This window comes from Varanus komodoensis, unplaced genomic scaffold, assembly GCF_004798865.1.
Source record: "Varanus komodoensis strain SLA01 unplaced genomic scaffold, ASM479886v1 scaffold20_1, whole genome shotgun sequence".
Classification (NCBI taxonomy): Eukaryota; Metazoa; Chordata; class Lepidosauria; order Squamata; family Varanidae; genus Varanus; species Varanus komodoensis.
In genome coordinates, this window is record NW_025335587.1 from 12396032 (window position 1) to 12455849 (window position 59818).

At 48.9% G+C, this 59818-nt stretch overlaps 3 protein-coding genes across 6 annotated transcripts; 2 read left to right on the forward strand and 1 right to left on the reverse strand.

Moving 5' to 3' along the window:
• Positions 1-8241: 8241 nt before the first annotated feature.
• On the forward strand, positions 8242-19129 carry PRKRIP1 (PRKR interacting protein 1). Of its 2 annotated transcripts, XM_044430434.1 has the most exons (7): positions 8580-8753; positions 11702-11780; positions 12542-12596; positions 13731-13831; positions 15450-15535; positions 17286-17353; positions 18487-19129. In XM_044430434.1, the coding sequence occupies exons 1-7, from the start codon at positions 8596-8598 to the stop codon at positions 18600-18602; spliced, it is 663 nt and encodes a 220-aa protein (XP_044286369.1). In that variant the 5' UTR covers positions 8580-8595; the 3' UTR covers positions 18603-19129. The 2 variants fall into 2 exon arrangements, with proteins under 2 accessions (XP_044286370.1, XP_044286369.1); XM_044430435.1 differs by lacking the exons at positions 8580-8753; positions 12542-12596 and adding an exon at positions 8242-8391.
• An 8683-nt stretch (positions 19130-27812) lies between these two features.
• ORAI2 (ORAI calcium release-activated calcium modulator 2) lies at positions 27813-44016 on the forward strand. 2 transcript variants are annotated; one of them, XM_044430450.1, is made up of 3 exons: positions 27813-27833; positions 39952-40192; positions 41694-44016. In XM_044430450.1, exons 2-3 carry the CDS (start codon positions 39965-39967, stop codon positions 42237-42239), a joined length of 774 nt encoding a protein of 257 aa, XP_044286385.1. In that variant the 5' UTR covers positions 27813-27833; positions 39952-39964; the 3' UTR covers positions 42240-44016. The 2 variants fall into 2 exon arrangements, with proteins under 2 accessions (XP_044286385.1, XP_044286384.1); XM_044430449.1 differs by lacking the exon at positions 27813-27833 and adding an exon at positions 29027-29324.
• An 11619-nt stretch (positions 44017-55635) lies between these two features.
• ALKBH4 (alkB homolog 4, lysine demethylase) lies at positions 55636-59730 on the reverse strand. Of its 2 annotated transcripts, XM_044430461.1 has the most exons (4): positions 59581-59730; positions 57662-57859; positions 56697-56831; positions 55636-56328 (listed from the first exon to the last, which is right to left on the reverse strand). In XM_044430461.1, the coding sequence occupies exons 1-4, from the start codon at positions 59692-59694 to the stop codon at positions 55705-55707; spliced, it is 1071 nt and encodes a 356-aa protein (XP_044286396.1). In that variant the 5' UTR covers positions 59695-59730; the 3' UTR covers positions 55636-55704. The 2 variants fall into 2 exon arrangements, with proteins under 2 accessions (XP_044286396.1, XP_044286397.1); XM_044430462.1 differs by lacking the exon at positions 56697-56831.
• Between the last annotated feature and the right edge of the window lie 88 nt (positions 59731-59818).

Consider the following 59818-nt stretch of genomic DNA (forward strand, 5'->3'; position numbering starts at 1 on the left):
CAAAATGCATACAGCTAATCCATGTTATTGGACAGATGTTCTACCTGGTATTTTGCAGTGTTTGGGGCCCAGTTACATGGATGAGTTATGAAAAATGTTTCTGCTTTAGGAGTTAGATCTATGTTCATGATCTTATGCTGCGACCCAACGTGGGGTTTTCTGCTCATGCAAATCATCCCTCCGCTCTGCATGTAACTTCTGTTTAGCACAACTTTCACCCTGAAGAAAATCCCTAAATGCTTGCTGCCCATCCTGTGACTGCCCATTAATAACTATTAATATTCTAGTAACAATTATCCTGTCAATATTTTCATACCGCTTTACTCTCATGGACCGACGTGGATGTGAACATTTCATAAATAGGCCAATCTGCTTAAAAGTCTTCTTTTTCTGGTCCTTTTGACTGCAAAACCTTTCGTTAATGGCAAGATGACCATCTCGTGAAAGCTTTGGATTGGAGTGGCAAGCGTGGTGCATTTGGCAGTTTTTCTTCAATTGCTGAGCTACTTCCTTTATCGAAAGTATTATCACTGAACTTGTGTTTATTGATCTGATTCATTTCTATACTGCCAAATAGCCAAAGCTTTTTGTACCATTCACAGACAACCATGACATTGTGTTCAGCTACTTAACAAAGAAGGATGCAGACTAGCTGGGAAAAGTTCAGCGGAGGACAACAAAGGTGGACCAGGGGACTGGAAACTAAGCTCTGTGAGAAGAGTCTGGAAGAACTGGGCATGTTTAGCCTGAGGGGGGAGAGGGTAGCGGTTCTCAAATACTTGGAAGCCTGTCACAAAGAGGAACGAAGGCCAGGATCTCTTCTCCATCATTCCTGAATGCAGGACATGGAATAAAGGGCTTAAACTGCAGGAAGCCAAACTCTGACTGAACAAGAAGAAAAACTTCCCGACTGTTAGGGTGAGTCATGGCACCCACGACCTAGGGAGGTGGCTGGCTCTCCCACCCTGGAGGCATTCAAGGGGTGGCTGGACAGCTCTCTCTCCAGGCTGCTTTAATCCTTCCAGCTCCACTATTCCAGGATTCTGTTTCGTAGCTTGCCATAGTCTGACTGCAGAAAGTCCTTGTCTTAAAACAAAAACAGAACAAAAACCTGATGGACTGTTGGTGTCCTTCAGCTTCTTGTTTGTTCCCTCGATTTAATTTGCTCGTGTTTCTGACTGCCTGAACTGTGTTTATAGCTAGGTATGGCAGGAGGCTGGGTGTTTGTGAGCAAGGTGCGTTCTCAGTCTGCAAATTCCTGCAGTCCTCTGCCAGAAAGGATACTGCAGGAGCTGCTTTGCTTAGCTGGCACTTTCAAACCATGGGGCAGAGTATGACTGACTTGGGCGCAACCATGCGCTGCCAATGGGCTCAATTTTAGCTAGGTAGCCCCATGCTGGGCTTAACAGTGGTTGTGTAACCCATAATTATTATTATTATTATTATTATTATAACATTTCTATGCCGCCCCTTGCCGAAACCTCGGGGCGGCTTACAACATGATAAAATACATTGAAATACAATAGTACATAATAAATTACCATTAAATATAACAATACAAAAAATACATTGATTTACAAATACAAAATTAAAATTATCAGTATAAAATAAAAATATAGGAGGAGAAAGAGAAGGAAGAAGAAGTTGCCCAGGCCAGATCATATGTTTTAACAATTGAAATGATGTTTAAATAAAAAGGTCTTTACCTGGCGCCGAAAAACCAGTAACGACGGTGCCAGGCGGACCTCTTTGGGGAGTGAATTCCATAGGTTGGGCGCCACCGCAGAGAAAGCCCTCCTCCGGGTACTTACTCTCCTAATTTCTTTCATGGAGGGTTCCCGGAGAAGGGACTCTCCCGCAGATCTCAAAGGGCGGTCGGGCATATACGGACGTAAGCGCTCGTTCAGGTAGCCAGGACCCAAGCCGTTTAGGGCTTTGTAGGTCATAATCAACACCTTGAATTGGGCCCGGGCTTCAATGGGAAGCCAGTGAAGCTGATGGAGGACTGGAGTCATGTGAGCATAACGCCCCGTCCCCGTCAGCAACCTGGCAGCTCTATTTTGCACCAATTGAAGTGTTCGGACTGTCTTCAGGGGAAGCCCCACGTAAAGCGCATTACAGAAGTCTAGGCGGGAAGTCACCAGCGCATGTGTCACCGTCGCCAGGCAGTCGTATTCCAGGTAGGGGCGCAGCTGATTAATCAGCCGAAGCTGAAGGAAGGCGTTCCTCGCTACCGCTGTCACCTGAGCTTCCAAAGAAAGCTCCGGGTCGAGGAGTACACCTAAGCTGCGGACCTTATCCCTAAGAGGGAGTGTTGCACCATTCAGGACCAGGTCAAATCCACCCTCTCCGAAACCCGATCCGCCAACCAACAGGACCTCCGTCTTGTCTGGGTTGAGTTTCAGTTTATTGGCCCTCATCCATTCCCTTACCTTGGCCAAGCACCGGTTCAGCACAGCCACTGCCTCACCTGGATTAGTGGAGAATGAGAGGTAAAGCTGGGTATCATCAGCGTATTGATGATTCCGCAGCCCACACCTCCTGATGACCTCTCCCAGCGGTTTCATATAGATGTTAAATAGCAGAGGGGATAGAATGGAGCCCTGTGGTACCCCATGGCATAGCTGCCATGACGTAGAGACATGGTCCCCCAGCACTACCTTCTGGAATCGACCGTCGAGATAGGAGCGGAACCACTGCAAAGCAGTGCCTCCAACCCCCAATCCCGCAAGTCTATCCAGAAGGATACCATGGTCGATGGTATCGAAAGCCGCCGAGAGGTCCAGAAGAACCAACAGGGATGTACTCCCCCTGTCCTTCTCCCTGCACAGGTCGTCGTACAGGGCGACCAAGGCAGATTCAGTACTGTACCCGGGTCTGAAGCCGGACTGAAAAGGATCCAGATAATCAGTTTCCTCCAAGAGTGCTTGGAGTTGTCCCGCCACCACTCGCTCCAGCACCTTGCCCAGAAACGGGATGTTGGCCACAGGTCTATAGTTAGTGGCCATCTCTGGATCCAGTGACGCTTTCTTCAGGACCGGTCGTATTACCGCCTCCTTTAAAGGGGCAGGCACTCGACCCTCCCTCAGAGAAGCGATGCACTGAAAGCAATTTTAATATGCCACCCCAGCTCAGGTTGCGGTGTCACGTGAATGAGGCTCCGGAGGGCCCTTTGAGTAGGACATACAACCTTTGCAACCACAATATGGAGAATGGACACACCATGGCTCATCATGGGTTAAACGACTTCTGCTGAGTCCAGCGTGTTGTGCAAACTAGGTCTCTGTCTTCCAATCATGTACACAACTTCTATGTATGCTACTTTTAAACGATGTAGTAAATTATGTACTACTTTTTTATCATTTCCTTGTTTTGTCAGGAAAAGTCAAGGAAATCAGGAAAGAAATTATCACATACTTACTGGTGCAGCTTTCTGGGTACATTCACCAGACCGCATATTAATTGGGAACTGGGTTTGTTAATATCCTTGGAAATTATTAGAAAAATTCACCCTTGTGGCCAACCTAACTGCATATAAAATTGTGCTCAGTTTTCTTTTCCTTGTTTTCCACAGCAGGTTCTTATAGCTAGATTCCAATTTCCCAGTGGAAACCAATTAGCTAGACTATACAAGAACGTGACCACACAGCATTAAAGATTACAGTAATTTCCCATTGACTTTAGCAGGAAAAATTGCCTAAATGCAATAAAGAAAGAGGGAGAGGTATAGTGAACGGCAAGTGCTTGCTGAAGGCACTGCATTCCTGCTGCATCCCATAAAAACATCCTCACTTTTTGTACTGCTAGTATAGGAACTTAATGGGAATTGCACTTTCAAGACCTAAAGGGTGCGACCCTATGAATGTTTCAAGAGAGAAGAGTCCTGTGGCTTGAAGGGATGCTTCAGTTAACCCTGCTGGGAATTGCCGGACACATTTTCCTTCTAAACAGCCATAGGATTATGTGCTACAAATCTACTGTCTTTGAAAAGGGAGTAATTTCTGTCCGGAAGGGACAGTCCAGTAATGTAGTTTGTTGAAACAAAGGACAGGCAAACATCCAACAAGGCTTAAGATGTTCTGAAATAAAGAGGCACTCCTTAGTAATGAAACATAAAGTAACATCCTGCTGATTCTAAGAAATCATCCTCTTCATTTAAAAAAGAGGGCTCGTGCCCTCTAATGGACAAACTAGGATTGTGCAAAGGATGCAATTTAGGAAGAGGTGCTGAAAGATACTGTGCAGCTTTTCCATTTCCTCCTCCTCAACAGATTTTTTGCAGTTAAAAAATTGAAGAAATGACCAAAAACAAAAAAACCCAGAGGAAGGTTACCAATGGAAAGCAATATTGTCCAGACCTGCACAATTTGCATGGGAAAACAAGAGCGACAACAAGGTGACACCTCACACCTTTGCCTAACTGCTGCTGCTGCTGAAATAAAGAAAGCTTGGCATAAGCAGGAACAGATTTTTCTGCAGAAGGGCAATGAGCCCCCTTCACTTCTGCAAATCAAAAAACGTTTCTGAGCCAGCGTTTCATTTCGTTTTAGAAAGCAATGCCAATTCCCTGGTTTAGAATACCTCAATGTTCCTCTTTTACATCACTCTTGCATCACAGTCTTTTGATCTTGGGGCTCAAATAAAGAACAGATAGCACAGGCAAGCGATCTGCTCACAACTGCTTATAAAACTGGAAAAATTCTTGGTAAATCTACATTAGAGAATGTGGAGGCAATTATATTTCACTTAAACATTTTGCATCACTTAGGCAGAAAATAAACAGCATCTCCTTTCCCTAGTATTTATAAAATGACAACAAACATTTCTAAAGGTTTCATTGCCAGAAGAGGTCCAGATGATGCAACTCTGAATCATGGAAGCAAAATAAATGAAGCAAGATAAGGGCAAATGTCTTTAATCGTATCATGTAGAGCATGAAGCACATTGCCCGGGTGGGGAGGGGTTGCGTACATAAGACACCCAACCCTGTTTTTAATTGTATCTGTTAAAGGATGATGCACAGTGCAAGAACATTTCCAGTTCAGTGCCGAAAAGGAGAGTTTTCCAAACCCAGAAGTTCTTGCAGAAACTCTAGTCTGCACTGGAGCTTGGTGACAGGAGGGTAACCAGGATCTGGAAACCAAGTTGTATGTGAAACAGTTGAAACAATGAGCTATGTTGGGTTCAAAGAAATGAAAATTAAGGGGAAACATGATAACAGTCTTTGCTTATCTGAAGGGCTGCTTGGTAGGAAAGCACCAGATTAGTTCTCGGAGGGGTCCAGAGGAAATAGCAGAGGAAATCAGTGGGAGGAAATTGCAAGGGGAGCAGACTTTAGCAAAACTTATTTTCCAATGGTAAGAAGTGCCAACAGTGGAACAAACAGTGGGTCCTGTTCTGCCCTATGCAAAGTCCAGGTGCATCCTGGAATAACCCCAGCATTTCCTTGCCATGGCCGGTAAAGAAGTGCACACTGTCTCCTTGGCCATCTCATCCAGTACCAGTATTTTCCTAAGCGGGAACTCCCGATATGTTTCTGGGGAAGCCACGATTCCCTGAAACAACTTGGGCATCACAGTGACCTAGAGAAAAGCAATCTTTTCTTTTTCACAGTGTCTCCATTGGCTCACATCTGCCCTGATCTTTGCCCTTTTCTTCTCCTTTCCTCCATCATTTCTTCCATTGTCTGAATGTCAATTATGATCCCTAGGCCCAATTTTGCCTTTGCTTAATTTAAATAGGATACTTCATACCCCAGTCATTCCTCACCTGATGCTCTGCACATGTGTTTGGACATAACTCCTATTCCCACACAGCAAACTACTAGCCCTGCTAGCTGGGATCCTGCGAGTTGTAGTCCAAACCTTCTCAAAAGCACCCAGTTGGGAAAAGCTGATGTAAGATTGTGATTTTGTAGTATTATTTAATTTCTATACCATCCAACAGCCGAAGCTCTCTGGATGGTTTACAACAAGTAGTCATAGCAAAATAGCAATCATCATCATCTATATCCCAGAACATATTCTTTACTTATATACAGGACTGTAAACCGTTTACAGATACATTTCTGCATCCAGCAAGTTGTAAGCCAAGCCGTGCCTCAGCCCAAAGCCATCAGTTATTACTCCTACGCAAACCTGCACATGCGTGCCAGGGGACTTCTGCCAAATTACTGAATTCGGATGGGGCAGTAAATGGACAATTAACAAACAGAGGAGACAGGAAGTTCCGTATTGTCTGGCCTGGCAGGGCAAGGCCACTGGAAGGCGGCCTTTGATAGACCACAGCGCTTGTGGGCATGTGTCAGGAAACCCAGCCAGGCCTGCAAGGGGTGTGTGGGGAGAACGTTCAGAAAAGGCACCCAAGAATCCATCACTGACATTTTGGGCTCTGAGTGCTTACCGCAATCCTGTGAGCAGAAGGATGCTATTATCCCCATACAGTCGCTGGTGAGGAGTAGCATTTTGAGATGCCCCCAGACTGTTTTTCCAGTTTGCCTGCAGTGAGTTCACACCTGCATGAACAAAGGCCAAGTTAGGGGATTGCTGGCTAGGGATGGAGCCCTGAATCTTTCATGTGGAGCCCCAATTTCCTGGGAGACTATCAGTCAGCACCCTGCAGTTCAAAGGCAGTTGCTGCGATAAAGGCCCTGTTGAATTTTGAGCTGGGCTTTGATCCACGTCCCCTTCACCTCCTGCTGCTTCATCTTGCATCTGTCTGGCTGATTTTGTTTTTCCTGGAATCCAGTGCCCTTCTCTCCTGCCCACACTGTCTTTTTTACAAATAGGGGTGCCCTTAAAGTATACGCAAATTAGCATATGCACATTTGTGCATGTTGTGAAAAGAGTTTGTGGGCCCGAGCCCCAGATCCTTGCAGTTCCTTGCACCACCCTGGTGTTACCAGGCTCAGTTCGCCAACAGCAAGAGCAAACCTGACTGGACCCCAGACGCTGAGCCAAAAGGAGCCCGAGACAAGCCTTAGAGCCAAAAACAGTTTTATTCTAGTGCACTTGAAAATAAACAGAGGTTGATTTAGACATTTAATTGACCAGAGCCATCTGAAGAAGCTGAACAGATACAGCTATATGTGGGGGCAGTAACATCTGGCCTGATGTGGGCAGTGCTTCACAACTGCGAGATATTGCATTTTTCAACCGCCCGAAGCAGCAATGCTGGCCGTGATCAGAGCAGGACAAATATTATGCCTTCCATGTGGTGCCCTATCATGGCTGTGTGAACTGCTCTAGAGCATGCAAGGAGTTGTGGAGCTTTTCCTGTCTAAACTAGCATAGAGTTGTGTCTTTAACAGTTTTAAAGCCTAATGATTTAGTGTTTGAGTGCGTTAAGGCACAATTTGGTGGTAGTTTGCGCAATAAAAAGGCCTACCAATTTTAGGATCCCTACTTGGATCATGTTGGGAGTTGTAGGTCTATTTTTCTGTCTAAACTGGCTTCTGCTTAACTGGATTATGCTTAACAGTAAATATAAGGTTGTTGTTGTTACATTATTCCACCATTTTCATTCTGCAAGGAGCCAGGGTAGCATGAGTGATCCTCTTCCTCCTCTTCACTTTATTTGCCCAACAACAGCCCCGTGAGGTAGGACAACCCATGACTGGACCAAATCAAGCTCATTTGGGGAGCTTCTTGGTGTAGGAGGGGAAAAATGCAATGAGGTGTAGAACAAGATTTTTAAAATACAGTCAGCCACATTTTTAAATGGCATTGGTGTCAGCTGGAAATTTTTCTTACATTTCGCAGTGAAAACTTAATAAAACATTGACATATTTGCGATTGGGTCCCCCAGCCCTAAATCCAATTTATTAGTCTTCACTGCAAGAGTACAAAATAAAACCCAGGGCGTGACATTGTATTTGACACAAAAATGCCTCAGGAATGGTTATTCTAATAATAAATAAAGGCTGTATTAAAAGACCAGGCCCCCACCCCCGAAGGATTCTGGGAATTCTCGCCTCGCACCCCCTCCCCTTTTCCCAATCGCCTCTGGAAAAGCGACACCAACCGCCGCTTTTCGTGCCCTTGTTAAAATTTAGCAACCGCTCATTAATATTAAGTTATGGGTCCGGCGCCTTATTAATATTTAGCAACCGTGTTATTCGTCGGGCGGAGATGCCCCGCCCCGTTCCCCCTTCCTCCGCCTCCGGAGGACACGCTTCTTTGACCGTCGCCCTCTGTGACGTCATCGGCCAGGGCCGCGGCCTCTGGCGCCGAGGAACGGGGAGCGCGCGGTGCGGGGTGGGGGGAAAGGGGTGGGATGGCGGCGGGCCCGACGCGGCCCCCCCGGCCCCGGAAGGAGCCGCAGCCGCTGGTCATTCCCCGAAGCGCCGCGGAGGAGCAGCGCCTCAAGCTGGAGAGGCTGATGAGGAATCCGGTGAGGGGGCGGAGCTCGGCGGCGGGGCGGGGCTACCCTTTCCTCCCCCAGGGTGGCCCGTGGGAGCCCCCGCGGAAGAGGACCGCGCTGCATAAAGTTTGCCTGGGCTCGCGTCTGCGCGGCGCATTTGGTGCTGGTGGCACAGAAATGCTGCGCAGCCGGGAGAGCCCCGTCCCTGCTTGCTGCCCAGTCGCCGCGAGCGGGATGGGGTGGCCCCGGGGCGCTGGAGCCCTGAGCGCGTCCTCTGGCAGAGGTGCACCCGGGGCCGAGGCCGCCCCGCACAGCTGGGCGTTCGGTGTGTCTGCTGCCCCTAGCATTGCCATGGCCAGGAAAGGCGAAAGGCGCCAAACGAGAGGGCACAGGTTTGCATGCAGTGCCTAGTCGCCAGTGTATATGGATAGCTGTGCATCTAGGAATAATGACTTGTTTGAACAGGAATGCAGTTGTGGAGAAACTGGCTGCCTGCATTGTCCAACTGCAAAGGGCAGCATAGAGGCTCATTTGCCAGCTTTTCCTTTGGATAATTCTTCATCTTGAAACTTGGCTTGGTCTGGAAAGCTTTTCAAACTAGAGGGAAGCCCTTTAGCAGTAGTTCAAATGGAGGACTGTGCTCTGTAAAAAAGACGGAGTTATTCTGCAATTCCACACCATAATATCCCCTACCTAGTTTGAATGAAGATGAAGGGACTCCCTTCATTGGCTTGCCATCTCCAGCTGAGCCCTTTTTTTTCTTAGGTTTGGGTATCAAGTTCGCTGGGGATGGGGGGAGAGAATAATGTGCTTCACCTCCGCTGCCTCCCCACCCCCAGCATAACCACCCCTTTCTCAGTTGCCTTGTATGAGGAGAGTTTCTGCCCACCCTTAAGGGGAACTACTGCTGCAGTCACACTGGTTACCATCTCTTTGTGGAAGACTGATAGATGCCCACTTCTTAATCTTGGATTTCGTTACCTCTGAAGGCAAGCACACCTGTAGTGGAGCATCTGCAGAGGACTGTAACACCCATGTCAGTTTAGATGATATGGGCCCCTTGAACTTGCCCCTCTGGCAGGGAATTTCACCCCCACCCCCTTTTACCTTTCCCCTTGTTTTGCATGTATGTATCTCCTGAGCCAGTTTATGTGTTGCCTTTCCATGTAGTTTGCAAAGGAGACTTACAACCATGGTGTGAATAGATTTATTTTTGACCTTGGAGGATACACCTAGATTTTTCCAGCCTAGAGGAGTGCAACAAACTTGATTATTTTATGCTTTCTGTCTTATATGGAAGCTTTCACCAATAGACTGGTACCCTCTTGCACTACTGTGATGCTTCTGCAGTGAAACAGGCCCAAAGTAGCTAGAGGCCAGTCCAAGAGCGAAGCTTGTAACCTCCAGGCAGTTCCTTCCATGCAGTTCTTCAAACAGGGAGCTGCTTGATGGCAAGTACAATACAAGAGGGTGTCTATAGAATTGATGTAATTTGGGCCCTTCTTAATTCGGAAACAGTCCTTGCTTTGGGGCAAGTTGGTTCTGTTCCACACCTGCTTTGAAGAGCACAGCACACAAAGATCTGCTGAAAGCATATTTTAAAATTTTAAAATTAAATGGGGGAAGCAGCTGTGGCAAGCAAAAGTTGTGTATTTTACAGCAGTCCTCTGTCAGTGTTTGGTGAGTTCTGATCTTAGCTAAAAGACTGCAGTCCTGTGTGCAAAGAAGTTTGAATTGTGTCTTGTGTCTTTAAAAAAAACCTGGAAGGGCGATTCATAAATGCAATGAAATATTCCACTCACATCCCAGATTCATCCCAGTAAGCGCTTAGGACGAAAATCGGGTGGAAATGCTGTGCCCCATTCTTCTTCAGATCCCATTGCATTCCTGTGCCTATGCTTGCGGGTGACTTTGGATTCTGCCTGCTTCTCTGAAGCACCTTGTGCAGCAAATGTGTGGGGCCAGCTGGCCCGCTCAGTGTCAGGAACTGCAGCATGGGTCAGGTGCTGCAGGAGTGCCTGCAGGGCCAGGTGCACACCTGTAGGACCTTGCAGGGACTGGATGGAGCTCCTGCAATCACGCGGCACAGGTGGGAGCTCTGCGAGGCACCCCAGAAAGCCTTCCTGCAGCACTCAGCCTTGCCACAGCGGCACGGGCCTGCGTTGCTCTCGGGCTTTGCGCGCTGCCCCTCTTGTCTTCCATCTGAGCTTGCCTTGGCAGGCGCCTGGCCCTTCTCCTAACTTTGCCTTGTTCCCGACCCTGCTCACTCGGGCAAGTGTCTGATCTCAGCTTGCCTTTAGGCCTTGCCCTGGCCTCTGGTCCTGGCACACCTTGCCAGGCTCAGCCCCTCGCCTGCTCCTGACACTGCCTTTGCTTCGAGGCCTGCTGTGACGTGCGGGTACCTGGCATTTGCTCCTGGCTCTGCTTTTGTACCTGCCGTGCACTGCCTCCTTGTTGTCCCCGCTTTGTCTTACTGGTACTCGGGCAGGGCTCAGGCAGCTTCTGCCTCTGCTACTCTAACATCTTGCTGAGCTTTGGAACAAGCACCCTACCGAGGCCCACCTTGCACCGGGCTCAGTCTCTTTCCGGCAGCAGGTTAAGATGGTCTGCGGGCAGTGAACTAGTTTACTGAGGCTTCATTGACTGCTTAAACGGGTCTTAAGATTTGCTTTGTAGATGCTATTGTAGTTCTGATTGTTTTAAGCTTGGTTTTAAATGTGTGTATGGGAACCTTTTAATGATGTTCCCAATGCCGTTCATATTTTATACTATAGTCTCTGTGTTGTTGTAAACCTCCCACAGAGCTTTAGCAATTGGGTGGAATAGAACTTGAAATAATAAGGATGATGCTGATGCTGATGATAGGCCTTGAGCACTCTTCAGCACCCTATTCCCAGTGTTCAGTCATCTACATCCCAGCTCAGGAAAGCTTTAATGAGCCCGACCCCACTGCAGTTCAAGCCAGCAGCTCTGCCCATTTCTCTGAACTCACGTGTGGAATATGGGATCAGACCCAGCAGTTTTGTTGGGCTGGATCCGGGCTTGTTCATATTCGGAGAAAACTTGATGCCGCTGAAAGGGTCATCACTGACTTGAGCTCCCCTGAGTTCAGCGAGTCTGCTCTCCTTATGACTTTGTGCATAAGCAGAATGGGTTAGATTTAGACAAACACAAGGAAATACACGGTGTGTTGCTTTTGATGTCGTGTATGCAGCCAGGCATCCGGTGGGTGCGTCACTGGCCCTTCCCACGTCTGCCTAGATGCAGGTTCTAAGTATCTAATGAATCGTGCTCCCCCCTGAGAGGCGAGCGTCAGGCTGCTGTTCATTTCTTGTTGCAGGATAAGACGGTTCCAATTCCCGAAAAGCTCAACGAATGGGCACCCCGCCCTCCTCCAGAATTCGTCAGAGATGTTATGGGTATGTTGCTATTTTTAGGGGGCATCTTGGCTTTGTCTGGTGCTTCTGGAGGAGGGTATGAGCAGGGAAGGGTTCTGGCGAGGGAGTAGCTGAGCGGCGGCAGGAGAGGACGCGAGGCACTTGTTTTGGAGATGCTTTAGGAGACTCTTGGTACCATTTTGTGTTTTGCTGGTAACATAAACAAAGAGCATCTACGTCTCGCCAGTCATGAGGGGATTGTTGGAGTGAGTCATTTGCACTTCTGAATCTCCATGTTTTTAAATAATGTGTCAAGTTTATGACTATAAATATGGAGATTTAGAAGGATGAATGAGTCAAGTCTCTACATCTAGAATTATTGTCCCCATTGGCTTTGGGAGATAATGAGCTACATAGGCAGAGATTTGAAGCTGGGTCACCCCTTGCCAGGGTATGCAGGTCCCATGATTCTGCAGGAGACTTGCTGCCTCAAAAGTTTGATCTTTGTTTAAAAGCGAAGGCCCCTGTGTCAGAGAAGACATGACGCAAAGTGGTTGGCAAATTCTTATGCTGGAAACTGAGAAACCAGCAGAGCTGTAGAATAAGGCTTCGTTGCTCAGTGTTCCTTCATGACTCATACAGCAGCAAAGCTCGGAAAAAATATGCAAAATAGAATAATTTTTGCTCAATTTTGCATAATTAGTACAAGTGCATAGCTGTCCTTTACTTTTCGTGTGGCATATTCAGAGCCTTTCATCTGAAGGATGTTTGTGACAATATTTATTTGATCTCTTAATACTTAGGAGAAAATGAAGGAAAACATGGTTCATTGTATTTGCTATGCTCCACCCAAACAAGGTAAAATGTACTGTCCATCTAGCCCAGGGGTCGGCAACCCGCGGCTCCAGAGCCGCACGTGGCTCTTGAACCTCTCTGCTGCGGCTCCGTTGGTCAAAACATGCACCGGCACAGCCGCTGATCTGCTCGAAGGAAGCTCCACTCCTAGCTAGCTAGTTAAGAAAATCAGCTAGTTAAGAAAATCGCTACATTCCTCTGCTAAACAAGTTTCCTGCAGGCTCTCATGTTACACAAAACGCTGCTGAAAGGATTCTCTTTGTCCCAGTGTAATCCCCTTTATCCAAATGTTAAAAGCTGCGCTTGGGACCTGTCACAGTTCACAGCACTTGACTGTTTATCTGCTAATCGGTCACTAAACACACCTATATCTCCTCATATCCCGCAATTTACTGCGCTCCCCCTGCCCCCCCCATAGGCCAACCATGGATAAATCGAAGAAAAGTTTCTGAGGAAAACCAAACGTTTAATGATACGTGGGCAGATTCATTTGCTTTTACTGCTGACGGACCTATGGGGTTTGCTGTTTTATGCATGCAGCCCTTTAGCACTGACTTTGACTCTTCAGGAAGCTGTTCTCCTATTCAAAATATATGAAAGGAGTCCTGCTAGTTTATAATGTAAGATTAAAAATAACAGTTTTTAGTGACTGAACAAGAGCTGCAGCTAAATCATAATGAAGATATACCTAGCATTAAGGTGAAAAATGATATTTGCAGTGTTATCTTCATTTTAGATGTCAAAAGGGTTTTGTGGCTCCCGGTGTTTTCTTTTGTGTGGGAAACGGGTCCAAATGGCTCTTTGGGTGTTAAAGGTCGCCGATCCCTGACCTAGCTGATACTGTCTCTTCTGAGTTGCAGTGGCTCTCCCATGGTCCCTTTCAGCCCTGCCTGGTGCTTAACCTTCTAATTCTGGCAGGCTGCACTTGGGGGGATCAGAGGGGGAAATGTGGCTATCCCAGCCCCCTGCTTCCCCTTTTTCACTGGGTGTCCTGTCTTTAGATTGTAAGTGTTTTGGCAGAGATCGCCTTGTTTCACTGATTGCATGAAAACTTTTTTTTGGTTGAAAAACAAGATAAATACTTTAAATATGTTGGGTGCATGTACTGTCACTAAGGCCTGGCCCCTTCCCCAATAGGTTCTAGTGCTGGTGCCGGCAGCGGGGAATTCCATGTCTACCGGCACCTTCGGCGGCGAGAGTACCAGAGGCAAGACTTCATGGACGCCATGGCTGAGAAGGTCAGATGATTCTTCCGGACAGGGTCTGGGTGAAGTCTGTTAGTCACTGCGTTACATGCTTCTGCTGTTTGCTGATCTTGGTGGTTTCCTTACCTACATTAAGTTTTCTTATAAAATAACTTCTCTCCTAAACAAACAGGTTTTGCATTTCAGTAGAAATCTTCCAGGTGTTTGTGACAATGATATCAAAGCACCTTCAGCTGAGGTTGAGCCAGGTCCTAGTGAGTAGGGAACAGAAAGGATGCCCCTTTCATCTCCTGAAGCCTCTTTGTTTATTGTGGGGAGGTAGATTGCCCGTTTCTCCCTCCTTTCCAGAATAGCAAGAATGTATAAAGATTCATAAATGGGTACAATTACCCACTTATATGCCAAGGCTGCACGTCATGGTTGGTAGGCATAGGGAAAAGGCAGAGTCCCTGCTGCCACCTTGGAAAAGCTTCCAGGATCACACGATTCCTGTGCCAGCAGAGGCCCCAAAGAAGGAAGGCCGTCGTTAAGAGGGGCACGGTGTGCGGAGAGGGATGGGGAGGCACTGCCAGCTTTTGCCGAGTTCCGAGTGGTGCCTCTGCGCCTCCTCCTTGCCAGGGGTGGGGGGAATACTTAGGTGTCCAAAATGGGATGTCTAAATATTTTTTTAAAACAAAGCGAGAGCAGAAGCAATCCTTTACCTTCACACTAGATTGGATGCCTGTAATCTGAATTTGGAGGGGTCTGTGTAGCCAAAATCATGTTCAAAATCATGTGTTTGATGTTGAAGGAATAATTCCAGGTTTGATTTTTTTTAAGCATAATATTTATTTCAGTTTTTCCCAGAATATTTCCTTTTCACCCGCCAGGAAATAATTTTGTCTATTTTGAATTTGGCTGTGGCTTCAAAATTTCTGGAAATTTAGCAACTCTAGCTGAAGCATCAGTCCATCTAATGGAGCATTCTGGTTCCTGCTGCAGCTAGGGAGAAATCTCCAGAAAGCCTATAAACAGAGGAAGATGGCAAGAGCCCGCTCCAACATTGCACATCTGCAGCTGGTCTCTAGAGATAGACTATCCCTGAATATGGAGGCTCTATTCTTAAGTATCACACCTACGGCAAGACTCCTGCAAGAGCACATGAAACCACATTAAGCATCCAGTTGAAAGGCAGCTTAGAAAGAGTTAAATGAAATCCATACATGCCCACAGGGGGGAGTCAGAGCCCCCCCGCCCCCCGGGACGCTCCTTCATCAGAGAGCTGCAGCAGCCTCTCTCCCAAGGACCAGCATCTGTCTGCCTGTGGCATCTGGAGGCTCCATTGAGTTTCCGTGGCTGGTCCTCCTCGGCTCCTCCGTGAATTTCTGCCGCTGCCCGTGCCCCTCGCCACACTTTGCGGCTGTGCATCACACAAGGGGGGTGCTGTGTCGTGTAAAGAAGGCTTCTTTCTACTTTCTCGGGGTGGGGGGGACAGTGAGGTGGCACAGATCCGTGGGGATGCTGCTTCTGCCCAAAGCTCATGCTCTTGCCTCCTCTTCCGCACTCGCCCGTCGTGGAAGCCTTCCTGAGCCTGGGGGCTTCCACACAGGGAGCTGGCGGCGGCTTTGGAGGCCTGGTCTTGTGCCTAAAACGTTGCTGTAATTGATTGCAGCAAAAGCTGGATGAGGAATATCAGAAGAAGCTCGAAAAGAACAAGATAGTTGCCGAAGAGCAGACGGCCAAGCGCAGGAGGAAGCGGTGAGGCCAAACTTGTGGAGAAACTCCAGAGGCGCTTCAGAGCAGTGAGAGCAGAGCGACTCTTCCCTGCCAGGGCTAGGCCACGGGGAGGGGGGCATTTGCCCCCCACATACACACACAGTGGATGCTCCTCTTCCTCTCTCTTTGTTTGTCCAGGACTGTGTTGTCTTTGGGCCAAAAAGCTTGAATTGGAGCAGAAGGGCGGGGGGTTTGTCTTTCAACTACAGTTTTTAGAAAGCCATTTTTATATTGTTTGGGCTAAATGGAAGGATGGAATGGGGGGGGTGCTTTGTGGATACCATTAGGACCCTCGCCCCCCAACAATTTGAGCTGCAGATCTGCCAACCCCAGAGAAGCTCAGGTGACACGCTTGCCTCTTTCTGTTTGCACGCTCACAGCTTTGGCATCTCGGTTTCCCAGAGAAGCGGGGCAGGCAGGGTTGGCTTTTGGGGGACGAGGGGGGGCTGGCTGCCGGCTTTTGTGGTGAGGCGGGTTTAGCTCAGAGGCAGCTGTTGGAGGCGCCTGTTCTAACAAGGGGCAGAGTCAGGGGAGCTGTCCAGCATCACGCCCACCCTCTGGAGCGGCGCCTTCCTGGGCAGTGCTTCAGGTGCAGAGGTTTCTCCCAGTGGTACATTGATCCCCTTAGCCAAGCGGAAGGGGAGACAGTGACAGCGAAACAGGTCGTGTGTCACTGGTTGGCCCTGGGCCTGGTCAGTTGGTGAGCAGTGACGACAGCAGCCGGTTGGGAGTGGGGTTGCTGCTCCCGTCAGGCAGGGGGAAGCAGGCTGTGGATGCTGGGAGGTGGCAGCAAGGTGGCTGGGTGGCGAGGATTGGCGACACGGCCTGCCCTGTGCGCCCCTAAATTAGCCCCCTGCTTCAGGTATGTTGGAGGAGGCTGCCTCATTAGGCCTCTCCTGCCAGCGTATGTACATGACGCTGCATGCAGGGCTTCGAGCAGCAGAATGTGGGCAAGCCTTCTGCGAGAGTGGCTGCATTCACACGACATGGTAGGAGCCCCGGCGGCGCTGCCTCATTCCCCTCATTTCCTGCGCCCTGTGTGGATTGTCCCAGCCTGTGAGGACGGCTGCAGTGGTGGCATGTGAACCCCCGGGATCCCTTGCTTGTTCTCCAGGAGTTTGGAAAGCGTGACCACCCGCCCCCTCCAGATTCAGACAGCACAACGACCCACACACGGGGCAGGGAGGTAGGGAAGCAAGGCAGCATATGACCGGCTGCGGCTTCTTAGCCTTCCCCGCTCATGTGGGAACCTAGTGGGTCTTCCTGTGAGCAGCCTGCGGGGGTGAGGGGATCCACGGAAAAACAGGAATGATGTCCGTGCAAACCACCGTCCGAGAAAGGGACAGGCTGCTGCCCCCGGGGAAAGAAGCCTCCGTGCAGGCGCAGCTGAGTTGGCTGTTTCCCTGTTTGTGCTGGTGCCAAATCACTCCTGCCTGTTCTGTGAAGAGAGAAAGCTTATCTTCTAGGGGGCTATGGGTGAAGAAGGGCTACCCCTGCAGAGTGGAAGTGGCCCCTTGGATAATAACTTCCCTCTTGCAAAACATTTTCAAGAGCTTTTTGCTTCTGATTCTGTTAAAAATGGATTCATCTGCATTCTGGAGGCTGGAGCATTACGTTCGGGCAGCTGCGCAGTCCGGTGGACTGTTTTTTACTGTGCTGGAGTTCACGGAAGGCTGGAAAAGGGGGCTGAGGGTCTCTCAGAACATTAAACTTGTCATTTCTCCCCTTGCAGCCAGAAAATGAAAGAAAAGAAAATGCTAGCAAAGAAGAGCAAACTTGAGCAAAAGAGTGAGTGTGCAGGTAAGGTGGAGTCCAGCAGGAATCTCCTTCCAAGAGGGGTGGATTAACTGAGAGTCCTGCCCTGAGCAGGAGGCTGGACAGGATGGCCCTCTGGCCCCTTTCGATGCCGCTGCTCCTCGATTCTGCGATTCTTCTCTCTGGCACCCATTCACATCGCTAGTGTGTACCTGTAACGCAAGCCAGCCTGCGCTTTGTGTGGGTCCTTGGGGAATTGGGCAAGGGCAGAGAGAGCCCTTCTCCAGAGGAAAGGAGTTAGCAATGCATCCTACACAGGAAAGTTGTTGTTATTCCTTTTTCTCAAAGCTGCCTGGACAGCAGAGGCCAACACATAAAATTCCTGAAATTTTAACAGTTTAATGTCAGGACAGGAAATAGAGGGAGGGGCACTTTCATGAAGCATTAAACGCTCTGTGGAACCAAGTGGCTGGGGCAAAGCACATGGTGCTGCTTTGTCATCGTTCAGTCTGTTCTTTTTATGCTATTATTAATATATTAGTAGTATCAGAACTGTTGTAGTTCTGCAGAAGTTCTCTGGGTGGTTTACAGTAGCACGTAAAATACAATAAAATACCATATAAAAGTACAAATAACAGAAACATCACGAAACATATACTAAAGATTTTAAAAGCCAGGCTTAAAACCCAATTTAAACAAGTCACAAAATTAAGACGGTGATAATTCTCAAATATCCCCAAGAGTGAAGAAAGAGCAGCTACATTAAGGCTTGGAGATTCTCTTAACTCTGGGAATTCCGAGGCCCTGAGAAGGAAACCGTTCCAGTGGGTGTTTCTGGCTGGTCTCGGCGGAGCTGGCCGGCAGGAAGTAGACACTGCTGCCTCCCCAGGCTGCCATGGGGAACATGGATTTGACCCTAACATAGGCCATGAAGACGGTCCTATCCAGTTACAGGAAAGGAGTTGAAGGCATGTCACTGCCCCAGATGTTCCCTGTCTATGGGGAGGTGCAGGGAAGAAGGGCCTAGAGGCCTCCAGAAAGCAGGACCTAAAGATTCCCCTTTCCCTTCTTCCCAATAGCTGACACTCAGTGGTACTGTGCCCCTGTATATGGAGGTTCCATCTGGATGCTAATGGGTCTCCCGAGCGAGTCACCTGTTTTTTGCATGCCTTTTCCAGCTCAAGAGTCTGACTGTTCCCCAAAGCAGCAGGCCAGTGAAGAGGAAGCCGAAGGCCCTTCCGAGGATGAGGAGAAAGACGATGCAGAGGAGCCCAGCTTTGTGATGAAGAGATGATGGTGCAGACACCACAATGGTCCTCATCTTTACCACGCAAGGAGCTCCCTTGTGCTGCCTCAGGCCTTCCTTACTGCACAGGTGTGCCCGTCAGGACCCGTGGGGTGTCAGCGCTGGAACCAAGTCACTTCCAAACTTGCTTGTGTAACTGCCATGCAGTCTGCTGGGAATGTCAGCATCCCGCCCCTGCACCCTCCAGTTCTTCTGCTGATGGGTGCTAATGCTTTATCCATCTGTGTTTTCAGGCTGATCCTTTCCCTCTGGGAGACCTAAGTAGGCAAATGGGTTTCTGGGTGTGGAAGAGGCTGGACTTTGCGGTGACTCAGAGAATGATCTGAGCTTTCCTGTAAGAGGAAAAGCAGACTGACTTCGGGGCTTCTGCTAGGGTTGTCTGCAGCTCTTGGGATTCTGCACACGATGGGATGTACGCACCCAGTAAGAAGATCTCTCTCGAGCTCAGAAATGTGCCATCAGCTTTTACCCTATGCATTGTTAATAAAAGGAGGCTTGCAAGCCGTTTACTTGAACGATGCACATGGCTTGGTTTATATTGCTGCCATGTTCCCTGAACACTGACCCAGCTGGCAGGCGCTGATGGGATTTGAAGTGCCAAACCCCTCGCCAGCACCAGGTTGGGAAGGCTGCAGTGGTTTCTCCCCTTGTCAATTTCTCTGTCATTGCCCGTTGTCAGCGACCCTTTGAATCCCAGCTGTTGGAGAATGTGTAAAGCAATGCCCCGCAAGTTGACATGCCATGTTTGTGAGTTTCCCGCGGTACCTGGCTGTTGGAAATTAGATGCTGCACCTTTCTCAGTTCTTATTTCGGGGGTGGGGTGGGGGGGTGAGTGGGTGCTTTCTTCCTGAAACACAGTGGCTAAGCTAACCAGAAATGGAAAGCCCACAATGTTCTCAAAACCCAGGTTTGCCCTTCCCTTCACAAGCAAGGATTCATAACCCAAGACCAAATCCTGGGTTGTAGAGGAAACAAAGGCAGCAACTTGGGTTCAGACAACACACAGGGTTTGACATCTAGTTCATTGTCATGCCTGTTAGCACAGTGGTTGACAAACTTGTGGGTCCCCGTATGTTTTGGTCTATACCCCTCATCGGCTCCAGCTAGCACGGCCAGTGGTGAGGGGTCATGGGGATTGTAGGCCAAACCATCTCAAGGTCCATGAGTTACAGGGGAGTGGGTATCAGGAAGCAAAGGGCAATCGGGATTCTGTTATATCCTGTGCAAATGCTGTCAGTCTGTTTGTAATGTTGAACTGAAGTGCATATGAAAGACTGAAGGCCGTTTTAGAACAGTGGGGTCGCCCCTAGCCACATGACGGGCGTTCTGTGCGGAGCTGTCCAGCTGCAGTACTTTAGTGAGGGGAGGAAAGAGGCTGAGGAGTGAGCAGGATGGATCCTCGTGGCAAGGCCTGTCTTCTGCGCGCTCTACCCCACCCTCTAAGCCCCTCTAACTGGAGCAATCTTCATGCTGGCTGTGATTTCAGGCATGGGGAGTGAGTGAGTGAGTGATTTATTTGTTTGTTTGTTTGTTTGTTTGTTTGTTTGTTTGTTTATTTAAACCATTTCTACGCCGCCCCATTTGCCGAAGCCTCGGGGCGGCTCACAACATAAAATATATTACATTCACTTATACAACAAAATTAACAATATAAAATAAGTCGCCCTGGCCAGATAAAATAAGCAAATAATATTAACAATTAAAATGACGTTTAAATAAAAGGGTCTTCGCCTGGCGCCGAAAAAGAAATAACAACGGTGCCAGGCGGATCTGCGTGTGGCTGTGCAGTCGCAGCTGGGAATCTGGCTAGATTAAAGCTAACCTGTGAGCTGCCCGTGTTAGCAGGAGGGAAGCTGGTCTGCAGGAAATTTAAAGTGTTGCCCAGTGTGCTTGAGAGTATGGGACTGAGACTCGGGTGACCCAGCCCCACTCAGCCATGGAGGTTCCTGGGTGATGTTGGGCCAGTCAGACTCTTGACCCAACCTACCTCACAGGGGGGCAGGGGGATTACGTTAGCCTCCTTGGGTACCTTAAAAGGAAAAAAGGTAGGATATCAATATACTCAAACAAACGGAAGCTCAGCAAAATGGGGGCTTCTCTGTGATAGATTTATCGATGCAGCCAAGTAATTAGCAACTGATTTTAGTTTTAAGTAAGTATTTAGTGTCGGAAGCACTTGGAATGCATGATTTCACGAGACAACAATCCTGCAAGTTAGGCTGTTAGTATCCCATTTCTGGGACTGCAGGTGGTGCAGTGGTTCAAACCACTGTGCTGCTGGGCTGGTTGATGCAAAGGTCGCCGGTTCGAATCTGCACAACAGGGTGAGTTCCCATTGCTCCGTCCCAGCTCCTGCCCACCTTGCAGTTCAAAAGCATGCGAGTAGATGAAAAGGTGCCACTTCGGTGGGCAGGTAACAGCGTTCCTGCACCTCGGTGTTTAGTCATGCCGGCCCCGTGACCACGGAGACTGCGGACAAACGCTGGCTCCCTTGGCTAGGAAAGGAAATGAGCACTGCACCCGAGAGTCAGGCACGACTGGACTTAATGTCAAGGGGAAACCTTCCCCTTTACCTTTTATCCCATTTCTATGGATGTGATGGAGGAAGTCCGAGAGTAAAAGCATGATAGTTCATGGCGGAGGGATTTGAAATGGCCGTTGGGGCTCAGAGGTGATGGATGGATCAGCTTGCATCCATGCTGCACTGGCTTTTTGTTGTATTCTGATAAGAATCCCAGATCAGCTTTTGTTTGCGACCACCTGCATAAGTTGCTCAGGAGAATGCATGTTGTCCAGGGCTTCCTTGGTGTTGGCCTCTTTGTCGTGTTCGATTAGATTGAAGGACACAAGTCATGTGCAGACTGTTTTAGTATAGGACTCGCACTTCTCTTTGTAGCACCACCTGGGCACACGGTGCTTTCCAAGGAACAGTCTGAGCTCTCTCTCCCAGGGCTTTGTAGTCTAAAAACAGACGCAACAGATGCAAAACAGAAGGATGGAGAAATGGAAGCAAGAGACTGTGCACTTTTTCAGTCCGGTTCCTTTGGAATATTTTGGACTGCTATTTCCATTGCTCCTGACCATCAGTGGCATTGTCGGGGCTGATCAGTGATGAGTTTGGGTATAAAAGCAGAGGCATCAAGGGAGAAAAACGATGGAGAGTTTTGAAGTGTGGACATGAAGGGTTCAGAAGCAGACAGGAAGCTGGTGTGGGGATTTCGGATGCGTCTTGGCTGTTCTAATTCAACCACATCAGGAGAAGGAGAATGAAGACATTTGAACAACTCTGCGATGGATCGGTTCCATAATGCAAGGCACGGCCTTGAGCTGACTGAAGCTGAGCAGGGGCTGTGAAGGAACAAACACGCTGGACGGCTTCATCCCTAGGATCACGATGAGTTGGACTCAGCAGCATGCAACAACAGCAGAGGTATGGACCCATGGCTAGAAAACTCTATTGCTTTGGCTAATTTAACTTGGAACCTTCCTTTCTTTGTGAAAACAAGGTTCACCCTCGTTTTCTCTCTCAGAAAAATGAATGCCAGAACAGAGGTGGAGGCAGAGCCAAGCTCACATGTTGAACCTCATTCCTCGGTTATAAGTACATAATCCTGGCTCAAGCCAACTGCTTGCAAATTTGGTTCTTCTAAAAATGATAGCAGCTCTTCACTCTTTGGGGACAGATTCTGCAAAAAATCAAAGTAAATAGCCTGGGTTTGGAAAAGAGGCTGCTGAGGCCCAATCCAGCGCCGATTTTAGAACTGGCAACTCCATATAAGCTAGGAAGCAGTTGTGCAATTCAGTTCGAACCTTGTTGTAGTTTATGTGCCATCAAGTTGTTTCCAATTTATGGTGACCCTGTGCTTTGAAAACCCTCAGAATGGCCCCATCCGTGGCAGTCCTGCCCAGCTCTTCTAAATTTGTGGCCATGGGTTCCTTGATGGAGCCCTCCCATCTCCTAGTTGGTCTTCCTTTTCTTCTCCTGCCTTGGACTTTCCCTGCCTGGCGTCTCTAGGGAGCTTGGCCTTCCCATGATGTGTTCAAAGTAGGACCACCTCAGTTTTGTCATTGTAACTCAAAGGCAGTTAATTTAAACATTTAGAACAACAATGGGCTTTTGCCAGCATTCCTTTTTTTAAGCGGGGAGGGGGAGAGAATGAAAGTAGAACGTTGTCCTTTGCTTAGGGGCAAACTTTGCTCTTTACATGCTCAGAAACCCAGCAGGCGCAAGGAGAATCACCCCCCCCCCATAGCTCCTAAGGGAAGAGCTGCTGGCTGGGCGGGGGTGGGGTCCAGCATCGCAGGACCCGCTTTATCGCTGGAGGGACGAGCAAGAAGAGGCACGCGCCCTCTGCCCATGTTCAGCGGCACTGTCTCCACGGCAGCCGCGCGGGGAAGACGACTGGTCCGTGCGGAGGCACCGCGTGCCGTCCAGGCCGGCGCCGCTCCCGCCGCCTGAACGGCCGCGTGGGCTGCGGGGTGGGGGGAGGGCTGGTCACGTGCTCTGGCTCGAGGCGGTCACGTGGCCGGGCGCTGGCGTTGCCTTGGCAGCGGAGGCGGCGGCGGAGGGGTAAGTGGAGGGGGCTGCGCTGGGCCCCCTTGGGGTGGGGCTGGGGGCGGGGAGGGGCCCCTTTTTGCATATTCATGAGCGCCCGGCGAGGTAAGCCGCGGCCCGGCTTGAGACAGAAGGGAAGGGCGGGCGAGCGGGGCTTGAATGGAGCCCCCGGGCCGCGGGCGAGCCGCCCTGAGTGCCGGCAGCTTCCCCGCGCGATGCGACTGCAGCCCCGGCGCCCTCCGGCCGGGCCGATCCTCCGCGGTCGAGCCTCGGCCGGCGGACGGGCGCAGCCCCTTCTCGCCTTCCCAGCCGGCCGGCTCCCTGGAGCCAGGGTGACTTACTCCCGAGTAGGCATCCGCAGGTTTGCGTTTTCCATGCCATGCTTTTCAGGTCGGGAGTGAGAGCAGGCCACCTGGAATGTGCAAACGGGGAATCCCGAAGGAAATCCCAAAGGCAGGTGTGTGGCTGCGGAGGACGCAGGGCCACGGCCAGGTGGAGGTGTCTCTGTGTGCCTGCAGGGATGCTGCTGGTGTAGGTAGCGGTGTATTCAGTTGGCACAGCCTAACCCTGAAGATGCTGGGGCTCCCCACCCCACTGCGAAGCCCCCTTGGACTCCCCCCACCCCAGTTTTTGTGCCTGGCCTGGCATCAGCTGCAGCAGTTTGATTTTCCACCATTGCTTCTTGACCCAAATGGGGCCAGGGTGGATTCTTGGAAGCAAAGATGGCTCAGGAGCATAGGGCCTCATTTTGAAACAGGCCAGCTCTGGCTATTTTTTAAAAAATATTTATTCATTTCATTCCATTTCTATGCCACCCCATAACCAAAGGTTCTCTGGGCGGTTCACAAATGCTAAAAACAGCATAGAATACACAGAATACAATAAAAACAATAAACAGATAAAACAATAATAGATAAACATCTCATGATAAAATATAGTCACATCCAACATAATAAATGCAGCCAGTAAATTAACTAAAAATTAAATTACATTATATTATATTAAAATGAGTACTTTAGAAAACAAAAAATTAAAGAAAAATGGTTATGGAGTCTGTTGGACATTAAACCCCATGTCCACTTGTGTGCGCAGGCATCCCCATGGGAATTCTTACGTACAGCAAGATAAAATATTTCAGCAATCCTGCGGGACAGCAGACTCTTACGGGAAGGCTAGTGGGAAGCCAGGGCTTCCTTTTGCTTGTGCTGTTGGTTGCTTAGCTCTTGTTTGTAGCATCGGCTTGCTGTTTTGTTCGGGTGTTTGGTGTGTGCCTGGCCTTCTTCCGGTAGCTCAAGCTCCTTGCTGTCTGTCCTGACTGTATGTTATGCGACAGAGTACTTGTGGGTCCCTGCCCCAAGGAACTTGCAGGAAGCAGGTCAAAGGATAGGAGGGATGGAACTCTGCACGGCTGCGTAGGGCTGATGTTGTGATGTGTTGTCAAGTCATCTTCAACTTAATGGCGCCTGGAAATGAAAGCTCTCTAAAATATCCTGTCGATGATAGCTCCATTCGGCTCTTCCAAGTTCAGGGCTGTGGCTTCCTTGAGCTGAGCACCTGCCCTGCATGCAGAAAGGCCTAGGTCTGATCCCTCACATCTCCAGGTCAGACTGGGGAAAATCTGTCTAAAACCCAGTCGGTGCTGACAGTTCCAGGCTTGATGGACCAACATTCCAACTTGGTGTAAGATAGTCCTATGCTCTCGATCTTTAAGCTTCCATATAGCCTGAAGTCCCTGATCTTGCCTAATCTTGGAAGCTAAGTGGGGTCAGGCCTGGATGGGAGATTTAAGCCCTCTATTGAGCAGGGGGTTGGACCTGATGGCATTCTAGGCCTCTTCCAACTGTAGGATTCTATGATCTCATATTTGGCATTCCCTTTCATCTTCTGCCTTCAACTTTCCCTAACATGATTGCCTTTTCCAGTGAGTCGTGCCTTCTCGGGATGGGTCTGGACAGCCTCAGTGTTGTCATGTTTGCTTCTAGGGAAAGCGCTGGCTTGATTTGATCTAGGATCCTCTTGTTTCTCTTTTGTATTCTGTCCTAACTGTCGCTTCTTGTCCGTGATACAGTTAATATACATCTCGACAGACAATTGCTGAGGCGCTTCCTTTCTTTCAGGACCTTTTGTAGCTTTGTGTGATCCACACAGTCAAAGGCTTTGCTGTAGCCTGTGCACCATAGACTGATTGTCTTCTGAAATTATTTGGGGCACTCCAGTAGCCAATGTATTTTTGCAACATGTATATTTGCCTCTTCCTTTTTCACTTTTTAGCATCGCTTTGCTTGCGTGGGAGATCATTGCAGTGGTCCCGTGGTTATTCCGCTCTTTCCCATCTTCTCTCTTGGGGATTGGAATATATATTGAACATTTCCAGTCTGTGGGCCATGGCTTTGTTTTCCATGTGGATTGACAATATTTTTAAGGATTTGGACTGATTTGTTTCCTGCAGCTTGGAATAGTTCCGCTGGTATCTCTTCTGTCTGCTCCGGGCGCTTTATTCATTGCACCTGCTTTCAGAGCAGCCCTCACTTTGCTTTCTAATGTTGCAGGCTCTTGTTCACGGGATTCCACTTTGAAGAAGGCTGACATCCTTTCATCTCTTCGGTGTAATTCTTCTGTATATTCTTTCCACCTTCTCTGTATGGAAGAGAACTGATAAAGTAGCATGAGGGATACAATCCTAGGCGACTTCCAGCATGCCCCCTGTTCCACTGATGTCAGTGGGTGTGATGAAAGGAATTCCATGGGACTGATCACATCTGGATCGTGTCCTTTTTGTGTTTTGGTATCATTTCTCTCTCTGCATGCACTGATTTCATCCTGCACTGATTTCAGGGCTCCCTTCCACTGTCCTTAAAAAGCACCCCCCGTTCTCCCACTACCTGAAACTCCCCCGCTGAAGATGCACACCATGCAGGTGTATGTATGCACTATTCCAGGAGAGCCCCACAAGACAATCCCCCCTGGAGGGATTAGACTTAGAGGAGGGCTGGGACTTGGAGGCCAGCTTACATTCCTGCTGAAGTTAATTGGGCGCTCACAGGACTTTTAGATTAACTTCCCTCATAAGCTTGCTGCGAGGATAGAAACATAGGAACAGCGTGAGTCAGAAGAGGTCTCCTGGACCATCCAGTCCAGCCGGCTCCGCTCACGACATGCCCACCATGTGCATGTCCAGCCTATCCTTGAACACCCGCACCGATGGGGCCTCAACGACCTCTCGTGGAAGCCCATTCCACACCCTCGGGGTCCTGACTGTCAGGAAGTGCTTCCTGGCATCCAAATGGAACCTTGGCTCCCTGAGCTTGGCTCCGTTGCAGCGCGTCCTGAGAGAAGGATCGCACACAGCCAGGCGGCTCCTTGAAGGAAAAGGTGGGTTCTTGATCAAGCAAATAGTGACAAGATCGCATACCCGGTCCAGGAAGTTGTGGGCCAGGGAAGGAATGGCTCCAAGCAGAAGACACACCACGCCACGCAGAGAGAGGGGAGCTGCTTGGCACTGGCCTGATGCTTTGCTTTGCTGCGACGGAATAATTTCCACATCTGTGAGCATGTAACCTGCCCAGTTTGTATGCTTAAAGCCTCAGATTTCAGCTTTGCCAGCACACACGCATTTTTCTAGAGAGAAATGTAAATCCTGCCTGGGGGATACTGGGTTTTGTGGTCCAACACCTCTGCTGGGCACCAGGTTGAGGAAAGCTAGTGTAAAGACACAGAACATGGTCTTGTTCCATTGTCTCCGCCGCCTCCTAGTTTGTCGGAATGAGCCATCCTGTAAGAAACACTTCCCTGTGAATTGCGCCAGCAAGTTTCAAGTACGGATGAATATGCATGAGCCTGTAGGGGGGTGTGGGTGGCTATTTTGCATGAACTCTGGAGTGTGGAGGGAGGCAGCGATGACATTATTTGGTCTGGAGGGTGGCTGCCGCAGGAGATGGCGGCGTGCAAGATGGTTCGGTCTGGAGGAAGAAGTAAGAATGCTGGGGAGCGGGGAGCGAGGTGGGATGGACGAATTCGGAACAATGAGCCCCTTAGAGAAGCTGGCAATTGGCCAGCAGAAGCAGAGAAAGAGGGCGTTCTTGGAAGGCGGTGTGGTCTCAGGTTCGGTGCGGGCAGACCGAGTGAGGGCTGCCTGGATGCCGGATGCCTCGACGATGTTAACGTCAGCGGGCCGGGGAAGGCGCGCTGAGCGGGGCGGAGTTTCTGATTCAACAGGAGCGGGTGAAATTTAGTGTAAGTGCTCTCATTGGGTAGCCCTTGCGTGTTGCACGGAGAGATGATGGAAGGTACCACTTGCCTTTTCCAGCCTTCCCCGCCCCACTTCTCTCTGTCTGCGCGTGTGCACGCGCGAGCATCTTCCGTGAAAGGCCCGCTGGAGGGGAAAGAAGAGGGCTCGGTGCGGGCGCGGCTGTTCCGCCCCCATTGCCTGCTCGCGACCAGGCAGCCGAGCGCCGAGGCTTCGCGCCCTGCGGTCTTCGAAGCAGAGATGGCACACACGGTCAGACGCAGCACCGGGCAGCCCTCCTCGCGCGCTGCCCCTCTCCCGAACGCCTCGCTGACGTGACTCGCGGCGAGACCCGGTGCCCCCGCCCGGGCAACGCGCGCCGGCGCCCGCGGAGTCGCCCCGCGGCCGGGCTTCCCCGGGCGGCGTCCTCCGGATCAGGGTAGGTCCCCCCCCCCCGCCCCGGGCGAGCCTCCCTTTGAAATAGACTGACCCCTCCCCGGCCTCTGGCTCCCTCCCCCCGGGCTCAGATCGCCGCGTTCGGCAGGGATCGGGAAGGAGGACCGAGATGTGCGGAGCGGCTTTGTCATGATATAAAGTTCAGGGGTTTTGCCACCCCGTTCAGGGCTTGGTCACATGTCCCACTGCAACTGCAGAGAGAGCCAATGTGGTGGTTCAAAGCAGTGGACCTGGAGGACTGCAGTGACTCCAGTTCAAATCCCCAGTCAGTCGTGAACCTCACTGGGCGTCCTTGGGCCAGTTAGGACCCTGTCCTGTCCTACCTCGCAAGATCGCTGTGCTGGTAACCTCAGGGTGGGGGGAACCATGTGGACTGCTGTAATCTCAGTGAAGGAAAGACAGTCTATAATTGCAGTAAAGGACTTTATCTGTGTTGGAAAGATGTGAACACGCCTTGTGTAGCAAGTGGGCAGGTGTGCTAAATTTTGTAAACTAGCCTAGAGAAGTTGCAGCATGTAATGGCTTCCCCACACATGCATCTAGCAAAACTGTTTGTTTTGATTTATACTCTAAAGCACTTTGGAAAGGGAGTTCTTTCCAAGGTGTCCCCTAATGCCTCCAAACTATGGTTGGTGTTATTGGAAGAGAGTTCCTGCTTTCATTCTTGATGGGAATGCTCAGCCGTGAGGGAATTTGAGGACCTGGCTGTCAATTTTGGTCAGGAATTTCTGGACATTAGACCACAGTTTTGTTTGCTTGTTTGTTTGCACTGTTGGTTTCTGCAAAGGTTTGAAGCAGACTGCCCTGGATTCTTGCGAAAAGACCGCCTTCAGCAATTGTGTATAAATGCAAAGTCATGCTTAGCACATAATTGAAAGTCAAGAGGCAGCCAAGCAATTGGCAGTCAGCTATAAGATCCAGGAGTCCATAATTAGGCATAAACTTGGCTGGGCAAGTGCACAGGCCAGGAATCCCAACTTTAAGAAAGTGATCACAGCACCATGATTTCCATGTCTTTCTTGTGTGAAAGTCTTTCAGACTTGTGATCAAATTCCAACCCAGTCTAGCTGCCTATTTTCCCCCCAATACTTCTGTGCTATGTAGCTTGCATTTTCATTTGTTCCTTGCACAGTGAGCTTTTGCTTAGGTTGTTTTACTCCAGTTGTTCTGCAAGCGTCTTGGTGACAGAGTAAGAATTAGACCTGGTGAATTTCTTTATGATTTCTTCTTTTTTTATTGCTACAATTTTTTAAATGTTACAAAGCAAGCAGGCTGGAATGGGTGTCATGTGTTCAAATCTTCTGGTGCCTGCTGTTCATCTGGCTGCTTGCATTTTGCACAAAGCCCAGCTTCTGACACTCTTCAAGGGCAGCCCCACAGAGAGCACACTGTACGAATCTAATTCATTGGCCCATTCTGATGCTTTCAGAGCACAGCAGGCCAGGGAAACCAGGGTCATCCACAGAAGAGAATTGTGAGTATTATGTGTGCATGCTCTTTGTTTATCATGAGACATTTCTTTTTGTTAATATACTTGAAGACCTTTCTCATGCCAGCATTACATAGAAACATAGAAGCAGAGCGAGTCAGAAGGGACCTCCCAGGCCATCTAGTCTGACCCCCGGCTCCAGCCAGGTTCGCTCACGACATGCGCACCATGTGCATGTCCAGCCTGTCCTTGAACACCCGCACCAATGGGGCCTCAACCCCCTCCCTGGAAGCCCATTCCACACCCTCGGGGTCCTAACTGTCAGGAAGGGCTTCCTGGCATCCACATTGAACCTCGCTTCCCTGAGTTTTGCTCCACTGGAACTCGTCCTGCCCTCCGCTGCAGGGGAGAACAGGTCTCCACCCACCTCTGCGTGACCCCCCTCACACACCTGCATGTCACAAATACCTCTATGTCTTCAGGTATCTGTGCCCATTGTGATGCACAGAGCAAATGCAGAAAAAATGGCACCCTGAGCTGACAAAATGAGGAAGATTGTCCTGCTAGACTTCATGTCAGCAGGGGAAACGCCTGTTTTGACAAGTATTCTGAACTTGGCTGCACCATTGTGCAGAGAGGAAGCCCCATGGAAGGCCACCTTTCTGCTTTTCCAAGGTGTTTTGACGTTGATCGTTTTAATATTTTGGACTCTTCAAGGGCAGCCCAAGCCTTTCTCCACCTGAAGAACTTCATCACCAACAGCTGCCATTAGGATTGCAAAGATCACACCAGAATCTGGTTCTTTTGCATTTGCCAGACTTCTTTGCCATGCTCAGCCCTGGTCAGGAAGTGATTTCGAGTCTGCAAACATCTGGGAGCACTAGTGGCTTCCTTGTGCAAAGGACACAAAGTCACGTGTGTGGAAGCGGAATGCTGCTTGCACAGCATGTGTGCCAGCTGATCTCCCAGCCTTGCTTGGACAAACTTCTTGCCAGATGCCCATATGAACACTCAGCACTGGACAGACCTAGGGCAGAGAAAACCTGAGCCAGAGCCCAGGGAGCTGAGGAGATCCGATGGATTCCCACCCCCAAACGGGATTCCTCGCACAGCACTAGCTGTCACTCACTCAAAATTGCTGGTACTGCAAGAGAAGCTGTCCCAGGTCTCAGTGGGTCCCCATCAAGGTTGTGGCAGACTCTTGCGAAAGCTTGCGGGTCTCACGGGATGAGTCTTTGCCGGAGGAGGGTGTGCAGCCCTCCCCCACGTGGCCCGGCCTCTCTCTCTCGGCACCTGCCACCTGGCCAGGTGCAACACTGGCTAGCCTGGCGAGCTGCCAAGCAGCAAGATATGGTTTGTTTGTTTATTATTTATTTATTTATTTATTTAGTAAGCTTCTATGCCGCCCCATTCGCCGAAGCCTCGGGGCGGCTCACAACAATAAATAAATACATATTAAACATATAAAAACAATATAATTAGAGACATCCTGGCCGAAGATATAAAATCAATAAATAAAGCTAACAATTAAAATGACGTTTAAATAAAAAGGTCTTGGCCTGGTGCCAAAAAACAAATAATGATGGCGCCAGGTGGACCTCTCTGGGGAGCGCATTCCATAGATTGGGCGCCACCACAGAGAAAGCCCTCCTCCGGGTACTCACCCTCCTAATATCCTTCATGGAGGCCGGAGAAGGGCCTCTCCCGCTGATCTCAAGGAGCGGGAGGGCACGTATGGACATAAGCGCTCCTTTAGATAGCCAGGACCCAAGCCGTTAAGGGCTTTATAGGTAATAATCAACACCTTGAATTGGGCCCGGACTTCAATGGGGAGCCAGTGAAGCTGACGGAGGACTGGAGTCATGTGAACATAACGCCCAGTCCCCGTCAGCAGCCTGGGAGCTCTATTTTGCACCAATTGAAGTATCTGGACTGTCTTCAAGGGCAGCCCCACGTAGAGCGCATTGCAGAAGTCTAATCGGGAAGTTACCAACATGTGTGTCACTGTCACCAGGGAGTCGTTCTCCAGGTAGGGACGCAGCTGATGGATCAGCCAAAGCTGAAAGAAAGTGCTCCTCACCACCACTGTCACCTGAGCTTCAAATGAAAGCTCTGGGTTGAGGAGCACTCCCAAGCTGCGGACCTTGTCCCTAAGAGGGAGTGCAACCCCATTCAGGACAAGGTCAAGGTCTCCTTCCCTGAAGCCTGATCTGCCTACCAACAGGACCTCTGTCTTGTCTGGATTGAGCTTCAGTTTATTGGCCCTCATCCAGCCCATTACCTCGGCCAGGCACCGGTTCAGCACAGCCACTGCCTCACCTGGATTGGTAGAAAACGAGAGGTAGAGCTGGGTATCATCAGCGTACTGATGATTCTGCAGCCCACACCTCCTGATGACCTCTCCCAGTGGTTTCATGTAGATGTTAAACAGCAAAGGGGACAAAATGGAGCCCTGTGGTACTCCATGGCATAGCTGCCATGGCGCAGAGCCATAGTCCCCCAGCACTACCTTCTGGAATCGGCCGTTGAGATAGGAGCGAAACCACGGCAAAGCAGTGCCTCCGACCCCCAGTCCCGCTAGCCTATCCAGAAGGATACCATGGTTGATGGTATCGAAAGCCGCTGAGAGGTCCAGAAGAACCAACAGGGACGCACTCCCCCTGTCCTTCTCCCTGCACAGGTCATCGTACAGGGCGACCAAGGCAGATTCAGTACCAGACCCGAGTCTGAAGCTGGACTGAAATGGGTCCAGATAATCAGTCTCATTCAAGAGTGCTTGGAGTTGTCCCGCCATCACCCGCTCCAACACCTTGCCCAAAAACGGGATGTTGGCCACTGGTCTATAATTAGTGGCCATCTCTGGATCCAGGGACGCCTTCTTCAGGACTGGTCAGACTACCGCCTCCTTTAAAGGGGCAGGCACCCGACCCTCCCTCAGAGAAGCGTTAACCACTTCCAAGATCCAGGTTCCAATCCCGTGCTTGGAATCCTTTATTAACCAAGACGGGCAAGGGTCCAAAAGGCAAGTGGTGGGACGTACTCGTCCAAGCACCTTGTCCACATCATCAGGCCGCAATAACTGAAACCCATCCATCAATTTTGGACCAGACGGCAACATTGGTATCTCCCCAGAGCCTCTGGGTCACTAGTGGAGTCCAGCTCATGACGAATCTGAGCGATTTTCTCCCTGAAATGCTTGGCAAAGTTGTCACAGCAGGCCTTCGAGGGTGGTACCGGATCTTTCTTAGGGCCAGGATGAATTGGCCCTTGTACCACCCAAAAAAGCTCCGCCGGACGGCATTGTGAGGAGGCAATGGAAACGGAGAAGAATTTCTTTTTCGCCGCCCTCACCGCCACAGCATAGGCCCAATAATGGGCTCTTAAGTGTGTTCGGTCAGATTCATCCCGTGATCTCCTCCACCTACGCTCTAGCCGTCTCCCAACCTGCTTCATCGCCCTCAGTTCAGGAGTATACCAAGGGGAAGAGCGGGCTCTGCCCGGCAGGAGAGGACGCTTGGGAGCGTTTCAGTCGGAAGGCAGTCTGCCTCACCGCAGCGCTCCGCAGTCCAGTCAGCACAGTGGCGGGTGGCGGAGGATCAGCCAGCGGTGGGGTGGGGGCCCACGGCCCCCCAGAGGGCTGTCGGCTGCAGGGGCCAGTGGCTGCCGCCCACAGGGAGAGCCCGAGCAGTGTGGCTCGATGGCAGGGCAGGGGCCGCTGGCTCTGCGGATTCCCCCAGTCCGCCACCAGAGGCAAATACTGGGCTCCAGCTGCTCTGTTCTCGATAGGTTGGGTGCAGGCATGGAACTGAAGGCCCACTTCAGTTAGCCAGCAGGTCTGCTGTAACAAAATCAGATCAGGCTCTAACCCAGTAGAAAAGTAGGCAGTTTGGTCTACAGCGCTGAATCATCGTCGTCCTCACACTGCATTTATGCACCACGCTGGCTTTGGGATGGCATGGACACAGTGCATTTTACAAGCGACAGAGCACCGGCTTCCCAGGCAGCATCCTTCAGAGGAAAATGTAGGCTGTGAAGCATCTCTTTCAAGAATGCGTATACTAGTGCAGGGGTGCCTACAGGCATGCACCTTGTTTTAAAGGGTTGAAAATGATGTTCTGTGGCTTTTTAATAGGGGTTCATGGATATGAAATGCATGCAACTCTAGCAAATATGCACAAAGGCTTCAAGAAAGGTATTCGGCAGATTCCTTGTCCAAATAAGTATCCATTGGAACCTGCTCTCCATGTGCCAACTTGTTCAAATACTGTCGTGTCCTACTCCTTTGTAGAGAAGCCGTGTGCACCGACTGTCAATGTCCACAAAACACCTAAAGCATTTCAAAGAGCTGTTTCGGGACAACATTGATCTGTGACATAACCTCCTCTCACGAAGAAGCAACTCCTGGTCCTTACCAAAGTCCGCTTAAGAAGAAGAGAGCCGAGCTTGGCAATCCCTTGGTGAAGAGCTGCTGAGGCAGCAACAGATGTGAAGCAAAAGGCGTGGCGATCAAGATGCAGCGCAGCATCTGGAGAGGCATCCAGGGGACAGCCAAGCCTCAATCCTCCGAGTGGGCATTTGGCGGCGGCGTGTGGTGCAACGCCTCACATTCCGGTTTCTCTCACTGAACTCATGGGTAGGGCAGCTGGGAAGGTAACGGGAACCTGCCGCGGGGCTGCCTCAGAATCCCGCAGAAATCAGTGAATTCGGTTGGCATCCTGCTGCAACAACCTGTCGCGCAACTACTTTGTGCTCGCTTGTGTCGCTCACTGGCTGCCAATGTGAAGTCCGGCGCTCGTTTCCTACCAGTGCCTGTGTTCCTGTGCAGACCACATCTTGGAAGCGAGGTCCTTCGCACTGAGCTGGCATTACCTCGAGGTTCCCACATTAATCCGGCTGTGCAAAAGAGACCAGAATTCTTTCTCTTCCACCTAGCTTCCCCACCCCCAGTCCTGAGGGTGAGTGGAAGCGTTTCCCATTTCTGGGATGTGAGTCGATGAAAGAAGAGCAGGCCTTGAAGACTTGGAGCAAAGGAGAAGCTTTTTAGGAACAAGCGCTGAATTTTAAAGAAGGGGAGCAGGGGAAAGATCAAATGTTTTTCTGCCAGCATCAAATTGCTAAGCGACCAGGGGTTTTCCAGCCCTGGTGTAGAATGTCAAGGAGGAAACGTTAAAGAGAACCCGCTCAGAAAAACTGGGGATTTAACAAGCTTTTCTTTCTCTCGCACAGAACCCCTCCACCTCCAGATCCTGTTTTCAGAGTGAATTATGCAAACAGTGCTGCTCCCCTTGCAGCCATGTTTGCTTATCTCCTAGCTGTAGTTCTTGTAGAAGGAGAATATTTTGGCAGGGATGAGTGCTCAAAGAACAATAAAAGGAAGAGGAGGTATCGGTATGAAGAAGCAAGAGGAAACTCTTTTGGAATCGAGAAGAAGGTAAGGCGGCTGACCCAGGCACCCAGAAGAGCAGCCTCCTTGCTCTTCCATCCTCCTAGTCCGGGAAGAAATGAAGCTTCATCGCACTTTTATCAGACTGCCAAAGAGGTTGGTGCTGTGGCCCAAGAAGCGGTGAAACTCGAGGTTTCTGAAGAGCTGCTGGCTGCCTGTGAGGGTTACCCCCTATCGAAAAGGATCTCCAAGAGCTAGGAAAGGTGCCCTAAATGAGGAACCCAGAGCATCAGGGAGTAGAGACACTTTCCCTAGGGGGAAAGGCAAGTTTATTGGGGGCCTTTTAATGGTGAAGGAAGACGTCCCCGAGGGGAACCTTGCCAGAGATTTCTACCATTACGCAGGTGCGGAGGGAGTGGGTGGGAAGCGCGATGCAGGATGGGCTCCTGGCCGTGATAGCCGAAGAGGCCTTTGGTGCTCGAGCTGGTGCAGATGTGGATTCAGCTGCGAAGAGGCCTTCCCAGGAGCATCTTCTGCTTGGCTTTGGTGGAAAGCAGGATGCCAGAGCAGGTGCACTTGAGTCAGATCTGTCAGGTCTCTTCCCATGAGCACGTTTTGAGATGTTCCTCCAGAAAAGGTTTGTGCCAATCTCCTTTTGAGCCTGGCACCGACTGTTCAGACAGCTGAATGGGCCTCTTTTCACAGACCTTTTTTTCATTTTGCACTGGACCTTGTTGCCTTCGACTGTTCTTCCCCCAGGTGCTAAAGTTGCCTCCCTTTGATCCTCACCTCTTCCTTCACAATTGCCCTGTTTCTTTTCTCTTTCTTCTCCAATCTATTTGAGCAGCATATTTATTCTCTGTGCATCCCTCTTCCCTTCTAATTCTTCTCTTGATCATTTTCATTCTGGCTTTTCAGAGCACCAGTTTACTAAGTGTCCTGGATAAAATCCAGAAGAATCCATGAGGGTCCTTTTCTCATTCTTAATCTCCCTTATCAATCATTTTAGTGCAGCTGAGTTGTCTGCTTCTTGGTTCTCTTTGTTCTTTTGGATTGGGTGGCACTCTCCATTCTTGGTTTCACTCCTCTCTTACAGCCTGTTCTTTTAAGGTCTTTGTGCACAGTTCTTTCTTCTCAGTTGCTTTTTTCAGTCAGGGTTCCTCTAAGCTCATTTTCTTCATTCTTTTTACCCTGCATTAGGAACTGGATTTCCCAATCTACCTACCTGTTCCTTCTTTCTCCTCCTCCTCTTCCGTTCCATTTGTACCCTGCCTTTCTTCCTCTTACAAGGAACTCAAGGCAGATTACATAACCCCCTCCTCTCCATTTTATCCACATGACAGCCTTGCAGGGTGGGTTAGGCTGAGAGTCAAAAACTGGCCCAAAGTCACCCATGAGCTTTGTGACTAAGCCGGGACTAGAACCTGGATTTCCAACATGCTCCCTGCTGCCACCACGCAAATAGTTCTTTTAGCTGCATCAACTTATATGCGGGATCATTTTTTTCAAAATCAAGATACAGAAGACAATCTTGTGCTTTCCCCTAATCATGCTTTTGCCTGCTCTTTCAGTAGCGTCAGTTATCTCAACAGCCTGAGAGTTTAGGTTTTATCTTTTATCTCTTGGGTATTTTTTCTTCAGCAGATGCTCTGCTGGTTCAAATTCTCTTTCTCTGCTAAAATGACAGTAACATGCCCCATCTATCAACATTACTAAAACTCTCATTGAAATGCACATGGTGCCTTGCATTGACTGCTGTAACATTTAGTATTTTAATATTTTATACATCTCCAACACTTCACAGAAGTTCAGTAGTTCAAACATAGTATTAATGTGACTTTAGTCTCTACTTTGACAATGTTTTGCTATGTTTAATTCTGTGGGATGGTTGCAGCTTTCCTATGTACTTTCTGTGCTGGTATATGAGCAGAGCAAAAACCTGATCTAAAAAAGAATGGGAAGAATAAAAGGTAATGCTCAGATTGGGGAGCGGTGGGGAGAGCACTGATCTGGGGGACCTGAGAGCCAGGTTCTAGGCCCCATGTGGCCCTGCTGGGCCGCAGACTCTCCACCCAGCCTACCTCACAGGGTTGTTGTTATGAGGATAAAAATTGAGTTATGCCAGTCACCTTGGGTTCCTCACAAGAAGAAAAGGGGCAGGATATAAAGTGTAAAATGTGGATGATGCAAGAAATTGAAAGAGAAAGCAGAAGTGGTGATTCAGGCAAAAATACAGTTATTTCCTCCTCCTCTGTCTTGCGTTTGAGCTAATGATCCAACATCCAAGTAAATACAGATGGAAAACATCTGGAAATATTGGTAAGGATGTTGGGGGAGGTGAGGAAGGAACAGAAATTAATTTATCTATTTAAAATACTTTGAATTGCTCCTCCATATATGTGCTTGAGGCAATGAATAATAAAAAAAGACAGCTAAAAATACATGAAAATACCAAAATATAAAACTTATTTTTAAATGAGAGATTAATGACTAAAACAGACAACCACATTAACTATTTGTTCAGCAGAACAATATTGTCTTCCGCAGCTGCCTAAAGCATTCATGGACTGAAGTACTGGGGACTTCAGCTCCCAGAAGCTCCGGCCGGCATGTCCAGTGGCCATGAATGCTGGGAGTTGAGGTCCAAAACATCTGGAGATCTGCTTTCTGCCCATCACTAGTCAGAAGCACACAAAGAAGCAGGCAAAGCTACTGATTTGTTTATTACATTTAAATCTTGCCTTTTTCCTTTCAGGGAGCTCAAGGGGGCTTACATCATTCTTGTCCTCTCAATCTTATCCTTGCAACAACAGCCCTGCAAAGTAGGTTAGGCTGAGAGTCTGTGACTGGCCCAGAGTCACCTACTGAGCCCCATGGCTGCATGGGGACTAGAACCCAGATCTCCCGAGCCCCAGCCCCACACACTTACCAGCATGCCTTGCTGGCTCTCTGCCCAAAGCTGCCCAATGGGTCATGGCACCACTGGGTTGCTACTAAAGATACGCCTTGATATTGGGGTATTGTATATTTGTCCCATTTTTAGGTTTTATTTCTGTCACTTGTATGCCACTGAATGGAACAGGTTAATGGATGACACGCGTGGGCACATCATCCAAGTTGTGGTTTATTACTCGTTTTGAGCTTTTCTATGTATGTTTTTCCATGCTTTGAACCTGTTACCTTTCTATGTGTTTCCATTCACAGGATTCAGTTGGTACCATTTTCAGTCTGTTCTCAGGCAGAGCAGCCCTAACTAGGGGTGGGTCACGTGTCTGAGCAAAGTGGTTGGTTCCCGCTGCTCCGGCGGGAAACTTGTTTGCTTGGTGGTTCCTTCTCTTTATCCAGCCTGCAGGGATCCTCCTCCTTCGTGGGGCGATCCCACGTCCACCACCACATGCAGCATCAATGCTGGAATGCTGCCGTTCTAGCAAGAATCAGAGGCCCCTTTGGGCTGCCTTTGCTTTCTGTCCTGCAAGCCAGCGAAACAGCCACATAGCCAGCAGACAGAGAGGGCAGGAGGCAGCCTGGCATGCCCTCGGGAGACCTCACCTCATGGAGGCCCCAGGCCCACTTCTGGGAGGTCGATCTGACAGCCTCAGAGAGGCAACAGATGTCTTTCTGCGCCGCCTTGGGGGATCCATGCTTGAAGCTCATCTCCACCCTTGGATTCGGACAAGGAAAAGTCCTGCTTGATGCTGCCTAAGAGGGCGTAAGATTGGCCTGCAACAGACTTCACCCTCTCTTATGTGTGTCACGTTGTCTCTGACTTAGGGTGACCCTAGGAGTGAATGCACTCCCCTGTGCCCTGTCCAGGACAGTCCTGCTCAGCTCTCCTGAGCTCAAGGCTGGGGCTTCTTTTATGGTGTCTGTCTGTCTCCTAGACGGTCTTCCTCTGCTTTTTCTGTCTTCAGCCTTCCCTAGCCCTAGCATTCTGGAAAATCTCCTAGCTAGCCAGTCAGGTTCCTCGTGGGACATCTCCCTGTTCGTCTCCCACCTGACCAGCTGAGAGAAAGGCCCTCCTGAACACTTGAAGCCACCCAAGGTCTCCCTTGAAGGGACTGCAGGTGGTGCAGTGGGTTAAACCGCTGTGCTGCTGGGCTGGTTGATCGAAAGGTCGCCGGTTCGAATCTGCACAACGGGGCGAGTCCCCATTGCTCCGTCCCAGCTCCTGCCAACCTTGCAGTTTGAAAGCATGCAAATGCAAGTAGATAAAAAGGTGTCACTTCGGTGGGCAGGTAACAGCGTTTCTGCACCTCGGTGTTTAGTCATGCCAGCCCCGTGACCATGGAGACCGTCTGCGGACAAGCACTGGCTCCCTCGGCCAGGAAACGGAGATGAGCACCGCCCCCAAGAGTCAGCCATGACTGGACTTAACGTCAAGGGGAAACCTTTACCTTTTTAGGGTCTCCCTTTGGGAGCCACCACAACTAAGGCAACCGCAGCTTCTTAAGACTGGAGAGCTGCAGCCTTTAGGCCTGTTCTAAAGCCACACAGAAGTTGCACAACGCATTCCAGCACGGCAAGGAAAGCTTACCCACGTCAGGGCTGGGGTGGCGTCGATGAGCCCCACTCTGGGGCCTCCTGGGAATGAAGGGGCTTGCAGACCAGCACATGCAGGGCTGCCTTTGACCCGACATGGAACACCCCATGTTGGGGCCCACCAGTGGTGGAAATACTGGGGGCTGTAAGCCTGTGCCCACAAAGCTTTGCACGGGCATAGTCAGGTCCCTGGCCGGGGAGCGGGCATGCCGCCCTGCCAACAGAGGGGCCCTTCCGTCTCATCTTAACCCCCACCATATCTGGGTTGCTGCCTTCACCTTTCCGCCTCTTCCTGAATTTGCCTCTGCTTATCTGCTTTATTAAACACACTCTCGGCTGTGGCATTTCTTATCTCCCTGTCGTCTCCCTTGTGTTTCTGTGTGTGTGGAACTGTCTTCCTTTGAATCGGGAGCCAGCTCATTCTTTGTCTTGCTCTGAGAAGTTCTGAAGAAGTCACACGTTCTGTCAGATGGCAGTTCCTGGCTCCAAAAATGCTTTTGCTGCTCTTCAACCGATGTTTGCGTTATTTCACTCCTCCATAGCTTCCTTTGCTCACTCGCTCACTTCATGCAAAGTTCAATTCTCCTTTTGTCTCTTTTCGGCTTATTAGTTTGATTACAGGCCTGTGGGCAAGGATACTTTAAAAAAACCTTTTCTGTAGTGCCTAATGCAGACTTGTTTCTTCGGAATGGGGTATGTGAGAATGATTTTTCAAAAGCTGTGCTCGCGTGGCTTTTCCTCCCTCCCTAGGTTGTATTCCATCATGAGTTCTGAATTAAACGTCCCCGTGGACCCGCCTGCTGCTGCCTGCTGCACTGAGCCGACCGTCAAAGGCATGGACTATCGGGACTGGGTCCGCCGCAGTTACCTGGAGCTGGTCACATCCAACCATCATTCCGTTCAGGCCCTTTCATGGCGGAAGTTGTACCTGAGCAGAGCCAAGCTGAAAGCCTCCAGCCGGACCTCTGCGCTGCTTTCTGGGTTTGCCATGGTATGTTTTAGAGCAAAGTTTAAAAGCTTTTGTGAGCTGTAAAACTCCCTGTGATCTAGGAACCATTTCCCTTAATGGTGGAGCAGTAAATTCTGCAAGAGCCCATTTATAGTTTGCGTCTGCCAACCAGGTGCTAATGCAGCAATTCTACTTTTGCCACCTATGTCACATCTCAGGAAGCGGTTAAAAAAAGGGGAAGCCCTTTTGCAAAAGGCTTGTAAAACCACAAGAAAGACAGTTTCCGGTTTGTGCTGGCAAGAAGCAAAGGCCTTCCAGAATCAGGCCAACATCAGATTGGAAGCGGACAACCTGGAGATTGCCGTGCACCTCGCTCTCCCATGGAAATCTGGGAGAGCAAGTGCTGATGCGCAGTAGGACAGAGCAGGGCTTAGGCTGGAGGGGATGCTGTGGGATCACCTGCTGGGCTGGCGGCCATTTTGCATTTTTAAAGTTGACCTCCTTGCAAGTGCAACAGTCACCCAGTTGCTCATGAGGATCTCTCCTGCACTCTTGGTGAAAAGGCGCTCAGAGTTTTCGCCTTAGGAAACCTCCCCCACCCCACCACCCCGGCCATGGCGTCTGCGTATTGCAGAGTTTTTTAGACAGTGTTTTCAAGTGCGTGCCTAGTTAATACAGAGTAAATTTGGCCTCTTGGTTCTCCCTGTAACACTGTGCACTGAAAGCAAACTCTGGGTTCTGCCTGGAACTCCACCACAATCTATGCTTCCCACTAGCCTTGCCTCTACCTGAAAAAGAAATCCTCGCGTCTGGAAAACTAGCATAGCAGTAAGGTGGCTAGCCCAACTTAAGCCAACTTCCTGATTAGTTTTCTATGTGCAGAGGGCTGTCTGGCTTTTTTTTTTCTTTTTTGTACTGAGGAACATTTCATTATGATAGTTTCTCCCTGCTGTCAGAGATGTAGACTGCAGGTGTACACCTTACCGATTGGTGAGGATGGACACAGCTTTCTGACTTGGCAGCTAAAGGCTCTTCTCTGGTTTGGCTCTGAAGCAGGAAGGAAGGGCTTCCCTTTCTCCCACTGTTCAGGAAAGGGAAGGGTTTTCTTTCTCGCTTTTTTTAACCTTCAGTACCACAGGCTGCTTCTGGGTCTGATTTAGGGATTATTGCACTGAAGAAGCAGTGAAGGGGTTTCCTTCCCACCCCCCATTGCTGTTGGAAGTTGGAAAACCCTCTGGGGAGGGGGGCGAGTGTGTGTAGAAAACAGTGGAATAGAACATCCTGGAAAGGGGCACGTCGGGCTGCCTGGAATGTCGCCCCCAAGTGTTCCACGCTTCAACATTTTGCTGGAGCATTTATGACGAAGTGCTCATAACAGATTGCAGACAGTCAACCTTCACCCCACAGAACCGCTCTGCTGCTGCCGGGCACATCCCACATGAATTTATCCAATCCCCCTTTTCATGCCATCCAGGCCCCCCACGGTGTGAGTGAATGCCGCGCTAGCCAACCTGTGTTAACCGGTGCCGGTGTTGTTTTCCAGGTGGCGATGGTCGAGGTCCAGCTGGAGATGCAGTACCAGTACCCTCAGATGCTGCTGATCGCCTTCAGTGCCTGCACCACGGTCTTGGTCGCGGTCCACCTCTTCGCCCTCCTCATCAGCACTTGCATCCTGCCCAACGTGGAGGCCGTGAGCAACATCCACAACCTGAACTCCATCAGCGAGTCCCCCCATGAGCGCATGCACCCGTACATTGAGCTGGCCTGGGGCTTCTCCACTGTCCTGGGCATCCTCCTCTTCCTCGCCGAGGTCGTGCTTCTTTGCTGGATCAAATTCCTGCCCGTGGATGCCATGCTCAGCAGCAACACCACCGGCACACCGAGCACCAGCCAGCACACGGGCTGGCAGGCGGCCCTCATCTCCACCATCATCATGGTCCCTGTGGGGATCATCTTTGTGGTCTTCACCATCCATTTCTACCGCTCCCTCGTCCGCCACAAGACGGAGCGCCACAACCGGGAGATCGAGGAGCTTCACAAGCTGAAGGTGCAGCTGGATGGGCACGACAGAGGGTTGCAGGTGGTGTGATGCCAGGGTGCCTTCGTGTTCCCGCTCGTGCTTTTGGTACAGCAGCCACCAGAAATAGACCAGAAACACTCCCAAAGGCCTTTAACCCACATAAGGCCTATGAACCACTGCCCAGCAATGGTGTTTCAGCAACTCGCTCTGGTCCTTCATATCCACAGACGTTATTGCCAAGTGGTTGATACCAAAGCCGTGACCTACATCCAGGCAGGCATTTGAAGACTAACAGATTCTTCTGCTTTCCGAATTTTCAAAACCGACTGAAGCATGGGGCCAGGGATTCGACTGGTTTTTCACTGGCATCCATTTTAGTGAAGTAGCTTTGGGTTTTGGAATGTGGAAGGGATCTGGTACTTGCCAGTTCTCCTTCTGGCAATCAATTTACAAACCTTAATTCCGGAGTTGAGTTTGTAAATCTCCGTATGTCAACACATTCTCTGAAAACCTGTGAAATGTCTGTACTTGGAGACCTTTTGTATAGAATATATTTCTGGAATAATACTGGGAGGGGGGGGAGGTGTGATTTGCGCCAAGACGCTCTTCCTCTGTTCATGTCTGTTTATTGTGTTTCCTCATTTTCTGAAGCCGCCTTAGGGTAAGAGACTGTTCTTATCGAGAGAGAATGCTTTTTTGGCCAAGGAGCTCCAATGCTTCTAGATAATGAGGATGCATTTTGGATAATGCATCCCTGAAAGAGCTGGAGATGGGCTGCTCTTAAACAGAGCGACAAAAGAAATGAAGGGCTGCAAAGAGCAATCTGTCACATTTTTACATGCATAGCGCTGCACAGTTCAGATATGATAGCATAACCAAAGTCTCACCATGCGTCTCTCTGAAGCGATAGCCGAAACGCTGCTCTGCTAACAGAAATGCATCTAGAATGGACACACTGTCCACTTGGAAAGGCCGGGAGTGCAGTTTGCCAGGCTGCCTAAAGCCTGTGGGTTGACCCAGGTCTGTGCAAGCGGATCAGGTGGACCAACACCATTGCTTGAGTGTGCGTGCGTGCGTGTGCATACTCAGGCATGCACAAAGCCATTATATGGCACAGAAAAAGGAGGGGGCCATGACATCGTCTGGATGTGGCGATGGTTCTGGGGCCTCCTTTCGAGAAGCGTTCTGGCCCCTAAAGACCTGGCTGCTTTCGCACAAATCAGAATTCATGCTGACAGATTCTAAGAAGGCTGGCTGACTGAAGTCTAAATGGCAAAATTGATCTGCGGGCTTGCAAGTGGGAGTGTGAGAGTCCTGCTGCTTCTTACGATCCTGAAATGCGGGGTGCTGGTTGAATCTAGTTGGGAGAAACGGAGCTCTGCATTTCGAAGCACCCCTTTATCATCAACAAGGAGCTGAGATGACTCTTTCGGCAAACCTGCGCAGCATCAGAGCGGCCCCTCAGAGCCACCATGCCCCCGTTTCACAGCGATTTTGGGCTCATTGGCATTACCGTGCTATGCCAACAGCAGGGTATGGTTTGAGGAAACGTTTGTGCTAAGCTAGAACTGTGCCATACTGAATACTCGGTGTGGGCAGAGCAGTAACAAGGAAAAGCAGCACTTAAGTGTTGCCAAAAGATTTAAATTAATATTCTGTACAGTGATAATGTGTACCGAGTAGCTAATCCTGCTGACTCCTTTTCCATGTTTTGTTGCGTGCAGGATACACTAACAATAGCATAACTAATAGGCATATTTGCATTTACCTTTCCTAACTCCTCGCTCAACATGTATTAGTTGTGAACTCTGCCGCAACTGGCATTTATTAAATACTTCTAAACTTTTGTGGTGCTTTTAAAAGTGGATCGCCTCTCGTGTCGTTCAGGGTGGAACCCTCGGGCTAGTAGATGTTGCCTGGCCAGCCCCAAGAAAGACGGAGTCCCCCCTGTGATGTCAGAAAAGCTTCCCAACGTTGACCCGGATTCCCCCTTCAGAGAGCCTGCCTTCTGCTCTGCCAGCCAGGGAGGTTCGTTTTGCTCTGGTGGTGACCTCCAGGATGGGGGAGGATCGTCGGGCAGGTACTGGGGGACAGGGAAGGGTGAGGCACTGCCACCTTCCGCCAAATCCAGGCAATGCCTCAGTGGCTCCTCCTCGCAAGGCGAGGGAAGTGTTTGGTTGGCTGAGATCATATCCTGAGCTGTATTTGAGGCTGAGGGGCGCATGGAGGCCGTCTTTGCCGCCACACTCTTCCCATGCTCGCTCGGGTGCTGCAGGCTTGGCCATTGTGTCAGTTCGAAGTCAAGGAAATGGGTGGGTGTGGGCTGTGCACCCCCACCCGTTTTTGCAGCGGGGCAGCGTGTTTGATCTGCAATAACTCCTGAGAGACCCAGTGTTGCAGTTGAATGGTGTGCCCAGCGACGGTGTGCAGCAGCTGCGGCCACATATTCACGCTTCCTTTGGAGAAATGGTTTGGATCTGATTCACTAAGCTTTGCCATTGTTCTGTGTCACTGAATCCAACGTGATGACCCGGTGAATGAAATCTCTCTCAAATCAGTGGCACCTGCTCAGCACTTGCAATTCCAGGCTGCGGCTTCCTTGATGGGAGTTAACTCATTTCATACTGTGTTTCCCCGAAAAGAAGACACTGTCTTACATTTTTTTTGGCTCACAAAAACACACTTATTTTTGGGGTAGGTCTTATTTTTTATTTTTAATGTGTACAACAATCCACACTTATTCATGTACAACAGCATGAATGCATGTACATTTGGTACATTTGGTATCACTCCGCCTGTGACAGGAGCCGGCGCTATAGAGGAAGCATCGGCTTCTGCGGCTCTGCTCCCTCCGCTGCTGCATAAGCATGTTTCCTCCACGCAGTGCATCAAGTTAGAGTTAAGTTGAAAAATAAAGTTTAAAAAGGCTCTTTACGTTCCCCACTGGCCCTGGGAATAAACACAGCCAGGTCTTATTTTCAGGGTAGGTCTTATATTTTAGCAAGTACCAAAAAGTAGTACTAGGTCTTATTTTTGGGGAAACACCGTAGTTGTTCTTCCTTGCCACCTTCTGCCTTCAACTTGTCCTAGCACAATTGACTTCTCCAGTGATAGCTGAGTCTTCTTGAAATCAGTGGGATCAATAAATCATGGCTAACTTAACTATCATTGATATTGGTAAGTAAAGTAAATTTATTGTTGTAACCATAGGTCATAACATAAGAGAAAGTACATAAAATGCAATAAAATAGTAATAATAGGAACAGTGGATTAGCGAGATTATAAGATGAGATAATAAAAATTGCAAATGATAAATTACAACAAAGTAAACCCAGTGCTACAACTAAGGACTTAGAAATTTTTAAGTTTAAATGAGAGCAAGGCAAAGATAGCAACTTGATTGCTAACAATTGGAAACACATCTGCAAGGAGCTAAATTAATTTTTCGGGATCTGAGCCCTTAACCACTGATAGCAGTAGGACTGAAGTTTGGCTGGCATTGTGTGGATTCAACCCAAAGTTTTTGGAAGCTAAAGTGTACAGTTGTTCAGTGCTTGGCATATAAGTGCATTAAATAGGGAAGGATACAATCCTAAGCATATTTAGACAGAAAAATGGGCTATAGCTGGCTGGGATTGCACTCCAAATAAGTGTACCGTGTGATGGGATTTGAGTGGACAACCCTCCATCACCTCCATGTCTGAATTTTTGCAGAGTCACTTGGAGGAGAGTTAAAGCTCCATGGTAAAGTTCTTGTTTTACATGAAGAGCTTCTGCTAGTCAGAATAAAATGCACCAAAATGGGGCAAAGCAACCGGCTGGCTCTGTCTAAGGGAGACTGTTCAGCGTCTGCTTTCCTTTGTACCCAACAGGATGGGAGGCCGTGTCTGTCAGCTGGGGGCACGGTTGGGAGCTGGGAGTGGCGTTCGCCTGGGGTCACTGATGGAGAAAGGGTGAAAAAACAAGCCGGTCCTTAGCAGCAGTGGGTGTGTGGACCGAGCTGTGAAGGCACAGAGTTGTCAAGAGAAATATTTTCTGTACTTTGTGATAGGCATGCGTTCACAATGCAAGTGGGAGTGTGCGTGGCTCAGTGACCTTACAGCACAAGCAACATTGTTTTGCCATTAATCAGGCAAAGCCATGAATCATTTACACGGTGCAAAACCCGAATCGCTGTGTTCGAAATGCCGTGTTCCGGAAAGGTATGAAAACAGCTGCCTGATGAGCAAAGCCAATCTGCCCAATTCAGCCAGACTTGTATGCAACTCCAGCAAAGGGGCGGAAGAAACCCTGAGGAGCAAAGTTAATTATCTTCAGAAATAGTTCGTGGTCTTCACTGGTTACACTGGTCTGCAAATTTTGGGAAATTATCAGCCTCCAAGATAAAATGTGCTAATTCTTACATATTTTGATTAGCTGAATTAGGAAGCAGGTGATAAAGGTGCTGGTTGGCTAAAGTTTTCAAAATATTTCACAATAAGGATTTAGACCCAGGCAAGTATATCTGCCTGCAAGGGAGGGAGGTGTCTGATGATCATGATGCTTCGTAACTTCTCAACAAAGTATGGTAGAACAATGAAAATGGTACCATGTGGAAGTGTATAGATTTATCTTCACATTGAAACTCATTATTACCTAACTGTAATTTATTCTTCTTTTATTGCAAGGTACATTTGTCTCGGTCTGATCTACGCATCTTAGAGTTCATTCTGGAGGCTTGTGAAAGGAACAGTTGTGTGATATTTTCCCTTGGAAGCCAAGATGCCTCAAAACTGTGTAAAAAGCGCAGATTACTTCTGCTGCACTTGTGCTGAGGTTACATTTGCATCTCAAAAGTGCAGAATGACGGCAGTGGTAAAAAAGGCATCCCGCCTGTATTTTGGGTGCAAATTAGGGGATCAGGACAAGAGTTGGGCCCCTCATTCTTGTTGCATTACATGTGCAACTTATCTGCGTCATTGGCTAAACAAGAAGAAAAAGTCCATGCCTTTCGCAGTCCCAGTGGTGTGGAGGGAACCAACCAATCATAGTAGCAACTTCCATTTTTGCATGGTTCCCCCAGTTGCAAAAGGGTTCTTAAGAAAGAAGTGGCCCGTGGAATATCCAGACATTCCATCCGCAGTGCGTCCTGTACCCCATGGTGTGGACTTGCCAATTCCAGAATTCTACTCTCTATACTCGGATGATGATAAAGATGATGGGCAGGATGCAGCTGATCCAGGGCCATCGATGTCAGCAGACCCAAACTTCAGCCCACTGTATGTTCCTCCTGAACCACATCTGATTTCACAGAGTGAACTAAATGACCACTCTCATTGCTATATCACATTTTGCAGGTAAGTTATGGAGCATAATTTCACATCCCCCTTGTAATTTTGAATTATTTTAATGCAATTTTGACCTGATCTTGGAAAGTGGACCCAATTAATAGTCAGGACTTAAATTTTCTTTATTAGTGACCCAATTCTGGTAAAATTTAGTTACTTTCATTTTGGAGGCTTTCTCCTTGCAGACCACTGTTATCTCAGTGGCGGTGGCCCAACTCGTCTCACGGGGCAGCATTCATGGATTCTGGAGTCGTCTTGGCTTTTCTTCTAGCAACTTGAAATCCACTGGAGTCAAAAGCAAAAGATGTTTTTGTGCACTAGAATGGAACTTGCAATTTCATTGAAACTCCGCTCCTGAATGCAAGCACAGCTTCCTTCAATTCAGCAGTAAAACTGGTTGGCGAACAGAGCCTCATTTTGTTCCTGCTGTTAAGCCACTGGTCCTGATTTGGATTCTGTCACTGGACGTGGACTTTGTGTAGGTTCAAACCCTCAGACTTGAACATGGGAACATACCAGTAGCTTCTGCCAAGGCAGTTGATTTACTGGAGGCTTACAAGCTTTGCCATGAGTCCTAAGGAAACCTGGCCTGCTGGAATAGAGTTCCATTGTTACACGGTGCCAGAGTCTGAAAGCTGGGCGGTCAGCAATTCATCCAGACATCTCCTGGTAGGTCTGGGTCCGCTTTCTGCTCACCCCTGGTGTAAAATCTTCCTCCATGGTTGTCCTTGAAGATGATATTAGCTAACAAGTAAGCAGGGACTGGGTTCACACAAAGATGACCCAGCAATTTAAATACCCATGGGTTGTTGTGTACAAGCAGAAACACTGCCAACAGCACACCAGACCTCTTCCACTTTACCACAGAAGCCACAATTGGATCCTTCATCATTTCTGTGCTTCGCAATGTGATGTGTGAACCCAGACCACAGGGTTATGTAGAGGCAAAACTACCCAGCAATTAATCCGTGGTTTTAAACTTGTGAGACATTGTCATTCACAAACTTTTAATGTGAAGTTTGGTTTGAGTCACATAATTGCTCATGGCTGTGCAAATAGAGTCATCATGTTCCGCTGTCTTCCTGAACAGAGCCAAATCATCCTTCCCTGACCCACCCCAAGTCAGGTTGTCTTCTGAGCAGTTTGTATCTGCCAGAAAAGAGGCAAAGGAAGGACGAGGGAAGAGCTAAAGGGAAATTCTTTAGCTGCCCACTTCCTTCTAGACAAGGAGTTGATTGTCTTGCCTCATTCATAGGATTCTGTGGAGGATCCAGACATTGCCATCTTCAACTTGTGCTCCTCCCATGTTGTTGCGCTGCTGCCTTTTCTCTTTCTGCCAAAAACCAAACCCTGTAAGGAGAGATGGAGAAGCTCCTTGGCCAGAACTGTCCCTGGGCTTTTTATCTTGATCAGTCCTTTCAACACTGGGCATAGAATGTTTCCTTCAATCAAAATTTCAGTGGGGAAGGACATCACTGGTGTTCTTGTAAGTGTCCTACTGTTTCTTCAATCGTCTTATGAACACTTTGCATTTCTGCATTGCCATGTGGCATCTCTGCCAGCGTGTTATGACTTCACCATCTGCTCTGTTGCCTGACACTGTCTTTCTCCTCTTCCTATCAAACAAAGATGCCTTTCTCATCCTTGTTATCAGCAAATGAGTCCCTTCCCATCCTCAAACCAGTCAAAGGACTTTCTCACCCAGTTTCTGTCTCTCAGCAAAAGCTGCATGAAGGCCAGTTTTTCTCTGGGTGAAAATTGTGCAGAGGTTTATGTATCTTCTCACAGCTGTCATTCATTCTGGCCCATCATGGTTGCTCTGGTGTTTGGTGATCCCAAAGGTTTCTGGGCCCTTTCTGGTTCTTGCCACTACTTTGGCTAAACAACTGCCTTGCACCTTGCATAGGGCAAGTCTGTCATCCAGTTTGTGGAAGGTACATCACACACTTGGTGTTTTGGAAAATAAACTGCTGGAACTGTTGTGGATTGCAGCTTACGTTCTCTTGATCTTTTAAGTCCCTTTAAGGCTATTACAAGTGCTAGACCTGCCAAAACCCATTCTTAAATTATTAATTGTGGGTTAAAAGACTATTTTTGCAATTTCACAAATCTCAGCATAACAAGGATTTGCAAGGCATTGTCAATATTTTATGCCCTGCTTTCATGAACTGCAGGGGAACTGTGTGACCAGAATGGTATTTTGGTTCATGAAACAGACGGAAGTCTGCTCTCATTTCCTAGTTGCAATCCTAAGTGTGGAACGTAGAAACACAGTTTCGGAAGAAAGGCTTCTCAAATGCGAAAACCCCTTTCTCTGCGGCTGTACTTGAAGGGTTGAACTCCCAAGTTTAAGTGGTTCTTTGTTCCTGCACCCCATAATGTCCCGCCCGACCAAAATGGCTTTTTTATTTAATGGCTTTGACTTGTTAATGAATTTTGGCTGAAATTGTTAGTGGATTTTGCTGTTCTTTTTAGTTTTTTGTTTGTTTTGCGTTTTGCACATTATCTTTTAGTTCATAAGCCTGAGGGCAAAGCCTACCATATTTTTCAATCTTGATGGAGCATCTAGAACTTTTTCAATAGGGGGCCAGTTGAAAGACTGTGGTGACCGTCGCGGGCTGGTGAGGTGGGGGTGCCTGGGGGCGTGGGCCGGTGAGGTGGGGGTGCCTGGGGGCGCGGTCTGGTGAGGTGGGTGCCTGGGGGCGCGGGCCGGTGAGGTGCCATCGGGCGAGCGTGAGGCAGCATCGGGCGCACATGGTGGTGGCTCGCTCACTGGGAGGTCTCCCAGCGAGTCCAAAACCATATCTGAGCGAGCAAGCCACCGCCTCCCCACCCGTGTGGCGAGTGGCGGCATGAGCTGGATAAATGGGCCCGGTGGGCTGGATCCGTCCTGTGGGCCATAGTTTGAAGACCCGTGATCTAGAACATTAGACCAGCCATCCCCATCTGGAATGCCGCATGTGTTTTGGATTGCAGCTCCCATCACAAAGCTGCATGCCTAACATCCAAGAATGGGGAAGTCTGCATTGATTTACTTGGGGCGGGGGGGGGGGGGGGGGGAGAGAGAGAGAGATGCATGCCTTCAAGGAGTCTGATCCATGACACGCTTCCAGCTCTTGTCACCTCCAGGCTGGGGCTTCCTTGATGGAGTCGATCCCCCTCTTAGTTGGCCTTCCTCTTCCGCCTTCAGCTTGCCTTGCCTCCGCGTGATTGTCCTCTGCAGGGTGTCTCCTTTTCATAACGAGCCTCAATTAGGGCAGCCTCACTCTTGCCCTTTTTCTTCCAGGGCCAGTTCTGCCTTGATTTGATATCCTAACTTGTGAACCAAACACTGGTGGCTAGCAATAACAATGCCAAGATTAAAACAAGGGCCTGCTTAAAATAATTGTAGCAAATGAAAAAGCACAACTAAAAGGACAAGAGTAAAAGAGATAAACTGGGTCAACCAGTTGCAAAAACAAATCGAAACTTAAGCAGCAGGTGCGTTGCATGCCAAAGGCCCGCCAGAATAAAACTGTCTTGATCTGCTGGCAGAATGAGAGCAAGATGAAACCTGCCTGGCTTCCCCAAAGCCTCCAATCTTGCAAGCACCTGCCAAAAGGGCCTTTTGTTTAAACACTTTGACTGGATCCCCAGCGCTTGCAGGTCACCCTGATCTCTTGGCATTGACTGGCCGGAACACAAAGGCAAGAACAGAGTTCTGTTTTTTTGTGCTTGCTCTTTTATCATTGGATTGGAAAAGGGCTATTATGCATGCAAAAGACATTAAGAAGAAGGAAATAAAAAATGAGCAGAGGAGCTGCCTGACATTGACTGCAGGAAGACCAGCAGCTTCTGAGCAGCCCTTGCTCCCAGCCCAGCTTGGACTACGGATGGATGCAATGGATTTTATGCCCGGGCAAAGTATGAAAGTATTTGCTCAGGCAGCACACGATGTGTTGAGTCTTCTTCGGTCTGAGGCCAAATTCCCTGGGCTTGGCTCCCGGTTGCCACTTTGCAGCAGTGGGCATGGCAGAAGGCATCAGAGGTGGAACCATAATATCAGTGCATTTTAACTTAAATCTCCTTCTGCCAGTAGCACAAACCTTGAGAAAAGGTGCTTCACCTTTTCGGATGGGGTGGGAACGTACACAAAGGTCATAAAACCACAAACGAGTCCAAACAAAAGTGTGGGACTAACGACAGCAGGGCCATCTGACAACCCCAAGGAACCGTGCTGGGGCCCCAGTTTTGGTCCCTGACCCCAGTGCCCTGCACTCCTGACATACGGATTGGGCCACCACTGGATGAGGCGGTGGCTACAGGTCAAGAATAACTAAGTGCAGATTGATGGAAGATATGCCTATTAATGCCTTTTATCTTAGATAAACAGAGGTTCTGTGTGGAAGAAGAAATTTGAAGGAAATAAGTAAGGTCAACTCAAACTTCACAAAATAGCAGGTGTACTTTCATTTTCGAAAGATTATTACTATATTGCATTTGTATTCTGTCTTTTTCCCTCCTGAGGGACCCAAAGTGACTTATGTAGCTCCATTGTACCCTCACAGCAACAAACCTGTGAGGCAGGTTGGGCTGAGAGCCTGCAACTGGCCCAGCCTCCCAGTGAACTCCATGGCTGAAGGGGGGCTAGAACCCAGATTTCCTGGGCCCAAGTCCAGTACTCTTACCACCACATTGGCTCTGTAGTCCTGAAGCTAAATGTCAGGCAGAGCAGGGTAGAGGGAAGAAACAAGCTGCGAGCTGCTGCAACCACCAAGCCCTCCTTTAGTTAAGGTATTAAGATGGAAATTTGTTCCATTTGTATGCAGGGAATCTCTGGAGATGGAATACTGGGAGCCTCCGGGAGGCACCTGACTTCCCAGTTAGAAACAGGATGCTGCACTAGCTGGTGGCTAGGCCATGCCCAAAGTCTTGTCTCAGCTTCATTATTCTGCTGACACGAGTGAACAAACAAGCCAGGAAGCCTCATCTAATTTTCTGTTACCTCTTAAGAAACAAACTGTAGTTCATGGCTTTCAAACACACCAGGAAATCAAACCTCCTTTAAACTAGGATAAATAAAAAAGAATCCCAACTCCAGACCATGATTTCACAGTTTAGATTGCTTGGAAGCCACTGATCACCCCTGTCCGGCTTGGCTGCACCAGGAAGCTACAGTTAACGAAGACTTCTAGATTATTTCCCAGCTCCCATGAGAGAAGGAAAGGAGCAGCTGTTTGCAGGCCCATTCTGTTTATTAAGCAGCTCTGACGGACGCTCTGCTGTTCTTGATTCTTTAGTACTGACTGGACAGGTGTACCAGTGTCGTCCCACAGGGGAGAGGCTCTTCATTTCCCTTCAAGCATCTCTCAGCATTGTGAAATGTTCTGGCTTCAGCTAAAGCAACTATTTTGTTCACCAGCAGCCTCTCACTCAGCCTACTGTGCCATCTGGGAAGCTGCAAGGTGTACAGAAGGTGCTTATTACGCTTTTGTACATGCTAACATTGGGTTGCATTCAGCCACAGCGGTTTCCTATCATTGACATGAAAAAAACAATTGGGCTGGTGTAATAAGATGTGAGATTTCATCATCCATCCGAGGTCTGCTACCTGGGGATCTTTGCATTATACCCTAATCAGCAGATAATCACATGCTTGGAGGAACACAGGTCCTTAAGGTGGGAACAAAAGGTGATCTGTGCTGTTCCTTTTCTGAAAATGGCTTGTTATCTTTTCATTTAACTGTTGCTTGGAGATCCTTTAAGTACTTCTGGATCTTGCTTGTCATTCCTCTTTGTTTTTTTGAAATTGTTTTTAAGAGAGTGCATGAGCTTACGTAAAGTACCAATGGGTGTGTGCATGCAGCGCATCTAGAAATCTGCCATGAAGTGCATACCTTGCAAGTCTCCAGATCTCAGGGTGGGAAAATCCCTCTGGCAAAGGCACTTCCACGCACATTCGCCTTTCCTTTCCAAGTCTTTATCCCTCGTACTTGTGGAGCTAGGACAAGCATTTAGGTGGTATTAAGCCATGCTTGCTTACGACGTCCACTTTCTAATGATGTTGGGAACACGGGGAAGGCCCTTCTCCTTTGCAACATCCAGGCTGCTGAACTCTCCAGCCCTGGGAAATCTGATTCATGCTGGCTAAGGGGGGGCGGGCGGGGGAAGGTACAGCTTGTCCTGCTCATGAATGCAGAACAAGAGCTAAGTTGGCTTTTTCACTTTCTGCTGCTTCTGTCCATGCTTTCTCAATTCCCTGTTAGTTTCTTAATGCTCTTAATAAAGCTGTGAAATGGCTTGGCTACTCTGTGATAAAGGTCTCAGCAGTTGTTCACTCCAGTGGGTTATTCTTTCCCTCCCCAGCTACCCACTCAGTGAGGAGGAAGAGGGTGCTAGGAAAAAGATATAAAAGTGGGCAACCAGGTCCACCTTTGGTTTGGCCACTCCCTCTTCCAGTATGTGGCCACTAAGAGAGAAAAATGGCCCCCCACTCTTGCTGTATGAAAAGATTCAGGGTGACTAGTCGGCAACCATTACTCTTCCTTTGATAAATGCAGACAAAGCAGGTGGGTGTTTATATTTCTGTTGTTCCTTCAATGTGGTAAAGATTGTACTAACTGCAAATTATGGGCCGATTTCTTTAATTGATGGGGACACTAAAATACTAACAATTCTTGTTAGCAGACTTCAGCAGGTGATACAAGCATTTGTGCATCCTGATCAAGTTGCTGGATTTATTTTTCAAAGACAACGTGCAAATAATTTAAGACTTGTGGTAAATCTGATCATACAGAATACTGAAAGAATGGTTTGGCTGTGATCGTTTCATTTAATGCTAGAAAAAGGTGTTTGGGGAAATTACATGCTTGTGAGTTTAGAAAACTTGTGTTTTGCCAGAAATGTTTACAGTGGATATTTTTCTTTTCTTTCTATGTTGCGAGTAGATGGAATGGAAGTTTTTCAAGCCTTTTGCTTGCTTGCTTTCATCCTTGATATTTTATTTGTGCTTGAAATCTTTCCTGTGTTCACTTAAGCTGAGCAATTTATAGGTTTTGCGAATTTAAATATAAATTGAAGATAAAACATCAGAAAACTTGTTGTTTATCAGCAGGTTTGAGTCTTCCTTACTAAAACTGATAGCATGGATTGATATATACCAATATCAATTTCTGGTAAATTGGTCAAAATCTGAATACCACTAGGCAGTACGAAGTTGCTACTAAATGGAGACTCCACTGCTGTCTTGAAATTTAACTTTCCTTGGCATGCAGATGCATAGATATTTCTCAATGATTAAACTGAATTTATGGGTAATACTGTTGGAAATATCTCTTGATTTTATAGCCATCATTCGATTTCAATAGTTACGATAAGGTGAATGTGTCACCATTGTTAATTGATGACATATGCAATGTTTCTTTAAATTTTACCAATTTACCAAATTTTGTCTTTTCAAAACTTCTATGCAGGATTCCAGAGGTTTATGGGGGTGGGTCTCTTCCCCAATTCTCAGTTCCTAGAATTGCTGTTGCCAATTAGCAAAGAAGGAACTTATTTAATTCAATAAGGTTTATCTGTTCTCATATCAATTTTTGGAAGATCTATCTTCCATTTATTTTGGAAGATGGATCGTTTAACACTCCTCCATGAGAGGAATAAATTCATTTGATACCTCTCTTTGGCTGGATGGTACTGAGATCTAAACACGGTAAAAAGCAAGCTGCCCATAAATTCAGTGGCTAGAGGGAGATGACATATAATACATCACAAGCTGCAGTTTGATCCATATCCTTATGTAACTTTATGGGCAAATCCCAATTTGAAAACAGAAATTGCTTTTTCTTTTTTTTTTTTTTTTTGAGAAATCGGTTTGAGTGTACCATTATTTTTACAGTTTTTAGTATTGCAGAGTAGATACTGCTTCTCTAGTGCTGGGTGGCAATACATTCAGGTACAATTACCTTTTCATGTGAACTGAGACTATAGCCTAGTAAACCTGATTGGTATCCCATATGAGAGATCAGTCTGTGGCCTGGGGCATATCCCAGAATGCTGGGTTGGTGCCAGTTCGGAGCCTGGAGTTCCTCCACAGATCACTTAAATCCACAAATTTCGAAGAATGGTTCAAAACAAGTTCAGGAAAAACAAGAAGCCAATTTACGAAAGCCCTGAATTTTTAATTTCCAGTGGCCAAACAAAGAGTCCCAGTTCTTTCACCTGAATGCTCATACAGGTATTCCCTGGAACGTCTGTGCCATTCCCAGGAGTTCTTTGCCCAGCTCTTCCTGTTCTCCTCCAGGACTGAACTCTGCAGACAATTCCCTGAAAGTGATGCAGATGCGCCTGCTTTTAATATGATTGCGATAAATGGCATGTTTCCATTTATAGCGAGCGGCTCCATAGAGAACCACCAGGGATCTCCGAGGCAGATGAATGGCAACAGTTACTTCTTTGAATGGAACCGACCCAGTGGAAGTGGGATCAACAGTTTGATGGTCCTGAGAAACATCCGGAGGTCTGGAGCTGTACATCTGCTTGTCTTGTTGTAGAAAGGCAGGGAATAACTGGAAACTGTCGTCCAAGTCACAAGACATGGAAAGCACCGTTGATGAAAGCAAGTTTAAGCTAACCAGGCGCTCCCCCCAAACCCACCAGTCATCCCAGTGTGGGTCAATCGAGGATCCTCGCTCAGGGCCATAATCTAGGTTGCACTGCTCAACAGGAAAAAAGCCCTCCAGCACAGAATAGTTTCTCATCCGTGCCACGATCTCCTGGCTGAAGCAGGGCAGCCCAGCAAAAGTACCCACTTTCAATTTGCGCTTCTTGAAGTTCACTTTGGGGCCATAATCCTGTTACAAGACAAGGAAGGAGAAGGGACACTTGAGCTGGTGCAGTGGTTAAGCAGGCAGGGCTGGGACTCGGGCCATCTGGGTTCTTGTCCCCACTCAGCCATGGGGAGTCGCAGAATCTTAGCCTAACCCACCGCAGAGGGTTGTTGTGAGTATAAGACTGAGAACAGCAGGAGAATTATGTACACTGCCCCGAGTTCCTTGAAAGGAAAAAAGGCAGGATATAAATATTAAAAACTAACTAAAAAATCTGTGAACTGAGTCGGGTTCACATTTCACTTCTGCCACAAATTCTCTAAGCAATCTTAGACTAGCTGCTGTTTTCCCACCCCATTTCTTGCAATATTAGGCTAATAACACTAACTGACCTTACCAAACTGCTTTGGACGAAGCATTATGTTTTCTGAGCAGAACTGCCACCCAGCTGAAGAAATGTTAGTAAACTGATCAGTTCGGATGGGAGCGGTCTTTCCCCGCTCACAGAGGCCATTGCAATCAACCACCTACTGAGCAAGGGAAGAAATGCAAGCACGAACATATCTTAAAATAGGCTGTTTAGGGACCACACACATCCTTATGTTGGTTCTGGAAGGGGCAGCTTGTGTAGAATGGAGTGGCCAAATCTTGAGTGGGGTACCTTGTGATGGACCCTGTGCAAAAGCGACTGCAGCAGCTGTAAGGTCTTGGGCCACGTGTATGGTCTTGTAGTGGGCACATACAGCCCTGGCCACGCTGGGACCCCGGATGCCTGGCTGACTGACTTCCCTGATGGATAACTGTCCACTCAGTAACATCAAGAGAGGAGGCTCTGCTGAATGGACCACGGCCTGCATATTGCAGAAAACAGGAACCAGGGCTTCTCTAGGGGGCTGCCCAGCTCAAGGAATGCTCCCCCACAAAGCATATGGGGAGTCACCAACTCTAGCATGCATTATTGGCACCAAATAAAGGCCCAGCCCTTCCCTAATTCTGGGTCGATGTCGTTCATCTAAAACAAATCAGGAGTTAAATAACATATTTGTATTTTTAATTCTGCCCTTTTGAACCTTTAATTTTTAAACTCCAGTTCTTCCTCCAGCAAGCTCAGAGCACTGTAGTTTTCTCTCCCATCCCATTTTTATTTTGACTGTGACTGGCTTGATATCCTTTACTGACCTTCATGGCCATGTGGGGATATGAAGCCAAATCTCCCAGTCCTGCTCTTATGCTCTAGAAACCACCCGTCCCCCCTCCCCTCTTCACAAGAGAGAACCACTGAGTTCGCTTTTCAATAAAGGCTCAAAACTTGACACCTGAAATCAAGTTAAGTGGAATTGCAATTTGAGTACAAGACCTGCTTTCTTCGGCCAGACTGTGATGGCTTCCAAGCATTTCGATCCATCAGCTCAACTATTTTGAGTTCTTCATCTCCACTTATGAAGTTTTCCAGCAAAAACACTCCTGGAAAAGGAAAGGCCCAGCCTGCAAATTTGGATTCTTTTTCTCCCACAGCAAAGCCAGTCAGTGGGCAGTAAACAAAGTTTGCATTTTTCTACAGAAATAGGGAAGGGGTAAGAAAAAGAAAAAGGATAACATTAAATATTTGCAACTGTAATCTGGATACTTGAGTACACAAAGAGGTAGTGGTAGACTTAGCATCACACTGATTTAATGCAACTTGTCTTTGAGGAAATTTCTCTATGTTGCATTTTGTGATTACTATGAATTGGGAAGGGGCTGCTAGTTCATATGGACTAAAACCACCAGAACAGGTCAGTCATTACTTTGCCAAGCAGAATTTCTAAAACTGATTTAAGGGTTATTTTCTTTAAAGGAAGGGAGTATTTTGCTTATTTGTCTTGATTTGTTGTTGTTAGTTGCAAAGTTGCGTCCAACCCATCACAACCCCATGGACAACATTCCTCCAGGCCCCCAGAGACCACTTACACTCACACCAACTGCTTCATTGTCCCCATCCAGCCACCTCATCCTCTGCCGTCCCCTTCTCCTTTTGCCGTCAGTTGTTCCCACCATCAGGGACTTCTCCAGGTAGTCCTTCCTTCTCATTAGGTGGCCAAAGTATTTGAGTTTTGTCTTCAGCATCTGGCCTTCTAGAGGGTTGATCTCCTCTAGGACTGACCGGATTTATCGCCTTGCAGTCCAAGGGACTCGCAAGAGTCTTCTCCAGCACCATTTGTCTTGACAGAAGTCTATTATCTTTTATAGTGATTATTTTATTAATAAAGACCGTATTGCTTTCACAGGGTTTCTATTACCAGAATTCAAGAAACTTGCCAACAAGTTAGAATAAACTTTGCCCTCCTGCTCCCCCGAGATCAGCAACAGAAGCCCTCCTCCGGGAACCCTCTTTGAAAGAGGTCAGGAGACAGAGCACCCGGAGGAGGGCCTTCTCTGTGGTGGCGCCCCGACTATGGAATCTGCTCCCTAGAGAGGTCTGCCTGGCGCCGTCATTATATCTTTTTCGGCACCAGGTTAAGACCTTTTTATTTAATCAATATTTTAATATGTCTTAATATTGAATTTTACTGTTGTATTTTTATTAACTTGCAGCCAAAGTGGGTTGTCAATTTATTTATGCTGTAAGCCATCCAGAGACGCAAGTAATTGGACGGCATACAAATTTTATAAACAAAAACAAACATTAGTTTTAGTGGATTTCAATGCACAAGGCCCCCCAAAAGGGGGGGGGAACCTATGTAGAATAGGGCAGAGGTTAACCCCCCCCCCACTCACCATGAAACATCTTAAAGCATACAAGGACAAGCCTAACTAATTTTACTTGGGGGGCAATAGGCTGGTCCCCTCAGCCTGTGCCATGGGGGAACTTCCAACACTGGACGCATAATGCCTCACGGCTTATGTCCGCCCAGCTTAATCAGGGCTCCCTGCACCCCGGTGCGCCTCACGGGGTGGGGCTCAGGTAGGCACGACTCCCTCCGGCGCCGTTCGTTCCGCCACGCGGGCCTGCACTAGTCCCGGCCGCCTTCGACCCAGTTCATGTCGGCGGCGGGGGCTGCAGCTCGCCCACGCTCTGCTCGTGGCCATGGCGGCGGGAAGCCTCGCAGGCTCACATGCAGGGCGGGCCTGTTCCGCACGACGCCTTGAACCCGCGTCCGCGCGAGGGCGGGGCTCGCGAGTGGCGGGGCCGGCCCGGACCCCTCCCCGCCGGCCGCCGGGCCCCCTCCCCAAACAGGCCCCCTCCCCAGCGCCCACCCCTTCCCTCACTCCTCCTCCTCGATGCCGCGCGTGTACCTGCGGGGGCGGAGCGGCCTCGCAGAGCAGGCAGGCGCGGATCCCCTTGCACCCGCAGCCCCCGGGCCCGCCGGCCCCTCCGCCGCCGCTTCCACGCCGCGCGGCCGCCTCCATCGCGCCGCCGCCGCCAGCCTTCGCCGCCGCCTCCGCCGCCGGTCGGTGGGTGGGTGGGCCGGCCGGGCGGGCCTGCCCGCGCTCCCGGTTCGCCGAGCCCCGGCGCAGCGCCGCGTCGCCTGAG

Excerpts from the sequence above, each read along its gene's own strand:
- ALKBH4 (XM_044430461.1), bottom strand. The coding sequence starts at position 59,694 with ATGGAGGCGGCCGCGCGGCGTGGAAGCGGCGGCGGAGGGGCCGGCGGG. Across the intron at positions 57,860-59,580 it reads AGGCCGCTCCGCCCCCGCAG|AAAAATGCAAACTTTGTTTA; the intron begins GTACACGCGCGG and ends CTATTTCTGTAG. Across the intron at positions 56,832-57,661 it reads AGTCTGGCCGAAGAAAGCAG|GTGGTTGATTGCAATGGCCT; the intron begins GTCTTGTACTCA and ends CTTGCTCAGTAG.
- PRKRIP1 (XM_044430434.1), top strand. The coding sequence starts at position 8,596 with ATGGGGTGGCCCCGGGGCGCTGGAGCCCTGAGCGCGTCCTCTGGCAGA. Across the intron at positions 8,754-11,701 it reads CGCCAAACGAGAGGGCACAG|GATAAGACGGTTCCAATTCC; the intron begins GTTTGCATGCAG and ends TTCTTGTTGCAG. Across the intron at positions 17,354-18,486 it reads GCAAAAGAGTGAGTGTGCAG|CTCAAGAGTCTGACTGTTCC; the intron begins GTAAGGTGGAGT and ends TGCCTTTTCCAG.
- ORAI2 (XM_044430449.1), top strand. The coding sequence starts at position 29,104 with ATGTTACAAAGCAAGCAGGCTGGAATGGGTGTCATGTGTTCAAATCTT. Across the intron at positions 29,325-39,951 it reads GTCATCCACAGAAGAGAATT|GTTGTATTCCATCATGAGTT; the intron begins GTGAGTATTATG and ends CTCCCTCCCTAG. Across the intron at positions 40,193-41,693 it reads TGCTTTCTGGGTTTGCCATG|GTGGCGATGGTCGAGGTCCA; the intron begins GTATGTTTTAGA and ends GTTGTTTTCCAG.